The 71310-nt window shown below is 47.0% G+C and overlaps 4 protein-coding genes, 1 long non-coding RNA gene and 4 pseudogenes across 5 annotated transcripts; 5 read left to right on the forward strand and 4 right to left on the reverse strand.

Moving 5' to 3' along the window:
- Positions 1 to 17699: 17699 nt before the first annotated feature.
- LOC123038227 (probable phytol kinase, chloroplastic) lies at positions 17700 to 23613 on the reverse strand (annotated as a pseudogene).
- A 401-nt stretch (positions 23614 to 24014) lies between these two features.
- On the forward strand, positions 24015 to 24575 carry LOC123038228 (uncharacterized; annotated as a pseudogene).
- Position 24576: 1 nt separating this feature from the next.
- On the reverse strand, positions 24577 to 25102 carry LOC123038229 (putative methyltransferase DDB_G0268948; the record flags this gene model as incomplete). The annotated part of the gene is made up of 1 exon (XM_044462112.1): positions 24577 to 25102. A coding segment is annotated over exon 1 (519 nt), but the record flags the coding sequence as incomplete, so codon positions are not given.
- A 4658-nt stretch (positions 25103 to 29760) lies between these two features.
- LOC123186517 (uncharacterized) lies at positions 29761 to 30857 on the forward strand. Its single transcript, XM_044598272.1, has one exon. It carries the CDS (start codon positions 29866 to 29868, stop codon positions 30358 to 30360), a length of 495 nt encoding a protein of 164 aa, XP_044454207.1. The 5' UTR covers positions 29761 to 29865; the 3' UTR covers positions 30361 to 30857.
- A 684-nt stretch (positions 30858 to 31541) lies between these two features.
- Positions 31542 to 33407, forward strand: LOC123186516 (E3 ubiquitin-protein ligase RNF144A-like). The gene is made up of 4 exons (XM_044598271.1): positions 31542 to 31981; positions 32104 to 32152; positions 32402 to 33062; positions 33196 to 33407. Exons 1-4 carry the CDS (start codon positions 31622 to 31624, stop codon positions 33272 to 33274), a joined length of 1149 nt encoding a protein of 382 aa, XP_044454206.1. The 5' UTR covers positions 31542 to 31621; the 3' UTR covers positions 33275 to 33407.
- A 4454-nt stretch (positions 33408 to 37861) lies between these two features.
- Positions 37862 to 38526, reverse strand: LOC123186518 (superoxide dismutase [Fe] 2, chloroplastic-like; annotated as a pseudogene).
- A 4004-nt stretch (positions 38527 to 42530) lies between these two features.
- LOC123186519 (uncharacterized) lies at positions 42531 to 45997 on the forward strand. Its single transcript, XR_006493654.1, has 3 exons — positions 42531 to 42832; positions 42994 to 45672; positions 45762 to 45997. It is a non-coding gene; the product is annotated as an uncharacterized lncRNA (long non-coding RNA).
- A 4429-nt stretch (positions 45998 to 50426) lies between these two features.
- LOC123186520 (geraniol 8-hydroxylase-like) lies at positions 50427 to 59864 on the forward strand (annotated as a pseudogene).
- On the reverse strand, positions 54223 to 57457 carry LOC123186521 (uncharacterized). The gene is made up of 3 exons (XM_044598274.1): positions 57303 to 57457; positions 54800 to 55666; positions 54223 to 54692 (listed from the first exon to the last, which is right to left on the reverse strand). Exons 1-3 carry the CDS (start codon positions 57319 to 57321, stop codon positions 54646 to 54648), a joined length of 933 nt encoding a protein of 310 aa, XP_044454209.1. The 5' UTR covers positions 57322 to 57457; the 3' UTR covers positions 54223 to 54645.
- Positions 59865 to 71310: the final 11446 nt, after the last annotated feature.

The raw sequence follows: 71310 nt of genomic DNA on the forward strand, positions 1-71310 counted from the left end.
ATCCTCCTCGCCGATGCCTACCACCTCCCAGCAGCGGCGACCCCGTTCGGTGGCCGCAAGTGACGGCGCGTGCGAGCCGTGCGAGCTACAATGGTCATCCATTCCCTTACGGCCCTACCTTGTTCATGCGCTGCTGGATGGGACACCATCTGTAAGACGAACCCTTCAAACCTTAAATCATTCATGTCTGAATCTAATGGATGGGAGGGAACTTTGTATTAACTTGCTCTGTCCAATAATTCATCTACCAATTTGTTGTCAAAATCGTCGCGGGAAATATATTGTGATCTTAGATCCAAACTAAGTTTTCTTATTGATCTGGTGTGCTAAAAATTCCATTGCAGGAGAGCTATTCCGTATGATCACCTAATTTCTACACGTGCCTTTCCTATGGAACTGCAGAGTGGTTGCCCAAGATGTCAGCCCATTCTTCATGGTAATACATGCATGTTTAACGCATGTATATTCTAATAATTCTCTTTTCCCAGTCCCAGACTCCGAGTCCCAGTACCAGTCCACCATATTCTTATAAATTCTGAATATTCTCTGTCCAGCTTATTTCAAATTATAAAATTTAACAGTATAAGATTATAGTCATAGTCAATACTTGCACAAAAAGCTGCTCATGTCCTTGCTGTTGAATGGAGACTTGCAATTGCTTAACTGGTCAGTGAACTCTCTATAGTTATCTACTCCCTCCGCTCCTAAATACCGTATAGACCTTTTAGATAATCTAATACGGACTACATATGGAACAAAATGAGTGAATCTACACTCTAAAATATGTCTATACATCTATACGTAGTCCATATGGAAATTTTTAAAAGTGCTTATACTTAGAAAGGGAGGGTCTAAATGTCAATATAGCTCAAGATACCCTGAAGGTCTGGAATGAAAGTAGTGGAGCGTTGTACAAGCATAAGCAAATTAATGGCCACTTATTCGGTGTTACAGCTAAACCAAAAGGCACACTTCTTATTTTATCCATGGATGCTCTCACTGTTGCCATTGTTTTGTGCCTTGTCTGACTTGTTTCACAGAAATTTCATCGCAGATCTATTGCAGTGTCATTTTCAATGCTGATCATTCATGGATGCATTCACTGTTGCCATTTTTGTACCCTGAAGATCTACGACAGTGTCGACTAAACCATGTGCTTTCTCATATTTAAAAATGTCTAATGAAACTGAACGAAATAACATGACTTCTACATGGATTTCCCTGATGAACATTAGCCTGTTATGGAAATCCAACCAACTGAAATATTGTCACTGGTAGAAAAAGAGGCTTCCGTCCAGCCCCATTAGTCGCGAAACTGTAGGAACCGCGACTAATGAAGTCTTTAGTCGCGGTTCGGCAGACGAACCGCGCCCAAAGGCCTGGGCCCAGGGCGCTCGGTGGCCAGCTGGTGCACGTGAGGGGCTTTAGTCGCGGTTGGCCAGGCCAACCGCGACTAAAGCTCCTCCCCTATATATACCAGTTCAGCACACTCACTTAGCCATTTGGTGTCACTTCTCTTCACAAGCTTCACAAGGGGGTGTAGGTTTGCTTTTGGTTCCTCTTATGCACACAAGGTGTTTGATGAAATGCCCCAAGAGTGTGAAACAAACATGATATGAAGTGTTGGAGCCACACTTGAGGTTCCTCATTTATTTTTTCCTCCTCGATCGCGGTTAGCAACTTGAACCTTTCATGCATGTGTGTCATTGATAAAATATGCATGTGTGTTGTTCATTGTTTAATTTCTATTGTTTATAGCTAGTTAGTTTAACAAATGCATGATGGTTAATTATATATTTTATATTATAATAATGCAGATGAATCGGCAATGGATGTACGGTAACCGACTCTCCCGCGAGTTCACTACGGGTTTGAAAGATTTCCTCGTAGTGGCTAATGCGAACAAGCAGAAGGGTTTTGTTATCTGTCCATGTGTTGACTGTAAGAATCAGAAGGGTTACTCTTCCTCAAGAGAAGTTCACCTGCACCTGCTTCGGCACGGTTTCATGCCAAGCTATAATTGTTGGACCAAGCATGGAGAAAGAGGGGTTATAATGGAAGAAGATGAAGAAGGGGATGATTTCATCGATGAAAGCTATCTTGCTCATTTCGGTGATACTTTCATGGAGGATGCTGAAGGTGAAGGGGAAGTGAAGGGGAAGGTGAAGGTGAAGAAGAGGCACGTGATGAGACCGTTGATGATCTTGGTCGGACCATTGCTGATGCACGGAGACGCTGCGAAACTGAAAAGGAGAGGGAGAATTTGGATCGCATGTTAGAGGATCACAGAAAGTCGTTGTACCCCGGATGCGATGATGGTCTGAAAAAGCTGGGCTGCACACTGGATTTGCTGAAATGGAAGGCACAGGCAGGTGTAGCTGACTCGGCATTTGAAAACTTGCTGAAAATGTTGAAGAATATGTTTCCAAAGAATAACGAGTTGCCCGCCAGTACGTACGAAGCAAAGAAGGTTGTCTGCCCTCTAGGTTTAGAGGTTCTGAAGATACATGCATGCATCAACGACTGCATCCTCTACCGCGGTGAATACGAGAATTTGAATGAATGCCCGGTATGCACTGCATTGCGTTATAAGATCAGAGGCGATGACCCTGGTGACGATGTTGAGGGCGAGAAACCCAGGAAGAGGGTTCCCGCCAAGGTGATGTGGTATGCTCCTATAATACCACGGTTGAAACGTCTGTTCAGGAACAAAGAGCATGCCAAGTTGTTGCGATGGCACAAAGAGGACCGTAAGTCGGACGGGGAGTTGAGACACACCGCAGATGGAACGCAATGGAGAAAGATCGACAGAGAGTTCAAAGATTTTGCAGCTGACGCAAGGAACATAAGATTTGGTCTAAGTACAGATGGCATGAATCCTTTTGGCGAGCAGAGCTCCAGCCATAGCACCTGGCCCGTGACTCTATGCATCTACAACCTTCCTCCTTGGTTGTGCATGAAGCGGAAGTTCATTATGATGCCAGTGCTCATCCAAGGTCCGAAGCAACCCGGCAACGACATCGATGTGTACCTAAGGCCATTAGTTGATGAACTTTTACAGCTGTGGGGCAGACCTGGTGTCCGTGTGTGGGATGAGCACAAAGAAGAGGAATTTGACCTACGAGCGTTGCTTTTCGTAACCATCAACGATTGGCCTGCTCTTAGTAACCTTTCGGGACTGTCAAATAAGGGATACAATGCATGCACGCACTGCTTACATGAGACTGAAAGTGTACATTTGCCAAATTGTAAGAAGAACGTGTACCTTGGGCATCGTCGATTTCTTCCGAAAATTCATCCAGTAAGAAAGAAAGGCAAGCATTACAACGGCAAGGCAGATCACCGGCCGAAGCCTGCGGAACGCACTGGTGCTGAGGTATTTGATATGGTCAAGGATTTGAAAGTCATCTTTGGAAAGGGTCCTGGCGGACAATCAGTTCCGAAGGGAGCTGACGGGCACGCAGCCATGTGGAAGAAGAAATCTATATTCTGGGAGCTAGAATATTGGAAAGTCCTAGAAGTCCGCTCTGCAATCGACGTGATGCACGTTACGAAGAATATTTGCGTGAACCTCCTAAGCTTCTTGGGCGTGTATGGGAAGACAAATGATACAAAGGAAGCACGGCAGGACCAGCAACGTTTGAAAGACCCTGATGACCGGCATCCGGAATGGTTTCAAGGTCGTGCCAGCTACGCTCTGACCAAAGAAGAGAAGGTCATCTTTTTTGAATGCCTGAGCAGTATGAAGGTCCCGTCTGGATTCTCGTCCAATATAAAGGGAATAATAAACATGGCGGAGAAAAAGTTCCAAAACCTGAAGTCTCACGACTGCCACGTGATTATGACGCAATTGCTTCCGATTGCTTTGAGGGGGCTCCTGCCGGAAAATGTTCGAGTAGCCATTGTGAAGCTATGTGCATTCCTCAATGCAATCTCTCAGAAGGTAATCAATCCAGAAGTTCTACCACGGTTACAGAACGATGTGATCCAATGTCTTGTCAGTTTCGAGTTGGTGTTCCCGCCATCCTTCTTCAATATTATGACGCACCTCTTGGTTCACCTAGTCGAAGAGATTTTCATTCTCGGTCCTGTATTTCTACACAATATGTTCCCCTTCGAGAGGTTCATGGGAGTATTAAAGAAATATGTTCGTAACCGTGCTAGGCCAGAAGGAAGCATCGCCAAGGGCTATGGAAATGAGGAGGTAATTGAGTTTTGTGTTGACTTTGTTCCTGACCTTAAGCCGATTGGTCTTCCTCGATCGCGGCACGAGGGGAGACTAAGTGGAAAAGGCACGATCGGAAGGAAATCAATGATATGTATGGACGGCCATTCTCTGACTGAAGCACACCACACTGTACTGACCAATTCCAGCTTGGTGGCTCCGTACTTTGAGAAACACAAGAATATTTTACGCTCGGACAACCCGGGGAAGCCTGAATCCTGGATTAGGAAGGCCCACATGGAGACTTTCGGCAGTTGGTTGAGAAAACATTTAATGAATGACAATGATGTTGTAGATCAGCTGTACATGTTGGCCAAGACACCATCTTCGACTATAACGACTTTCGAAGGGTACGAGATAAATGGGAATACATTTTACACGATCGCCCAAGATAAAAAGAGCACCAACCAAAACAGTGGTGTCCGCTTTGATGCAGCAACCGAGAATGGGCAAAAGGTCACATATTATGGTTACATAGAGGAGATATGGGAACTTGACTATGGACCCTCCTTTAAGGTCCCTTTGTTCCGGTGCAAATGGTTCAAGCTAACAGGAGGTGGGGTAAAGGTGGACCAGCAATACGGAATGACAATGGTGGATTTCAACAATCTTGGTTACCTTGACGAACCATTCGTCCTAGCGAAAGATGTCGCTCAGGTTTTCTATGTGAAGGACATAAGTAGCAAACCGAGGAAACGGAAAGATAAGAAAACGATCAGTACATCATGCGATGATCCAAAGCGCCACATTGTTCTTTCAGGGAAAAGAAACATCGTGGGAGTGGAGGACAAGACAGACATGTCAGAAGATTATAATATGTTTGCTGAAATTCCGCCCTTCAAAGTGAACACCGACCCAAGCATTAAGTTAAATGATGAGGATGCTCCATGGATACGGCACAATCGTAAGCAAGCAGGGACACAAGGGAAGAAATGATGTGTAATAATTTATTGTATCAAACTTTGTTGAATGGATCATGTGAATTATATTACCCGTGATGTGTTTGGTGTCCATTTTCGAATGATTCGAGATACCACTGATGATACATGAAATTTGGAGTGATTTAGTCATACTCCTGCCTAGGCGTATAATATGCATACTCGTAGTCTTCATAGCCGCCGCCGTTGTACTGGTAGTCGTCGCCTTCTAAGTTGCCGCCATCGTCGTCGCTGATGTCGTCGCTGTCGTACTCCTGCCTAGGCGTATAAAATTTTGAATTGAATTAGTTTTATTTTTCTGAATTTTTTGATATATTATTTGTATTTTTAACATTTTGAATTGAATTAGTTTTATTTTTCTTAATTTTTTGATATATTATTTGTATTTTTAGAATTTTGAATTGAATTAGTTTTATTTTTCTGAATTTTTTGATATAATATTTGTGTTTTTAACATATTGAATTGAATTAGTTTTATTTTTCTGAACTTTTTGATATATTATTTGTATTTTTAAGATTTTGAAAAAGAAAAAGTATTTTGAAAAATACCTTTAGTCGCGGTTGGCCTGGCCAACCGCGACTAAAGGTCGTTGCGCGCGGGAACGCAAAAACCCGCCAAAAAACCCTTTAGTCGCGGTTGGGGAGGCGACCCGCGACTAAAGGTTTTTAGTCGCGGGTCGCCTCCCCAACCGCGACTAAAGGGGGGGGCTATAAATACAAGGGCCCGAACCGTCGCCTCCATTTCTCGTCTTCTCCGATTCTCTACCGCGCCGAAGGCCTGCCGCCGTCGCCCTCGCCCTCGACGCCGCCCACCGTCGCCCTCGCCCTCGACGCCGCCCGCCGTCGCCCGCCGCGCTGTCATCGTCCTCTCGCGCCCCGGCCGCCCCGTCCGCCGTATGTTTGCACACCGCGCCCCGCCCCGGCCCACGCGCGCCGCCCCCTCTCGCCCACGTACGGCGCCGCCGGCCGCTATCACCGGCCTCCCTCGCCCACCCCGCGCGCGCCGCCTCGCTCGCCCGCCCTCAACGCCGCCGACCGGCCTCGGTACTGCCGCGCGCGCACGCGCGCGCCTCTCTCAGACAGAGAGCGAGATCGTGGAGAGAGAGAGGGGCGCCACGGGCCACCGGAATTTTTTCTTTTTTTTCTTTTTTTTTTTTTTTTAATTTTAACTAGTTAATTAGTTTAACAAAAACGGTAAAATAACTTAAAACTTGATAATTAACAAAAAAAACGTAAAATTTGATAATTAACAAAAAAACGTATATAAAACTTGATAATTAACAACAAAAAAAGTAAAACTTGATAATCAATATATACAACGACCCCGCGCGTCAATGTACAATGATCCCGCTTTAAAAAAATGTACACGACCCCGCGCATATACGGAGAGGGGCGGCGATGCGCGTGGTGTTTTTTTGGGATCGAGAGGGGGCGGCGAGGGTTATACATGTGTGTTGTCCTCGCCTCCCTCTCCGTGACGCCGTCGTCTGCCGCCCCGTCTCGCGCTCTACCGCGACACCCTCTCCCACCCCTTCCTCGCCCCCTCCTTTTGCCACCGCCCTTTCGCCACCGCCACCGCCACCGCCCCCCTTCTTCACTTAATTAATTTGTTTTTACTACATGTTTTCAGGACTGACATAATGGCGGACGATAGAGCTGACCCGATTATGGACAACTATGATCCGGACGGTGAAGCACATATGTTCGGCATCATAAACGGCGATATTCTATATGTGCCGACCGGACAAGAAGAACATGATATCTCTTCTTATCTAAACCTTGACGGTGAAGATGAAGGGCGCCGTCAGCAAGATGATGCCGAACAAACGTCGATAAACGACGATCTTCAAATGGAAGTAGCAACCACCTCCGGCGCTGAGGTATATATATACATTGAGCCTCTGGTGATACAAACTAACTGATTTGAATAAATATGTGTGTACTAACGCGCGCGACTCTCTTTCTTATTTTAGCCCTTGGCCGGATCGTCGAAACAATCGAGTACGTCGTCAAAGCGTGGCGCAACCAAGACGATGAAACAAGGAGAAACATGCACCATCGAGGTTGTCGACAGTGCAACCGGCAGGCCGCTGGAGCCCCGCAAGAACGCCACCAAGTTTGTCAACCAATGCGGAGCCGTTGTTAGAGACAACGTCTCGATCACCGTCCAGGAGTGGAATAAGCCAAAGAAGGCACGAATTGCTGGTTTCACTTTTGTCGATAAGAGAACAAAAAAAGATTGCTTCAAGAAGCTTATGGAACATTTCGTTCTACCTCCGGAATACAACAAATTCGATGAGGAGGGTAACAAGATTGAGGAAAACAAGGAGAGGAGGAGGCTAGTCAAACAGTTCGCTCTTCATAAGATGGCCGACGCATTCTGGAAATTCAAGCAAAATCTAGCCCATGACTTTGTCAAGCAGAACAAGACTCCGGATTTCAAAGGACAATATGAGAAACTGAAACATGATTGGCCAGAATTTGTGAAGCAAAAGAAATCGGAGCAATTCATTCAAATATCGAAAAAAATAAGGAAAATGCGGCTAAGAAGGAGTACAATCATATTATGGGGCCAGGAGGGTATCGCCTTTGGGAGCCTAGGTGGGAGAAGATGGAGAACGAGCTGAGGGCGCGAGGAATCCGTCCAGGTACGGAGGGATGGGACCCAAGGGCCAAAAGCTGGTGGTACGGGCATGGGGGAACGCTGAACCCGGAGACAGGGGAGTGTGTTTACCGGGGCAAAATAATTAAACCCACCCAAGCCCTTATTGACGCAATGAGGGATGCTCAAGAGGGGAAGATCAAGTTCAACAGAGAGAACGACGCGCTGACAAAAGCCCTCGGGAATCCTGAACACGGAGGACGTGTACGAGGCATGGGGCACATTCCGTGGAAAATAGGGTTCCCCCAGAACGATGACCCGTACGGTTACAGAAGCCGGAAGAGAAAGATGGATCGGGAAGCAGATGTTGTGGCGCGGTTGGCATCGGAAATGGATGTGATGAAGAAAACCGTGAGTGTACTAGTAGCCGAAAGAGATGCAGCTCGGGCGCAGCATGAAGATCATCCAGCGGATCTCGGAAGCCAGCAGCGGAGAAGCAGCGTGGCTTCCACGGAGGCCCCACCGGCTGGTGCAGATGCACCGACGATCGAAATTACTGCACCGGAGCCTCTGGTGGTCGAAATTACTGCACCTGAGCCTCCTCGCTACCCCGTGGACGATATAAAGGAGATGAAAGAATGTCATCTGTATTATCCTATCGGGAACATGTCCATGAAGGTAGCCATCGGCAGTGCTTTACCATGTTTACCTGGAGCACTCCACCACAACAACCCCATTCAAGATGGCTATGCTCGTGTCACGGTGGATGACATAGTCCAAGGGTTTGAGGACCTGGAGATTGACATTGCTACACCTGAAGGGGAGAAAAGACTTGGAGATGTCAAGCGCCATTTCATTCTATGGCAAAAGAAGTTTATCAAGTTTCCAGGCGAGGTGCCAAGGACAACAAGACCACCCCCCTACGGTGGTGGTGGTGGCGGTGGCGGTGGTGGTGGTGGTGGTGGTGGTGGTGGTTCACCTACACCTCCGTCACGTCAGTCGACGCCCCCCAGTCCATAACGTCCGGCGGGTGATCAGACGCCGCCCCCCAGTCCTCGTCCGGCGGGTGATCAGACGCCGCCCCCCAATCCACCTCCGGCAAAGAAGCAGAAGCAGTCCTGGATTATTAACCCGGACCCTTATGTACCTAAGACCACAAAGGTACCGGAGCCATCACTGAAGCCTCTCCCCACAAGGCCTTGGGAACGTAGTGCCGAGGAAACTGCCGCGGCCGCGGCTGCTGATCATGAGAAATGGAAGGCGGACTGCAAGAAGAAAAGAGAGCCCGAGCCCAACCCAGTATTTTCTGATGAGCAAAAGAAGTGGGCTAAGTCATTTTTGAGCACACCGTCCCAAGCCGCGAAGAATCTGCCTGACGAATATGCACGTGAACTTCGTAGGCAGGCACTCATGTTGAAGGAGAAGAAAGAGCGGGCGGAGAACCAGGAGAACAAAGCCTTGGAGGAGGCCGAGAAAACGGAATTAGAAAGTAAAAAAAGCGGGAAACGAGTTGCCCAGCTCGGGGAACAAAGTAAACAATCGATTGCCCCGCTTATAGTGAAAGCCGCCGGTCCGGATGACCCCGATATCATAGCAGCTGCCGCAGCACATGGATTGACTGTAACAAGTGCCAGAGAACAAGCGACCAACTTAGGTATTACTCTTCGTGAACTGTTAGGCCTTGATGAGGCGCCAGTGAAGGAGGTAGTAATTACATATGTGAAGAATGGGCCTCTCGTCGAGCCTGCGCAGGAAGAGGATCTACCTCCACAAATGAAAGGTCTGCTGAAATGGTACAAGGGTTACATAAAAATAAAAACGCCAAAGAATATATTTATGCGGAAGTTAGATATGAGCATCACTTCAAACATTACTATGTACAAATTCATCTGAGTGAATTGTTCCAGCTTTTCAATCTGCGCGAGCTCGACAAATCTATCATCAGTTGCTATGTTCTGTAAGTGATTTATTTCTACCCCATCTCGTTCATATTGCCTGCACTATATATATGTCCTAACTATATTGTTGTGTCCGCTATTATACATGCAGAATGAAGATTAAGGAATGCAGAGTAAGGAACATCCATGATGTTGGGTTCATTGACCCACACATCGTTAATGGATATGTGTTGGAGCATCACCCCGCCGACATGGAGGCAGACCTGTGGCAGTTTCTTACAAAGCAGGAACTCAAAAGTGATATTCTATTTCCTTACCATTTTGGGTGAGTGTTTCTGTCTTGAGCACATTCTCTTTTGTTTACTCCATGCATGGTATGTGGCCGGCTAATCGATGAGTTATGCATGACGTACTGTGCATGTATCGTGTCCGCAGGTTCCACTGGATTCTGCTAGTAATTAAAGTTGACACCTCAGAATGTCTCGTCCACGACTCTCTGAATATGGATCCAAAGCTTTGGGGCGGCATGAGAAGAATGCTGCAGAAGTAATTATTTTCATTCACTTGCGCTCTATATTGATCGGCCTATTTCGTTCATTTCCTAATATCAAGTAACTAATAACTCTCTTGTTCATTTAATTTTCTTTGCCTCGTAGGGTTTGGAGACGGTTCGTAGATACAAAGGTCGGTGAATTCAAAAAAGAGCTAGAATTCAAAAGGTCAAAGGCTAAGAATGGTGGGGATATTCAGCCAGCGGGGACCAATCTATGTGGATACTATGTCTGTGAGATAATCCGGAGATACACCTCTGAGCGGGTTCCGAGTGATACCAATGCTCAGAGGAATAACCTCCGGATGATGCTTAGTCCAGAAGCTCGCTTCCGACCACTTCAAGAGGAACTAGCTGGATGGTTCAGGAGGGAAGTCCTCCATCCTAAAGGAGAACACCATTACGAGGACGTAGAACTTTATATGCATTAAATTATGTATGGAAACTTGTTCAAAATTGTATATGGTCATCCGATGATATTGAATATATATTGTATATTCCTCTTGAATTCTTTTTGGTTATAATTTCAAATTTGTTTGAAATTGTACATTCATATGCATGTATGTAGTACCGTAGAATATGTGAAACTCCTTCAAAATTAAAATAAAGCACAAAAAAATAAAACAATACAAATTAAACAGAAAACAGGTTTAGGGGGGGCTAAAACCCTAAACCTGCGGCGGCCTTTAGTCGCGGTTGGCCAGAAGAACCGCGACTAAAGGTCCTCCACCCCGACGGCCGCCTGGCGCCCACGTGGACAGGCCTTTAGTCGCGGTTCTTAAGCAACCGCGACTAAAGGGGGGGGGGGGCCTTTAGTCGCGCCTATTTGGTCGCGGTTGCGCAACCGCGACTAATGGCAGTTGCGAACAGCGACCAAAGGCCCTTTTTCCACCAGTGTGTCTTGTCACCAAAAGATGAATTGAAGTCTTTGCGTAACAAGACCAAACTCATGTATAGTACCGGATTAGTTATTCTCAACTCTTGAGGGAAATTATGAAACTTTGTTCTTACCTTGTTTCAAACTGAGCAAAGCAATGGCGAGTTTATGTTGACCTCTGCATGGGAGACAGCCTGTGTGCTTGTGATTGTTCAATATGATTTTCAGTTAATACAAGTGTGGCTACTATCGTCGAAGCTGGTTTATTGTTATATAATTTTACTTTAAATGTACATGATGCGAGTTTAAAGTCTTAGATTAAGTCATAGCTAAGTGTGTTTCAGCCAACTTGAATTATTATCGGGGTAGGATGTGCTTAGAAATTACATGCTAAAGGGGTGTTAACTATTTACTCTAGCTATTTCGTTAAAACTGTTTAGTGGCGGGCTACATCAAGTTTCCAAGAGTTTAGTAAAGATGTGGCTATGTGATCTCTGTGTAAACAAGAGCTTAGTAACGATGTTTTTGTGCCACAATGGAGACAACTGATCACTTCCATTCTGCTCCTTTTCTTATTATTTTTGGAGTGTCACTAATCCAACCATCTCAGCCTATTTAGCATTTCTAGCCATCAAATCGAGACTTTGGGTAATTATGAATTCACGATGTAAAAAATTCCCATCAATGGACATCATTATTCATGCATGTGACGGTACGCAACAAAGCTACAAAGAATCATCATTGTCGATAGAACAATAAGAATGTTAAAAATACTGCCACTCTAAATAGTTGTATCCATCAGGGAGGGGCGATTTGGAGCCCGAGCTCAGTGTTCGACGACACCTACAGGTCGCCCCTCTGGTGGCTAACAGTCAGCACCTCCACTCCCGCACGTCTCCAACAACCTGGCGCAGGTCATGCGCCTCGTGCGCTCCGCACGTCCTCACATGCAGGACTGCAGTTGTACTCTCCTTCTCCCCCCTCTGTACTGTTGTTGTAACACTATATAAGCCCATCGAGGCCATCAATACAGAGCGTGTGAGAGTTACAGAATCCAACTTGGTATCAGAAGCACCCGATCCTATCCCCTCGCTTCCGACATGCATCGGTTCCTTCGCCGAACGCGCTCCGGTGGCGACCTCGACTCGCCGGCAAGCAACCCCTTCGCCCCTATCCCTCTGGTCGCAGCTCCTCCTCCTGCGGCCCCCGTCCGGGCGCGGCGCGCCTGCACCTGCCCCCGCCGCCAACACGCCTCTCCACGGGTACTTCGCCCCGTACGATGCCCTTCTTCACGGCCCGCCCCAGCCTCGCGCGCCCTGGGCCGCGCCGAACGCCGCTGGCGTCTTGGGCCCTCGTCCACCGCCACCCCAGCAGGCCTACCCGGTGGTGCACGCGCCGTCGTCTGCCGGCCCAATGTGGGAACAGTACCATCAGCTGTACGCGGCCCTGCAAAACCTGTCAACACAGCAGCACGCCGGCGGCAGTCAGGACTGGATTCTTGACACCGGCGCCTCTTCCCACGTGACCGGTATGGCCGACTCCCTCTCTCAGTGTTTCTCTCCATCCCTGCGTCATTCTTCGGGCATATTAGTTGGTAACGGTTCTCGCTTACCCGTGACGGCGGTCGGCTCCACCAAACTATCTTCTTTCTCTCTCAACGATGTACTTGTCTCCCCCACTGTCATCCAAAACCTCATCTCTGTACGTCGCTTTACCATTGACAATTCATGTAGTATAGAATTTGACCCGTTTGGTTTTACCGTGAAGGACCTAGCCACCCGCAAGATCATCATGAGGTCAAATAGCCATGGGGACCTCTATCCATTCTTCACCAACTCCGGCGTGCAAGCTCTACTCACGGTGGTGGGCGGTGACGTGTGGCACCGGCGCTTGGGGCATCCTAGTGACAAGACCATCTCCACTTTAGCTCGTTTTTTTCTTCCAACATGTAATAAAGGCGTGTCCCAAACTACCTTATGTACGGCATGCCAATTAGGCAAGCAGCCACGGCTGCCTTTTTCCCATTCAAACTCATTTACTACCACACCGTTTCAGCTTATCCACTGTGATTTATGGACTTCTCCTGTTTGTAGCTTCTCGGGGTTCCAATATTACCTTGTGATCCTAGATGACTACTCCCACTACTCTTGGACTTTTCCTTTACGCTACAAGTCCGAGACCGTAGATATCATCCATCGTTTCCACGCGTACGTCCTCACACAATTTCATGTTCCCATCCAGTGTATGCAATGCGATAATGGCGGCGAATTCCTTACCACCTCCCTCCGTGACCTCTTCTCCCGCTATGGTGCCTCCCTTCGCCTCTCATGCCCGCATACATCACCGCAAAATGGAAAAGCCGAACGCCTCCTCCGTACAACCAATGACATCCTTCGAGTCCTCCTCATACACGCCACACTACCTCCCGCCTTTTGGGTTGAGGCCCTTCACACCGCGACCTACATCCTTAACCGGCGGCCCTCCACTGCCATCGCCTCCGACACCCCTTACTTTCGTCTCCTTGGTAAACATCCTACATACGACCACATGCGCGTCTTCGGGTGTCTTTGCTTTCCCAACACAATTGCCACTAGCCCTCACAAACTTGCCTCTCGCTCATCACGTTGTGTTTTCCTCGGGTATCCCTTGGAACACAAGGGGTATCGATGCCTGGATTTAGAATCCCGCAAAGTTATTATTTCCAGACATGTCACGTTTGATGAAAACGTTTTTCCCTACTCTCCTCTTCCAGCCACACCGAAGCCCGCACGCCGCCCGGCCACACACGATCTCGGGCCGCAAATCTTTCCCGAACCACGTGCTGTCGCTCCACCCAATCAGCCACTGCCCGCCCCCACCTCGGGATCCCCTTCCTCGGACTCCCAATCCGCCCGCACCACGGGACCCCCTTCCCTAGTCCTTGCCCCGCAATCCCCATCGGGATCCGCCCCTGCGAGCCCCACCCCGACCGCCTCGCCCCCTCCCATGTCGCCTCCCGCGACAACTCTGGGCCCATCCTCCCATGCACCACCAATGCATGTGCGTGCTTCGCCCGGCTCCCATGCACGCAACCACCCACCCTCCCATGCATGTACTCCCGCCTCCCCCGCTGCCCACACGCCCGCCGCACCCACGCTTCCGCCGCGCGCCGTGCCAGTAGTGCCACCCGCTAACTTCCACCGCATGCGTACACGGGCAAAAACGGGGTTTGCCCAGCCCCTAGCTCTCACCACCTCTACCTCACCCTCTTCTCACATTAGCCCTATCCCTTCCTCCTACCGCGTTGCTCTCCAAGACGAAAACTGGTACAACGCTATGCTCGACGAATATAACGCACTGATGCAGAATAACACTTGGAGTTTGGTGTTGCGTCCTGCAGGTGCTAATGTTGTCACAGGGAAGTGGATCTTTCGGCATAAATTCCATCTAGACGGCTCTCTCGCCCGGTACAAGGCACGTTGGGTGCTTCGCGGCTTCACCCAGCAGGCCGGCATGGACTACGACGAGACGTTCAGCCCGGTCGTCAAGCCGGCGACCATCCGGACTGTCCTCAGCTTGGCTGCAGGGAGGGGCTGGCCGATCCATCAACTCGATGTCAAGAATGCCTTCCTCCACGGCCACCTCACCGAGACGGTCTACAGCACCCAACCGTCCAGCTTCGTCGACGTTGCCTCGCCCACGCATGTGTGCCGGCTGAACCGTTCCCTTTACGGTCTCAAGCAGGCGCCCCGCGCATGGTTCTCCCGCTTCACCAGCTACCTGCGCACACTCGGCTTCGTCGCGTCGCGGGCGGATTCGTCCCTATTCATTCTCCGCTGCGGTGATCGCCTCGCCTACCTCCTGTTGTACGTGGACGACATCATCCTCACGGCCAGCTCCACCGACATGCTCCGCTCCATCATTCAGGCTCTCCATCGCGAGTTCGCGATGACTGACCTCGGCGCTCTTCATCACTTCCTCGGGGTCAACGTCACCACTACCACCTGCGGTCTCTTCCTCTCTCAGGAGCAGTACGCCTTGGAGATCCTTGATCGGGCTGGCATGTTGAACTGCAAGACGATCTCTACGCCCGTCGACACCTTCGCCAAGCTCTCCACCGACAATGGCTCGCTCTTCCACGACCCATCACTCTACCGCAGCTTGGCCGGCGCGTTGCAGTACCTCACCTTGACACGCCCCGATCTCTCCTACGCGGTGCAGCAGTGTTGCTTGTTCATGCATGCTCCGCGGGATTGCCACTTTCAGCTTATCAAGCGGATACTCCGGTACCTCCGCGGCACGACGCATCTCGGGCTCCGGATCCATCGCGACACCGCCACTGATCTTGTCGCGTACTCCGACGTGGATTGGGCCGGCTGCCCCGACACACGCAAGTCCACTTCGGGGTATTGCGTCTTCCTCGGTGGCAACCTCCTCACCTGGTCGTCGAAGCGGCAGAACACTGTCTCCCGCTCCAGCGCCGAAGCCGAGTATCGCGTGGTCGCCAATGCGGTCGCCGAGTCCGTCTGGCTACGCCAACTCCTCGTCGAAATTCATCACCCTCCCTCGCGAGCTACGGTGGTCTACTGCGACAACATCAGCGCCGTCTACATGTCGAGCAACCCAGTGCAGCATCAACGGACAAAACATATCGAGATCGACCTGCACTTCGTCTGCGAGCGTGTTGCTCTTGGCGAAATCCGCGTCCTCCACGTCCCCATGAGCTCGCAGTTCGCGGACATCTTCACCAAAGGGCTCCCGGCGCGTCTCTTCGATGACTTTCGTACCAGTCTCAACGTCAGCGAACCCCACGTTGTGACTGCGGGGGGGGGGGGGGGGGGGGGGTTCGGCGACACCTACAGGTCGCCCCTCTGGTGGATAACAGTCAGCACCTCCACTCCCGCACGTCTCCAACAACCTGGCGCAGGTCATGCGCCTCGTGCGCTCCGCACGTCCTCACATGCAGGACTGCAGTTGTACTCTCCTTCTCCCTCCTCTGTACTGCTGTTGTAACACTATATAAGCCCATCAAGGCCATCAATACAGAGCCTGTGAGAGTTACAGAATCCAACTCTCAGCTGCTCCCATAATCTGGCTCGTTCGTTTGGGTCTTGGGATGTGAACAAATCCAGCTGGCGTGTCAGATACGAGCGAGGAGAAACAGAAGAAATTCAGACATACGGTAGAAAACAGTGAGCAACAGGGGGACGGCGGACCGCGGCACGACGGACGTCTCGGTGGATGGGTCTGGGCCGTGGACCAGGTCGTCGGCTTCCGAACTAGGCCATCGACCAGGAAGTGGAGTTAATAATGTAGGCCGTGGAGGACGTGGGCATAGCCCAGTGGTTGGGGGCGCATGATTGTAAACCTAACGACCAGAGTTCGATCCATGTCGGGGACGAATTTCTGGAATTCTCATGAGGGATGCTTCTTCTATATCAATAAAACCGTGGGTGCTAGTGCCCATGGAGTTTCATTTTGAGGACGTGGGCATAGCCCAGTGGTTGGGGCGCATGATTGTAAACCTAACGACCAGAGTTCGATCCACGTCGGGGACGAATTTCTGGAATTCTCATGAGGGATGCTTCTTCTATATCAATAAAACCGTGGGTGCTAGTGCCCATGGAGTTTCATTTTTTTTTCCTTCTCGTTGTACTGAGATGGAGGTTAGCTTTGAACGGCATTTTTCTTTTTTGTCTTTTTTTCCATCCTAGGTATTTTAATATGCGAGAAAACTTCCGATTTATCCATCTTTGATCATGGAAGTATAATGAACACCAGAAATAATAAAAATTACATCCATATCTGTAAACCACCTAGCGACGACTACAAGAGCTGAAGCGAGCCAAAAGCATGTTGCCGTCATCACCCCTTCCTCGCCGAAGTCGAACACAACTTGTTGTAGTAGACAGTCGAAAAGTCGTTGTGCTAAGGACCCATCGGACCAGCGCACAGTAGCAACCGTCGCCAATGACGAATAATGTAGATCGAAAGGATCCAACCCGAAGACACACCTCCACACGCCTACCAACGATGCTAGACGCACCACCAAAACATAGGCGTGCAACAAACAAATATGAGCAAATCCACCGAGGATAGATTGCAGGAGACACACCTCCACACGCCTACCAACGATGCTAGATGCACCACCGGAATGGGGGCTAGGCGGTAGACCTTTATTCCATCTTTAGTGAGCCGCTGCCCTCTCGCCTTCATAAGCAGGACACAAATCATAACAAATCTTAAAGTAATGACTGACAACGTAGTCCTCACGCCGGCCCCCATGGCCCTAGGGCCACGCTGCGGCGGCGCTGACAAGAGGCCCGAAAACCTAGATTTCTTTTTGGAGGAGGAGGCAGCGGCTGCGTGCAGCCTTTTTTTTTTACCTGGACTCCATACTGGGTAATTGCTCGTGCATTTTGCTACGGGGCATAGCCTTTGGGAAGGAAGCATGGAATATCCCCAAATGGCTAACAAACTACCTAAGGAATATCCCCAAGCGGCAGAAGGATGAATTCAGAAGAAACCTGGCTGGAATCCAGCATATCTTTGAGTACAAAAACAGTCACCATAGTAGCAAGGGCTCTGCCCCAGAAGATGGTGATGTGAACTACATATGAAAGAAGATTCATCAGAAGTTGCCGATGATTGAAGAAGCGATCATCCGGGAGAAGCGGAAACCTAAGGGCGCATTGATCACACTTCCGGTGTCATTGTACTTGCCCGTCTTTCTTAGTTGCCGATCATCCACGAAAAGCTCAGCTGACTGCAAGGCCAATGTTTCAAATATGAGGTTGTAACAGTAGGCCAATGTTTCATCCTTTTTGCACTATTTAGGAATAATTCCCTTATTGCTCGATGTGTTATTGTATGGGGTTTGTCTGCTCACCGAAGAAATTGTACATTCGAAACAAATTGAGAAGGCTGAGTACGGATTGATGTATGTTGGTGTAAATGTTGAAAATAAATGTGTATGTAGAGTTCTAGACACGGGTGTCCTGATACCTCTTTTTTGCTTCAAAGGGGAAAATGGATATTAGAAAACCTTTTGGTGCCAGTACAGGAGGAGCTCAAAACATTTGTTCGTATATAAAAGTTGCAGTGTGGCCAAACAACAGAAATGCTACCAACATGGTGGCCAAAGGAACATATATACTGTCATCTAGAACATCAGTTACAGGAATACACTCCACCGCAGTTGCTGCCAGTGTAACAAGAGCCAGTTTACCAACGGGCACTAATCTGCGCCGGCGCACCGGCCCAACCGTTCGACCGGTCGGGTCAGGGCCGTTGGATTTGAGCCGCGTGGGCCATTGGATCTGGCGGAAAAAAAGGGTTTGCCCTGCAGCTTCTTCTTCCTCTTGCTGGAAATCACATCTCCCACTCGGTGCACGCATCCTCTCCCCTCCGGTGGCTGACCTCGTCGCCAGTCCCCACTCCCGCCGGCCGTCCTCGTCGCCGGTCCCCATCCTCGCCGGCCGTCCTCGTCGCCAGTCCCCACCTTCGCCGTCTGTCCTCGTCGCCGCCTTGACCCATGAAACAGCTGCGCCTGCGGTTGTAGCTCTCGGCAGCGACAGGTGAAGCTCAGGTTGCAGCTCCGCCGCTGTCCCTCGCCGCAGCCCTATCGCCATGGCCACGCCCAACCAATCTTTTCTCCTTCATCATCCACGTGCAGATATATTTTGCTTCAACCATGGTTCATTTTTGCTACGACCGGTGACATGAATCGCTACAACCATTCATGTCAACAGTCACGGCGCCGACCACAATTTTATTCAACCTTCGTCGGGTTTTGCCGGGAGTAGCAAGACGTGGCACCGGCTGTAGCTTTTCCCGTTGTCGATTGCAGCAAAAAATCGCGTGCAGGTCCTCGCCGTCAACCCGTCGTAGCCTCGCCGTCATAACCATTGCTGGCTCTAGCTTGAAGCTTTTTTCATGGTCGGTTGAAGCTTTTTTCGTAGCTGTTTCCAGCTTTTCCATAAGGATTGAAACTTTTCTGTCATGCCTGTTGAAGCTTTTTTCCTCCATCAGTTGTAACTTATACTAGGCCGCTTGAAGCTTTTTTCCATGTCCGTTTGCACCAATTCGTCGTCGTTGCCGTCGCAGGTCGCGGTCTCCCCCACATATGATAGATGTAGCAAAAATCCCGCCGGTAGTAGCAAAATCTTAGGACGGTTGCAACAAAAAAGCTACCGCGCTAGTAGGTCGCAGACCCGCCGTGATGAATGTAGCAAAATCCGTCGCGGGTAGTAGCAAAAAAAGACGACGGTTGCAGCTTCTGTCTCAGCTGGTTGTAGCTTTCAGGGGGGAGGTCGTCGTTGGAGTGGAGCTAGATGGATGGACGGAGTGCGCCGTGAGGACAAAGGGGGGGAGGGGGGGGTAGGAGCACCACCCCGGCGAGTGGGATCTGGTCTAGCCGGTTGCCTTTCATCGGCATGGCGTGTGCTTTGGTCGCTCGTGGAGAGAGAAAAAGCTGGGGAGGAAGAAGAGCGGTTGGCAGATGGATAAGGCCGTAGATGCGTGGCTAGGAAAGAGAGAAAGAGGGTGTTGCATGTGGGCCTGGATGCGTGGACGAGCGACTTAGCGCAACAAGGAAAAACGGATCGCACGCCCCGTGCGCGACCGGCGGAAGACTCGGCCGGTGCGCCGGGTATAAACATTTCCCTTTACCAAACGCCTGATCCCAGCTGACATTGATGTAACCAAGCCATGGGCAGTATAACAACATCCTGCAACAACGGAACAAATCGAATAAGTCAACAGCGCGTGCGAAAACCTGTCAAGGTGACAGGATTGCGTCCCAAGAACCCTACAGAGTGGATAGCAGGAACCCAGAGATGAACATCGCGGCACTCCTGACCCAGCTCTTCTTGTTGTTGAATGGCAGCTTCAGTGAGCCGAATCTTCTCCCAACAATGTCAGCAAAGCCTGTGAAGCCAAGATGCAAGCAGGTGCCGATACTCAGCGAAAACAGAGCATGTAACCCATTTCCATCTTACCATCGCCACCGCGCATCATCGATAAGGATACGAACCCGATAGTGGAATCACGCCAAAAGACTAGGCAATAATCATTCGCACAATGACATAGTTGAGTGTGCCTCTCAGCAATTCCCTGCAAGCAACCATAATCACCACCAGCATTCACCAAAAGACTAGGACAATAATCATTAACCCATTTCCATCTAATTTGCATGCTGCACGTAAAAGAAAATTCACGGAGGGAGTAGATTGTATCAGCAACGTGCTGTGAGAAAGAAGAATGGAGGACAAGAGCTTAATATCATCGCTGGCACATTGGGGTTACTCTCTTTTTCCTTCACGGGGTCACTGATTTGATAAGTGCTTCGTCAGAGCAGAACTCAAGTCCTACTCAGGAAGACGAGACGGCGGCGGCTCCCTGAAGATGGAATAAAGGTCTCCCCACCTAGCCCCCGTTCCGGCGGTGCGTCTAGCATCATTGGTGGGCGTGTGGAGGTGTGTCTCCGGCAGATCTATCTTTGGTGGATTTGCTCGGATCTCGTCGTTGTTTGTCTACGTCCGTGTGCCTTCGGTTTGGATCCTTTCGATCTACGTTATTTTTCATCGGCGGCGGTTGCTGTTCTGGGGTGCTGGTCCTATGGGGCCTTAGCACGACGACTTCCCGACTGTCTACTACAACAAGTTGTGCCCGGCTCCGGCGATGGAGGGGCGATGACGGCGGCGCGCCTTCGGCTCGCTTCGGTGCTTGTAGTCGTCGCTAGGTGGTCTATGATTCTGGATGTAATTTTTATTTCTGGATCATTGTACTGCCATGATTGAAGATGAATAGATTGAAAGTTTTTCCGCAAAAAAAAAAAGAGCAGAACTCAAGTCTGTAGGTTAGAAGCCTTAGAGCATCTTCAACAGGCGCGCGATATTAGCACCATGTTGAAAAAAATCGGGTTTTTGCGCGCGCGCAGCTGTTCCGGACGCTCCAGTGCAGGCGCAAAAAACACGCTCGCAGCATAAGTGGTTTAGCGCGCAGAGCGAAATGGCATTGCGCGCCGCTTATTTCGTGCACCCGCTCCCGCGCGCTGCACAGTCGAGCGCCTGCGCCGTGACTTTCACGTACCACCATATCCTAACGCTGGCGCCACCGCCCGCACCTCCCCATTTCCTCCGGCGACCCGACAACGCTTCCCTGGCCTATCGCCGCTGCTCCTCTACCTCCCTCTAGTCACCACCGCCCGTCGAGCGCGCCATTCCTCCGATGAACAGCGCCCGGCCGCCTAATGCCGCTCGGCGCCCACAAGATGTTTGACAAAACACTTACAAGGTATGTATTGCTTCAAGTTCACATTTTGTAGATGAATTTGATGCATGTTGTTTGTAGTTTTTATAGACTAGTTTAAATTTAATATTGTAGATGAGTTCGTCATATGATTCTTCCGACGAAGAATTTGATATTGAAGAGGAGGAGGACCTTGCAATAATCCTAGCTATGCACATCAATAAAAAGCCGAAGCATGTTGGTTCGGTTATGGATCGGCAGAAAATTTGGAGGGATAAGATCGATGCCGACAACAGATTGATGATGCACTATTTTGCGGATAATCCCATATACCCCGAGTCGTATTTCCGGCGCCGTTTTAGGATCAGCACCGAGTTGTTCAGACGCATTGTAGAGAAACTGGCTAGCCATGATCGGGTTTTTCAGCAAAGGGGGAATGCCGCCGGAGAACTCGGTCCTAGCACCTTTCAAAAGGTGACATCCGCTTTGTGTATGTTGGCATACGGTATTCCGGCTGATCTAGTTGATGACCACTTGGCCATGGGTGAGAGTCAAGTCATCATGTGTGTCAAGCGCTTTGCAGCCGAAATTGTGCAAGTGTTTGGTCCGGAGTATTAGATAGCTCCTAATGCTGAAGACGCGGCAAGACTTTTGGAGATGAACAAAGCTCGTGGGTTCCCAAGTATACTTGCCTCAATAGATTGCATGCATTGGATATGTAAGAACTGTCCTAAGGCATGGCATGGACAATTGCCAGGAAAAGGGTTCAACTATAATCCTTAAAGCGGTGGCCGATCAAGAGACTTGGATTTGGCATGCTTTTTTTGGAATGCCTGGATTTTTGAATGACATCAACGTTGTTAATCGGTCACCACTTATGAATAAGATTGCAAATGGTGAACTGCCACCGGTGCAGTTTGTAGAAATGACCATACTTACAACTATGGCTACTATCTTGCGGATTGCATCTACCATAAGTGGCAAACATTTGTGAGCCGTAGAAAAAACCGGAAGGTAAGAAAAATCTTGATTACCACAATGCTCAGGTGGCGGCTAGGAAAGATGTGGAGAGAGCTTTTGGGATTTTGCAAGCCCAATTTGCTATTGTGAGAGGACCGGCTAGATTTTGGGATCAAAAGATCCTTTGATACATTATGCACGCTTGTGTGACCATGCATAACATGATCATCGAGAATGAGCATGGTCAAGATTTAGACTACTTTGAGTATGAGCTGTTGGGACATTCCGTGCGAGTGTGGCGGAGGGCTGCGAGGGTGACCCGATTTTTTGCTTCCTATCATGCCATTCGACGTGCCGAAACACATGATAATCTTCAGAAGTATCTAATCGAGGAGTGGGTGGGCATGGAATGGCCGACAAAATGCATGATGATTTGTATGTTTGATGTTGTACGTTTGATGTTGACTATTGAACTATTTGTTGTATTGAAAGATAAACTATTTGTTTGAGTTGTAATAAAATCGAACTATTTATTGTTGATTTATTTTATGTGTTTGATTTTCTTGGTTTTGCTTGTAAATGTGGTTTGTGCAGGGCGCACGCGCCATTTTTTTCAGCGCCTGTTGGAGTGGCGCGCACAATTTTTCGCTAGCTATTTCGGCGCCGTAAACGTCTTTTTAGCGCGCCGCGCGTTGCACCTGTTGGAGATGCTCTGACGCAGTTCAAGAATGGGACTACTGCCGTAAAGAACTGCACTTATGTCGAACCGCTGCAAAACAGAGCATGTCTATCTTAGGATCTCTTGTCTGATTGTAGTGGCGAGCATTTTGAGCCTAGGAAGAGGGGGTAACTATAGCCGGATACAACAAATCGGACTCCCCAAACGCCCGTGAAGGCGATCAAACGCGTCCACGTACAATGGTCGGTGAGTCCTCAAATAATATGTCCCACAACCCGATCAAATCCATACAATTAGATGCACGTGAAACCTAATCTAAAGCGGAGCCCGTTCGGTTTCGTCGTGCCAATGTCCGGTGGCCGGTTACGCCCGCCCAAATGTTGGCCCCATCACCGCAGAGTAGGACATGGAACACGGACCGGCTCACAGGAGTCTAGACGCCACCGTCTTCCATGCCCTACTTTTTCTCGTCGGAGTATGTCGACTAATAGCAAATGACAGATGGGGAAAGACTCACATACACTGTGGCAGGGATGCAAGCGTGCGTGTCCGCGAAGCAAAAACTAAGCTAATCATTGCTAGACTTAATAACCATGCCAATGCAATATTGATTGATGCAGACCCTGGCAGGCTTCACGGGCCCGTCCGCCTGCATGCCTACGGTGCGGTGACCGGACTCGCTTCTCATGGCGGCGGCAAAAGAAGCTCCAATGGCGAACAGATGATAGACACGAGAGATATAAAGGGCAAAGGATGGATCGATCCTAATCCTCATGAAGCCCACCTGCCTTTGCTTGCCCATCCATCAAAATAATTGTTCACTACACCGGCCATAATATTCCTCCGTCTTTTTTAATTTTAGAGTACAGATCCGAATGACACGACACGCCTGACCTAACTAACTTCCGAGCCATTTAACTTTAGAGTACAAGCTAACTAACTTTCCAGCGTGTTGTAACTTTAAGGTACAGCTCAACTTTCCAGCGCTTTTTTCTTTTTTTTTATGACTCTCAGATTGCTCTCATGGGTGGTCTATAAATTCCTTCTGATCTAGTCATGCAATTCATAGTGAACAAGGCGTATGCCAAGAAGCGACCGCGGTACCCCAACGAGTGGTTCGCCATGCTCGCCTTTCTCACCACCGGCCACCAGCGTGCCTAGCTGGGACGCCGGCCGCGGCAGTAGGAAGGCCACCGTGAGCGTCGCGGAGCACTACGACAGCGTAGTGGCCACCTACGTCAGCGATGCCCAGCTTGGGCACGCCTCCGCGCACCCCAAGGTGCGGTACCTCCACAAACCGGAGGGTCTCTCCGAGGACAACCTCATTGCTCTTGCCGACGATGAGGGTTAACTGGACCTCGTCGTGGCGGCAACCATGATCTACTGGTTTGACGTCCCGCCCTTCTACACCATGGTCAAACCCGTCCTGAAGAAGCCCGATGGCGTCCTCACAGTGTGGGGTACAACCTCGACATCCACCCGTTTGGAAGGAGGCTCCAGGAGTGGCTCGACGCAGCCATTGGCCCGTACATTGACCCAAGGGCTCGGATGGCCCTGGACATGTACCGCGAGCTGCCATTCCCATTCAAGCCTATCGGCATGGGCTGGGAGGGGAAGCCAGCGTGTCCATGTCCGCTGGCTTCCCCTCCCAGCCCATGCCGATAGGCTTGAATGGGAATGGCAGCTCGCGGTGCTGATCAAAGGCCAGCTTACCCCTTTGGTCGATGTACGGGCGAATGACCACATTGGGTTGCTCCTGAAGTTTGCTCCCAAACTGGTCGATGTCCAGGTTGTACCCCCACACTGCAAAGACACAGCCGGGCTTCCTGAGGACGCCCTTGACCACGGCGTAGAACATTGGGACGTCCAACCAGTGGACCGCAGTCGCCGCTGCAATGAGGTCCAGCAAACCCTCACCGCTGACAAGGGTGACGACGTCGTCCTCGGAGAGATCCTCCGACATGTGAAAGTACCGCACCTTGGAGTGCACGGGGGCGTGCCGAAGCTGGGCCCCGCTCACGTTTGGGGCCAACACGCTGTAGTGCTCAGCGACGCTCACGGAGGCCTGCCCACTGGAGGATTTTACAACACAATTTACTACTTCCAGGAGGGAGTAGTACTGAACAAGATCAACCATTGATTCACCGGGTATTTTAGACAGAGTATTTTGTATCCTTTTCCAGATTCTATCATAGCAAATGCTGTTTTTAAAACTGAATCTGTCCAAATGTTGGCTGTGTGTACAGGTGCCCGGCCTAGGCCTAGGCCATGGTTCTCTTGCCGAGGATGGAGACGAGAAAAGAGGACAGGGCATTGGGGATCCACAAAACATTAACCGTCAAGCCTGGAAAGCAAGGGGTTCTTCTGTTTAGGAAGGACAACAAGGGATTTTCTCAAAGAAAAATTCGGGATCTCTTTTGTGTGCCTTCCTGTTCTACCCCTTCACAAAATAATTCCACTATTCACGTTGAGATGTAGTCAAGCTTTTAAATTGCGTCCGCTACCTCGCTATTGCGACCACAACAGCGATAGCATCACCCTGCCACTACCGCTATTAGTCTAAGGTTGCGCTAGAAAATAACGTGTAGTCATGATGCGAATGCAATATCAATTGTCAGACCGCTATATCATCCGCTATCCACAACATCTCTTGCTATAAAGTGTTTATTATTCTGTTGTGTAATCTATTTGTGTAAATGTGTCTTGCTTACATGGTTGCACCTTGGACGACCAAATATTGTTCAGTTATAGTTTATATTCTTATATAAATGATGAATGCTCAAAAGTAACTGTCATATTTCTTGTCAATGATCTAGAAATATTGACAACAATCTCAAATTTATGATTTTTTTCTAAATCCGCAATGAGAGCATAGCCCGCAGTATTGCCTGCAATTCGCATTCCGCTACATGGACCTGAATCTGTATCTAGTCTGCTATCTTCTATTTAAAAGCTTGGATGTAGGAGTATGGATCGATCTAGTCTGCGGGGTGACCTGGAATAAATGGTTAATATCGTGGAAGGTACCGTAGAAGACCTCCAGAGATAACCATTTAAAAATTCTATAAATCTATAATAAAATCAATATACAAAAAAAAAGAGGAGCATGCTTACTGTCTAGAGCAACTACCTTCTTTTTGCAGGGATGCATGATATGCTTTCTGTGTCATGGTTGAAGTGTTTGCGAGAGCCTCAGAAGCAAGCAACTATGGTGGAGATAGAAGTTCAGCCAGATTTGAGATACAATAAGTAGCTAGTGAAAATCCTTGGAGTGTCTAAACCGATTATGAGGATGAAAGTGGGTTGTTTCTGTCAGGTTCAATGAACTGAGTCATTGCTCTGAAGTAGAATATCCTTAAGGAGTCATCGCTCTGGACGAAGAATGCCTAGGACAGAAGAAAATTTTAGGGCAAAATTTCCTATAAGCCTTGGTGCTGGACCAAAGTTTCCTAGGGGGCTCTTCGGTTGGCCTAGGACATGTCTCCACTAATGGGTCTCATTTCCTGTTAGTGGTGATGACCTACATCGAATCATCTGGCTAATTATGTTACTAGACCTCTTCCAACTAAAAACCTTGTTATTTTACACATGACCAAAAGTAATTTTGTTAAATATAAGTACTTTTGTCAATGTAAAACATCATTGATATTGAGCGTGCCACTTGATTAAACTACTCGTCCTCTTTGTGAGGATAAAATATACTTGAATGCCCTAAATATGTAGGTTTGACAAAATGCCAAGTAGGGATCACAAGGACAAGAGTGGTGCAAGATGGCCGTTCAGGGTTTAGGGTTTAGGGTACAGTATATATGGGTAAAACGGGATGATCAAAGTTTCAACCTTTGGATCTTTCCGTGGTTTAGAAGTAATAGTGCTAGAGATTCTGGATAAACTCGAGAAAGTTGCAGATCATAAAGGGGAGAGCTAGAATCAGAAGTTGTCACAAACTCAAGAAGAACAAGCAATGGCACAGTGAGTCAGTGACGTTTACTAGAATTTGAATATTTGGCAATATATGAGTGCTCTGCTGTGAGATGATATCAAAAAAGGTAGAAAGCACACAAGAAATGGTTGGTGTGATGGTGTAAACTTTCCAGAGATTATCCATGAAGAATCATAAATCGTTTATGAAACATATAAGCTTCTACATGAAATCAAGCATGTAAGTTCTCTGTGAAATGGATGAGGAGTTTGTGCAATTGTTTTCAATGTTTTAGAATTATTCAAATTACAACCAATTTGCTTAAGAAAAGGGTAGCCACAATTTTTGAAACAAAGAGGAAAGGGTATCTACTAATGCAACTTTAAGTACATTTGGCCCAGAAAGAAAGAAAAATTTATGTTTACCTTTGCACTCCCGGTTCAGATAAACATGATACGACATCATCTATGTGAGTGGGCCATTTATATCCAGAACAACTTAAATTTTTATCAAATCTATTGTTGGCATAATTGTAAGTGCATCTAGTGTCCCTTAGTGATTTTGGTGTATTGAAGACTTATAGGTTAAGGGACTAATGCGTTTACGAGTGTACACATGTCTATAAGTCTATGAGGAGTTTGATATTTACAGAGAAAGTCGACCCCTAAAAATGAAGTTCTTAGACTGAAGACTTTGGTATTCTGAAGACTTTCTGAAGACTTTGAAAGTGAAGAAATTGGTATGACCTTGAAGACTTGGTATTCATTCGAGGAATATGAAGCATGAAGATTTTTGTTTTTGTAGTTTCTTTTTCTCTTTCTTGAGTCATAGGAAACATCGTACTGTTAAAGGGGGTCGAGAAAATACTAAGGAAAAATTTCCATGTGATGCTCAACTCAAATCCTACACCTATCAATCCCTTCGAGTGAAGCGATTGAAAATCTCATACAGTTCAGTCAATTTCTTTAGTGACAGAGACGGAGTTCTTCTGGTCTCTGAGGAATTTGTCCTGACTGAGGAGTTAGGAATTCGCCAGTGCGAATTACTTACACAATGAGGAACATGATAGGCCTGAGGAATTTGAGCCTCAAATTTCCGACCGTTGCTGTGCTGCGCGCCAACTGTCCCAAAATATCTTATCCATCTAACGGTCATATCATTGAAGGGCATTTATGTCTTATCATGTCGGGCTGCTCCCTAGGCTATAAATAGCTGCCCCCTACAACCACTAGCTGGTTGGCTGCTCTAAAAGAAACTGACACTTGTCATTTGAGAGCATCCCATCCTCTGAGGACTTTGAGTGAAAATCATCGAGTGAGGAAAACCCAAACCCAAACACCTACAAACCCAAAGTGATTGAGCATCACTGAAGAGATTGATCCTGCGTGGATCCGACGCTTGTTACCTTTGAAGACTGTGCTTCTTCCAGACGGTTAGGCGTCATGGTCTAGAGCGTCCAAGAGGAATTGTGAGTCGCCGAGTGACCGAGTTTGTGAAGGTTCGGAAGTCACCTGAAGACTTACCACGAGTGATTGGGCGAGGTCTGTGTGACCCTAGCTCAAGGAGAATACGGAGAGGACTGTGTGTCCTCAGGTTTAAATACCTAGCCGCTTCAACCAGATGTACAACTGAGACAACAGTTGGAACTGGTCTACCAAATCATTGTCTTCACCAAGCCAACTGGTTCTATTTCCTCAACTCTTTCATTTCCTCATTACTGTGGTGTGTGCTTGTCATATCTGTGTTTGAAGACTTTGACTGAAGACTTTCTCAATTTCCTCAGTTCAATTTCTTCAGTCTATTTGTCTTCATCCTGTGTTATCCTGTGATTACGCTTTCTGTACTCTGCGATTGTCTTTATTTCATCATGATGATTATGCTTGTCTTCTGTTATGTTTACTACTGAGTACTTATTGCGCTGCAAGTAGTTCTTCGCTAAGGAATTTCCTCACCGGCAAATTCCTTAGTGAAGAATTCATAAAAATCGCCTATTCACCCCCGTCCCCCTCTAGTCGATATAACGCACTTTCAATAATTTTATCAAATATTTGTATAACTTCTTTCTCAAGATGGATGGGCGTGGCAACGCGCGCCTTTATGTTCTACTAATGCAACTTGTGGTGACTGCTAAAAAAGCCATCGGGAAAGACACAACTATCAACACTTGGATCAATATTAGGCTAGTCATAGTGGGAGTAACTTAGCTAGTAACATAGCGCATTTCAAGAAAAATCTGCTTATGTGGCAAGTAATTAATGAGAGGTGGTAACATAATATGTTACTGTAACATAGCGCTTTTCAAGACAAGATGAGTCTACGAGCTAATAAATGAAGTCGTCTATGATACTACTATTATGTTACTTTGCATTATGAAGGTACTAAGTTAGACTACATATGACACTAGTCTAAGTTACTCCCCACTATGACCAGCCTTAAGCATAGTTAGCTGAGAATTAGCTAGTTAATTCAGGGTATCTCTGTTTGTAAACGAGTGTCATTTCCAAACCGGGTGGGCCCGATCGAGTGGCACTTACTGAGCAAAAGTCGGATGCAGTTTGGTGGAAATTAAGAAAGAACCAATCTGTGTAGGTTGCGCGTCTCCATGGAGGTCGTGTAGCCGTTCTGGATCCTTTTATACTCAGTCCTCGCGTACTACGGTCCATTGCTTCCGGCAGTGCATTTCATCTATCAGCCATGAAAGCGATCCAACCATTTGCTTGCATCCTCCCAACTACTATTTGCTTGCATCATTCCTCGATCGTATTCCTGATGTAACACCTCATCTTTGACCCATCTTCATCTTCTCCCCCCCCCCCCCCCTACCCAACCCAACGTCTCCAGTTATATTATATGACGATGAGCTCCACTCCGTGTGGACAATCGCAAAAAACAAGAGAAAAGAGGCCACGCAACGGCGACGGCGACGGCGACGGCCGGTTAATTTGATAGTAGAAAGTAAACAAGTGAAATTTCGATGGTGATGCCATGGCGGGAAGTCGTCGAGGGGTTTCACGCGGATACGATTACGCGGTAGGCCCTTGGCCGGAGGAGGGAAGAGGAATCACACAGCGACGACCGACGATCATGGCCGGGATCGTTTCCTCCTCCACCGCTTTTCTTCTCCTCCTCGTCCTCGTGCCCAAGAACGGGAGCGAGGCCTTGGAGGCGGAGATGTGCTACTGCTATCAGAGGAGCGCCGTCGGCGGTGAAACTAACAAGCTGACCAAGACGATCGCGTTGCTCGCCGTCGGCCCCATTGAGCTGCAGATAAAAAAGACGGTCTCGCCGTCGCCGGTGAGCGGCTGCTCGGGCGCAGTGCCGACGCCGTCAAAGCCACCGCCAATCCCGGCGGACACGCGCGCGCATACATCTCCAGCACCGCCTGCTGCAGATAAAAGTGGCTTCAGCTGGCCGGCCAAAGCATGGTGCTGCTGGGGACTCGCCGTGGCAACGGTGATCGTCGCGCTCGCAGTGAGGTGAGTCCTGTTTACTTTCTCGCGCTTTGCCGGCGATACCGGCGTGTGTGTGTTATGAAAAAAAGAGTAGTTACTGATGCTAAACACCTCCAAAGTATTGAAAACCGTGTTGTTGTTTTTTTCAAAACCACGGTATTCTTGCAAAACATCAAAATTACTGAGCTGCCAAACGCAGCCCAGAACTTTCAAACTCTAAAACATCTAAGATTCAACCGTAAACTATCAAAACCTGCTAAGATTCAACGCCTTTCCCCTCTGAACCTGGTTTTCGCTGAGTAGGACTGATCATGACCTGTTGATTGGCCGGTAAGCATCCCAGTCAGCAGCCATGTGCGATTTTCAGCGCTTCTCGGGTCAAACTTTGACAAGAAAAAGGAAACATCCAAAAAGATAAAAGAATTCTCTAAAACCAAGATTAGTATACTTATCGTTCTGTGAAAGCTGCTGCCACCATTTTCCAAAACAGCTTTAAAAATAACCTTAAATTTCATTGTCATCCCTTCTTTGTCAACCAAACAATGGAAGTTTCAATTTTTTTATTAAATCAATACTAGTATAATTCTGGGAATTTTTCAGTTATTTTTGCCAAACAGATTTCAAAATACCGTTACATCTCACTTTCAACCCCTTTTTGGCCAGACTTACAAAAATACCCATTTAAAAAAGTAAACTCAAGACTAATATACTAATCATCCTAGAAAATTTCCAGTCATTTTTGCCAACGATATTAAAAAATACCTTTAAGTTTCATTTTCAGCCCCTTTTTGTCAATTTTGACCAAAAGATGAGAACGCATCCAGAATTTTTTTAAAAAAGTGAAAAATGATGAGCATTATGGGAAAGTTTTGGTCCTTTTGCCGACCAAATTGCAAAAATACCCTCTTTTTAAGGGAATTGCAAAAATACCCTTAAAAATCTATTTCTGGCCAAGCTCACGCGGCGATCAATAACAAGTGGATCAAAGCCTGGCCTACTCGGCGGAGGGAAGGTTGATTCTAGCCGGTTTTGATAATTCGGGGTTGAATCTTAAGATGATTTGAGAGTTCGGTGTTGAATCTTAGGCAGATGGAATGGTTCATGGTTATAATATGGATTTTTCTCATCTACCCTCTCTGTTCCTAAATGTATGTCTTTTAAGAGATTTCAGTAAAGACTACATACAAATGTATATAGACATGTTTTAGAGTGTGATTCATTTATTTTGCTCAGTATGTAGTCAGCATTGAAATCTCTAAAAATGACTTATATTTAGGAACGGATGGAGTATGAACCAAGTGCTACTCAGGCCTGAAATGTTTCTAGTACCATCGCGCAACGGCGGACCGGTTGACGGCAACGAACATACTACTCAGGTCCCGACTGGCTCGCGTGAAACTAGGCGAGAAACGTTGATCATCGATAGCAATGGGAATTCACGGTTGGGCGGTAACAGTGAGCTCTTCTACTGCCCCATGTGCATAACGACGGCGCCCATCGTCCACAAATCCAGCTTCGGCTCGTGCGACCACCACGCCTTCTGCTCCAACTGTGTCGCCAAGTACGTCGCTATGAGGCAGCGCGAGGGCGTTGCTCTTCCCGTCGAATGCCCCGACTGTGAGGACGAAGACGGCCTCCTCCCCATGCCCATGGTGCGGTGAGTTCTACTCCCTAGTCTCTACTAGATCTCTTGTAGTATTTGCTTGCCGGCCCAAAGGAACTCAAATTAACCCCCCTTGTACCCAGGCATGAAACGCCGCGCATCAACCACGCCACAGTCGCCGATGGCAATGAAGATTCGCCGGCGGACGGCGACGACGGTAGGCACTTCTACTGCGCCAAGTGCATGCATGTGGTGCCATGCGCATGTGTACGGCGCAGCTTCACCTCGTGCGCCCACGACTTCTGCTCGCGCTGTGTTTCTCGTCGACTGCAAGGACGGCTCGGCGACGGGAAGCACTTCTACTGCACCAAGTGCATGCATGTCGTGCCATGTGCATGTATACGGCCCAGCTTCACCTCGTGCGCCCATGATTTCTGCTCGAGCTGTGTTTCTCGTCAACTGCAAGGACTGCGCCGCCGAGCCGGAAAGATGCCGCAACATCAGCCCCCCGTGGACATGGTTCTGTTCACCGAGGGCAATGGAGATTCGCCGGTCGACGGCGACGGCGAGCTCTTCGACTGCGCCATCTGCATGGAGACGGTGCCCGGCGCCCTCAAGTTCATCATCAACTCGTGCGGCCACGCCTTCTGCTCCAGCTGCGTCGCCCAGTACGTGGCCGCGAAGCTGGACGACAATGTATGTCCCATCGAATGCCCGCAGCCAGGCTGCCAGGACGGCACCATCGAGCCGGAGAGATGCCACAGCATCATCCCCACGGACCTCCTCGACAAGTGGGGTTTGCTGCTGTGCGAGCTCGCGATCGGCGCGAAGAGGATGTACTGCCCGTACCCGGAATGCTCGGCGCTCTTGCTCGCCGACGACGAGGCCGGGGCGGCGGCCATCGCGGAGGCGGAGTGCCCGCACTGCCACCGGCTTTTCTGCGCCCGGTGCGCCGTGCCGTGGCACGTCGGCTTCGGGTGCCTGGAGTTCCAGAAGCTCGGGCAGGACGAGCGCGGCCGGGAGGACCTCTTGCTCCGGCGTCTCGTCGGCAGGGAGGGGTGGCAGAGGTGCCCCGAGTGCCAGATGTTCGTGGAGAAATCCGAAGGGTGCAATTACATCAAATGCAGGTACGTCAAATCCATCATCCTAGCTACGTTCTCCTTGTAGATTACTACGATCTCATCCATCATGCGTGCATGATTTGAGCTCATCTCCCCGGCCGGCTTGTTTGACAATTTGATTTTCTCCGGCCGATTGTAGGTGTGGATACAGCTTCTGCTACCGATGTGCATCCGAGTTGTCCGCGCAAAACCATCACTGCAACAACTGCAAGCCCTAATAACGGTTTGGTTGGCTATGGAGGGACGGTTCTTCAACTGCCACATGAGTTCATCTCGGCCATGCATGTTTCCTCAAGCCTTTATCGAAAAAAAAAAGAGTTTGCTCAAGCCAAAATGGAAATCTAGTCACGAAAAGAACCTCAATTAATTAATTGGGTTGTACAGCTTGTTTGGTGTTACTAATTTGATTCTACACTTGTAGGTGTGGATTGGTGAAAATAATCTTACCACTTTCAGTTTGTAATTAGGGTATAGTCAACCATGTCTTTGAGCTAGCAATCACCGTGCCAGTTTTACAATGTCCGGCTAGCAGGAACTATATATGCACACTAGTACTACAAATCAAATTACTACTGATCACTCCTCACTGACCGACACCTAGCCAGGCGTCAGTGATGAGCCTGTCACGGTCGACAAAGATAGTTAACATTGACCGGTCAAAAAATAACCCATCAATGATAAGGTGTTCTATCCCACAACAAAAATGATAAGGTGTTCTTCCACCTACGTCGGGTTGTGCGGATGAAATTTTATCACCGATGAGCTGTCATATTTGTCCGGTCTATGATTGTAGTCCATCAATGACCTCGTAGCTATTGGACGATCGTTGGTGTCTGATCTTCGTCGTCTTTCCGTGTGATCAATGAGAATGTAAAAAGGAGTATGAACACATTGATCACGCGTCCCTGATTACGAGTGCGTGGGGGTTCCCAATGATCATGCATCGAAATGGCCATAATTCCCACGGCGGCGCCCATTCGGCTAATAATATGCCTCAAACAAATCTATAACTTTTAAAGTTTCATCCTATGTTCACATAATTGGTACATAAGTTCGGCATATTTTTCTTTGATTTTCATTGGACTAACATATTAATCTAATGCATAGAGTCGGTTGTTGTTTGTTGGACTTTTCAGCATATAAAATTTATGAAGCCCAAAAATTAAATAAAAATAGGACGCCAATTTTCAAGCCAAGGGCCAGAAGGTCACCTAGAGGGGGAGGGGCACAACCTCCACCCCCCACCCCCCACCCCCTTGGTGTGACCTAGGGGCATGGGCATTGCCTCCACCGCCTTTCGACGCCCGTAGCTCCATATGTACTAAAAAACATCCGACATAATTTGAGCCTAATTTTTCGGCCGTTGCCACTTCCCGGTCCACTGCGATCTTGGTTTTGTCCTTGTTCCGGCACTATATCATAGTGGAAATTTCATCTTCGTGAACATCTCCGTCATCCATTGCTGCTCCTATGATGATCTACGAGTACTTAACCCTCGAGGTTGACGGTTTATACCAGTAGCTATGGGTTCTATCTCTCTCATTTGATCATGTAAGTTTCCATTCTTGATTGCAATCAGCTTTGTTAATGGAGTTGAAGTATGTATGTATCCCCTCATATTATCTTTGTAGTGAATTGAATCTTGCTCTTGCTATGAGTTTCTTTATGTTGCATCGAAACTTTTTGGAACTAATGAGATCATGATGCAGGTCTAGTACAATTTCCGGAGGTGCCCGTAGTGGCATTGGGGTAACTCTACGGATAATAAGTTAAAACGATAAAGATCGTAAGGTGATTGTTTAGTATAACTTCCGAAGTTGTCTGAGGTAACATTGGGGTTGTCATGTGGATCAAGAGTCGAAAGACAAACTTAGATGTGTGCCTAACCATACCTACATTGTCTCATCCCACTTTGATCTAATAAAATGGGAAACTTTGGAAAATGTTCATGACATTTTTGAAAAATGCTCAACATTTGTTTAAAATATAAAAGGTGTATTAAGGAAGTGTTCAATGCACATTTTATAAATGTTCAACATGTATATTCGAATAAATGTTCAATGAGAATTTGAAAAACATTGACATGTATTGTAAAATATTCAACCTATATAAAAAAAGGGTGTGTCTCGGGCACATCTAAATGTGCTCTAGTTATTGCACATCTAAGTGAGTGAATGAAGCATAAAGAGAAAAAGAAAAAAGAAAAAGAAAATATTGACATGAATCTCAAGATAAGATCAATGACATATGACTTAGATGTGCAATACTTATGGCACATCTAGATGTGCTTTAGCAAAACTGATAAAAAAATAGGGCGTATCACAACATTGGCATGTATCTGAGATAGAAAAGGAGAAAAATAAAAGAAAGAAAAAGGAAACAAAAAGTTAAGCAAACTGAGATAAAAAATACCAAAACAAAAAGGACGTGACTAGGGAGCACCTGTTGGCTAGTTAGTATTATAGGGCACACATCCAAAAAAGGAAAGTGAAAACCCCTGAACAGTTGGCATGACAGAAAAGGAAATGGGTATAACCGCTCCCGCACATGGCCGACAAAGAATCTCGTGTGAATGTAACCGCTTCCGCACACCTGCCCAGCATGCGTCCCACGCGAACCCCTCTCCCTACCTCCCGTTCCCCTCCTTCTTCCTCCCCCTTTTTTCTCCATGGTTCTAAATCCATGGATCTAACTCTTCAAAGTTCCTACAAGGCCTAAATCCAGCAGCAGCAACGTCGCCATTCCTGCAGCAACCACCTCTGCCCCATCTTCTCCAGTCGACGGGTTAGTTCTTCCTCCTCCTCTAGCCTACAAAACACTGATGAGATTTAGGCAACTTGTGGTAAATGAATAGGCAACTTAAGAAGGAGCTTTTCTTCCATAAAACAGTGGACATAAGCGGGATTTGTGTCTCTTGCTAGGCAAATTGTCACATTTGGTGGAAGCGAGCGTGTGAATGTCTGTTGGCAACCCGTGGGTCTGTGTTTCTATTCCTTGGAGCATATTTGTTAAGGCAACTTGTCGCAAGAGTTGCGGGCAAGTATATGAATGTCTGTACGCAACATGTGGCTTTGTGGTCATGTTTGCCCTAAACCATAATTGTTACGCCATCTAGGCAACTTGGCACATAAACTGCGGGCAAGTATGTGTGCATCTGTAGGCAAAACTGGTGATAAGTTAACCTGAAGACATCCACCGCTCCCCCTGTGTTTTTAGGCAACTTGTGGTGATGCAGGAGGCAACTAAGTGGATTTTGCAGGCAACTAAGTGGTGATGCAGAAAGTAAAGTGTGTGAATATGTGCAGAGCATGGTTACTACTTGACATAAACACCCCCAAAAAACCACCAGTACCTAAAACAACAAAAGGAGGAGAACAAATACAGGAAAAACTCCCAAGAATAGCATGCATGTATCTTCCAGCCTGCCTACAAAACTGGTAAAAAAACAGAAAATTTTGCCCAGAAGGAAAGTCATATTCCTGTGCAGGTGATCCCGCACCATGAAGAACACCCGAGTCTCCTATGCTTTGTAACATGCAATCTTTGTTGTAAAACATGCAAATACATACATGCTGGTTATTAAAAACTGCACAGAAAATTCAAAAACATGCTTGAGAAAAGGAAATAAATCTGAACACAGTTGTCTGAGATGATGTAGTAACCTGTAAAAAAGATAATTCTTGAAGAGAAAGAAGTGATCATGCTTGCTTCTTTGCAAAACGCAATAAAGAGGAACTCAAAGTTTCATTAAAAGAGATAGGCTGGATATCACACACAAATACACAGTTTAAGAGGAACAAAAGGTTTTCCAAATGTCAAGCAAGTCACATACTTAACACTAGCAAGTGAGGCCCAAACGTCAAGCAAGTCCTACTCATCACTAGTTGCAATGCACTATGTAATGCACTCTGACTTGCCTAGTCTAGTAGTGTGGACTTGCCTAATCCCTCATTTTTAGTCCAGGTTGATGTTTAAACGACAACCATTGGGCAAGTCGAAAAGCAAAAACAAGCAACTACTTATCAATTGTTATGCAAGTTTTGTGAAAAGGGGGAACCACACTAGTGCCAAGTTCAAAAAACCATTGATCTTGCAACTCGTACTGCACATATGGCAACTCACGCCCTCAGATCTGGCAACTCGTAGCCTCTGCTTCACAACTTCCCACCCGTGCCCCTCTCAAACATCGCCAAGATAAATGTCTAACTTCGAGGTAGAGCAATGGTTTGTCGCACCCAAAAAAAATTATTGATCGCCATCAACTCACCAGACACAAAAAGGATCAAGTTGTGCTTGCAGTTATGCAAATTTTGTGAGTCAAAACTTATTTTTGCAGCCAGCTTATTAGTTTGTCACCAAAAAAAGGAGAACGGGAAATCAAAAGCAAGTCTTCTTGTAATGTAGGCAATTTGCATATAAGTTTTAGACAATTCCTCTTTTTGTTGAAAAAAAATTACAACCACCTACTGGGGATGCATAAAAACACATGTTGGAAAGCTCTGGGGTTTGTGTGAAGTTTACCTGGAAGTTGTGAGTGAAACATTTTTTGCTTGCGAATAAATGCGGGCTAGAGAGCAAGTCCTGTTGTGATGTAGGCAATTTGCATATAAGTTTCAGACAACTCACTTTATTTGCTGGAACAAAAAAGGCTAACATCCAGCTACTGGGGAGGCAGAAAAAACTAGTTGGAAAGGTATTGGGGATTTATGAGGTTTACCTGAAAGTGGTTGGCAAAGCTTCTTGCTTGCAAATAGGGAAAATAAATAGCAAGTCCTGCTGGGATGTAGGCAAAATGCAAATAATTTTCAAGCAAGTGGGTTGATAGCATTTTGCGCCTGAACCACTATGAGTTTCCTCTCGCTTCTCTTCACTGCAATAAGCAAAGGATTTAGTTATGTGAGAATATTAACTGGGCTCTTGGACAGAAATAGCATGTACTTTGAATAGTTATTATTGTGAATACACTTTGAAATAGTTAAGGGAGACTTACAGACAAGCCAAATCCAACCGGACCCCAACAATGACAATGCCGAGCGCATGAACTCCTCCCTAAAATTAAAGGAGCCGAAATCCTTCTCGATCTGCTGCAGCGCACCTGCCTCGGGAGAGCCACCGCCTTCCGGCTGCTTCGATTCCTAGAAGACGTGATGGTTCCAGACCAACACACCACATGATACAAATAATTGCGGCAATCAAAATACAGCAGGATCCCCCTGTTTCATCTCCCTGCAACAGTCAATGAAGCTGGAGCTACCAGAAGATGAAATCTCAGTGTGCGCAAATAGGAAGCTGAAACTACCTCGACCGCATCGTTGCTCTCGGATAGTGGGTTGTTGTTGTTGTAAGCCTCCTTGATGAGGTCCTCGAGGGTGTGGCCATACAGCGGGCTGATGGCGAGCTGCTTGATGAGCCCGTCCATGTAGTCCTACTGGTGCTTGCCCCAGTGCAGCTCCACCGCCTTCCTGCTCATGTAAGGGTCCAGGGCGTCCTACGACCACGTGAAGTTGAAGCTAAAGGTGGCATCTTCTAATGGCAGTATAAACAAGCAGAATTTGGTTCAAAAAACAAAAACAAAATAAACATAACGGTTGGCAAATAGCAGTATTATATTCAGCTTAGCTGATGACAACACCATGTCGTTAAGTACCAGCAAAAAGATGCTTATTAGTGTCACCATCAATATTGTATTCTCACGCAGTTTGTTCCGAAGTACCCATTTCTAAACAATAATGCTATGTGATAATCCTTTGTAAAATTAATGTGATTCTGGTAGCATTATTCAGCAAGCACCGATGTGCTTCTACTTGCACACATATCTTGTACTAGCATTAGAACGGTTGGAGTTCTGATTGTATAAAGCAGGCCTTTCTGATTATTAAACTGATGTGTTCCTATACAAGTTTCAGTTTAGCTGAAATGGATACAATAATAAACATAAATGTTTAACTAGGCAGACGGACATATCAGGCAACCAACTAACAAAAATCATTGGGTTGATATATGGATACAATAATCAACAAAAATGTTTGACCATCCAAGCAGACAGTGTTTCTGTATGTTACTTGCTAGTTCAGACATATCAGGCAACCTACTAACAAAATCATTAATTAAGCTTTCGGCATATATAAAAAACATTAGGCAAGTTGTGGCCAGAAATGTAACTAGGCTAGTTTCATATCTCCATGCGTTCGTTGGTGTGCACCAAAATTTCTAGGTTCTGGGTAATCAAAATTTCCATCAAGTTTGTGTAGCACCTCGATGAGATGGCAAAATTGACGAACATTTGAGGCAACTACAAATCAATAGTTAGGCAAGTTTTTGTGTACAACAAAAAAAAGACACACTATGTGGGAAAGGGATCTGGCAACTACTCATACTATAAACTCTGGCAACACACCACATCTCCGAGCAACTCGTGCTCACGCTCGCGGCAACACAAAGCATGTGCTTTGGCAAATCCACAATTGGTTCAGAACGCCTCACCTTGTGGACGAATAGCAGGAGGGGAATCTATAGTGACGTATTGCGCCTTATCCACCCGCCCCCTGCAGGCAAGCTCTGGACGGGAGTGTTTGATGCAAGGTTGTGAGAGGATCCTCCATGTATTGTTGGTTGGAATCTGCAAGGGGCGGCCAGAGAAGCCGCTGCCTTCTTTTGTTGTCGTCGTTGGACGAGAAGGGCCTGAATCCGACATGAATCGAAGGCCCGAGCTACAAGATACATTAACCCGGCGAGGGATTGACGCGGCGGGGGACAACGCCAGGACGGAGAAGCAGGGCGCAGGGCCGCGTCGCCGCCAGTCAGGAACAAGGGAGCATGTCCGCTCGCGCGGGATGCTCCACTGCCGGTCGGGGTGGGTGGTTCGCCGGTGGAGAAGAAGGCTGAGGAAGGAGGAGCTCCGGCTCAGGATTTGGTTAGAAGCGGGCCAGCGCAAGGGCTAGGTCGATGGAGGCCGGGTGTGGAGTAAGGTGTGCACCGGTGGAGGGAGAAGGTGATTCGTGTGGGGTGAGAGAGAGGAGTGGATAACGAGGATTCGTTTGTTTCTGCCCGACCGCTCAACACCTGGAGACCGCGATCTCTATGGGACGGCGCGGAGGGGTGTGTGCTCGGGAGCTCTACAAAACAAAGCTTTGCTTTTAAGAATTCAGGAAACAAAAAACCCAGCAAACTAACAAAGAAAACAAAACAAAACCGTGTGGAACTTTTCTTAAAACCGGATGAACGATCACTTGAGACGAGGTGCCACCATCTCGCAGTAATTGATTTCTAGTATGTGCTTGGGCCCAAATACGTGGCTTTGGAGATTGAAAGATACCGGCCAGGAAGGGAAAAGGAAAGTGTAATAAACAGTTCAAAAGGGAAAAAAAAAGAAGAGGAAAGTGTAATTGTAATGATAAACCAACCAAATGTTCCATTGATCGATCACGAAAACAACAACAAATCGATCTCGTCGCGTGTATATATATACCAGTTTGTCTAATTCACATCTAGATGTTTTTTAAAGATGTCACATCTAACCTCTCACAAATATATAATGCATCAACAAAAAATAAAAAAAAACTAGGACAAAAAAATAAATCACAAACAGAGTGAAAATCAGCTTTGATGTGTCCTAGATAGATCCTATATATACAACTCCAATTGATCGAATCATCGAACTCCAATTGACCACAGCCAGCCGTCTCTTCCTGTCTGCCTGGTCGTCGTCGAGCCGCTAAGCTGATGGCGTCCCGATTCACCTCCGGCGGCTCTCGTAGTCGTAGGGGCCTCATCTCGTGCCTACACAGCAGCTGCTCCAGAGCCGGCGATGCGCCCCAAGAAGACTCGCAGTCGCAGCAGGCCGTCCACAGCCTCATCGCCGGCTTCTACGAGGAGGCGTTCGACCGGCTGCCCTGCGCGACCATGCCGGGCCTCGCCCGCTCCCTCGCCACCGCCGGCTTCTGCCTCGGCCTCCTCGACCCCGTCTCCAACATCGTCCTCAACGCCGTCTCCCTCCTCCCGGACGACGACGTCGGAGCAATCGTCCGACCTTCTCCACGAAAAAAGATGAGAAAAAACAAGGACGCCTGGCACAAGGTCGCATGGGCATCCTTGCATGGTCTGATCGATTTCATGATGAGCTACTTCGGATGCCTCACGAAAGAACAGGCCATCCGCTACCTCCGCTGCGCCGGCGCCGACCTCGTGCTCGCCGTCATGCTCGTCGAGCACGACATGTACGCTGCTGATGATGAGCAGGTTGACCTTGGGTCCGCGAGGACGCAGGTCGCCCTCATGTCCGCGGCGCTACTAGCAGGTCACCCCGCGCCCGACACGCTGGTGCAGCTCATGACGTCCCCGCTCCCCACCTCCACCGCCCCCTCTCTGCAGCTGCTGGTTGGAGGTGACCGGCAGAGCCGTCTCACCTCCGACGATGTCGGCGCCATCCACTGTCTGTTGCGTCGCCAGAGCAGCCGCCCCTGTGATGCCCAAGTGACCCACGGCCACGGAGTCGTTGTCGTCCGTGTTCGTCGGGAGGTCAGCGATGACGTTGTCGAGACGACTTCTGTCGACGTCTCGGACGACGGCCACACGACCACCACCACGACCACGTTCCGGCGAGCCGGCGAGCGCATCACGTCGCTGCCATGATATCGGCCTGTCTGACCAAGGCAGAGGTGGAGGCCCAAAAATACGGCCTGAACATGACGAGCCCGTGCGCGCGCGGCGACGCCTGCGAGTACCTGCAGTCCCTAAAGATGCGCCTCCATGATGCCATACACGCCTCCTACGTCAAGGCGCTCGCCCTTCTGGTGCCCTGCACTAGCGCTGGCACCACCGGAGGAGGCTCGCTCATGCGCAGCATCCTCGTCGCCGGCCACTGCTACAGCTCCATAGACCCTGTCTCCAACATCATCGTCAACTCCATCTGGTACCTCACGCGCAGCCCTCTCCCTGAGCCGGACCGTAGCATGATCGAGCCGTACACCGACATCCTGGACACTGCTCCGCACGGAGGTCCGCTCACTCAAAGGCCTCACAGAGCTCGTCTATGCCACTGCCGACCGAAAATATATAATAGAACACCTGCACCGGCCCTCCCTATCTTGCCATCCATTCTGCGCTTCACGATTTGAGCAAACATATTTCTTTTTTTTATTTCTCTCGCATAAAACATGTTTTGAAGTTCAAACCTTTGCAGCGTGGCAAAGCTTTCTATCTAGAATCTAGGATAAATCTTTCAGATTTTTTGGTCAAAAATAAATATACAAAAAATGATTTTAGAAAGCTTTGCCACGCTGCAAAGGTTTGAACTTCAAAACATGTTTTGTACGAAAAAACAAAAAAGAGAAAATTTCAGACAGAATGTTAGTTGTGTTGCACAGATCTTAAAGCAATATTGGACAGCTAGGATAGCAGGGCCCGGGTGCAGATGTTCTAAAAATCCTGGCCCCGGATCCTCGACGGCGAGGGCTCTAGAGACCCTCTGCCGTGCGCAATGCGACCTCTTTGACCGAATATGGCGAATCCTATCTGTTTGTGCGCGCAACGCGAATCCTCCCCGTCGATGAATCATGTGGATCAGCGCGCCCAGGCCCACCGGGTCCCAACCAACGATTCCCTAGTTCTTTTTTCCCACGGTTATACGACCGGATACAGTCACATCGTATCTGTCCAGGCGACCAGGCCCCTACACCATTGAGCTGCGCGCCTACACCATCACTCGGTTGCCCCATCCACCCCAGCGATTTATAACTTGCCAAATTTCGATTCCCAGACTCCAGATCTAGCCTCATGTGAGTTCTTTCCCCAATTTTCTCTGTTGGATTTTTTCTAGTTGTTACTTAGGCTGCATGCGTATCATTGTTCCACTCATCTGTGTGTTTGAGATCTGCTAATTTATGTGCTTCTTTGTTTCCTCCCGCAAGATTGTTTAACATGTGAACTCCATGTGCAGGGTTTGTTCTGCTGCTCCTGAAATCGATGGCGGCCCGCCTCTCCGACGTCCTCCTCCACGGCGAGCCGCCCAAGCACCGTAATGCATTTTCTTCCCCCATCAGCGCTTCACCAAGCAGCAGCACATGGAGTTGGAGGCAAGAAGAGGAGGAGCAAGAAGGGGAGGACGCGGGCGACTAGTTCCTCCCCTGAGCTCGAAGGCCGAGGGCCCAGATCCGCGGTTGTTCTTCCCAAATCTTGATGCCATTTGCTTTCCTGCGATTCTTCATATGTTGCTGTTAGTTTTTGTTGGGTTGCTAAGAAGAATCAGGAGGAGCCGTCCTCTGCTCCTTCTCAAAATTTCCCTCCCAGATCTGTATTCTTGGGCATCGATTTTTTATCTTTTGCTTGACCATCAATCGCGGATCCGGCTTGCCTGCTCTCTTCCCGTGCTCTCATCCGTGCTCCCACCTCATCCAACGGCTGTCTTTTTTTCTTTTTTCTTTCTAATCTAATCATCTCCCCCCTGATTTTAAGGGGTGGGGCCGGGCCTTATTTTGTTCCAATCAAATCAAGCCACGTATGCGGGAGCACGGATGGGCACACGGGAGGGGAGCAGGCAAGTCTCGTCCATCAACCGCACGTACTTATTACTTAAGATTTTTTGTGCTGCTGTGTTGGATTTGGGGGTGAGGCTTTTTTTTCTGGTGCGGTCAGCACTGATGGTGTATGAATTACGATGTGGTGTGTGTGCTGCCTTGCTAATCTCCTCAAATTCTGGATCTCATGTCTCACATACAACATTTTAGAAAAATGCATTTAATTTTATGACCAGCCTGACATGTCCTCGTATCATGTATATATCATATGTGATGTAGTGTTTAGTGATGACAATATCACAATAAGTGTGAGACAGAACCAAAGGTAGGAAACCATACCGAATGTGCCATATAACCGTCGATGCGCACTTTATATCCTCGGTTATGGTCCTGTTATGGTTGACCGTGAAGAACTTTAAAAATAACAACCATATATACTCGAAGGCGGGTCTCTTTCACCCGACCATGAAGAACTTTAATGTTATATCGATTGGTAAGTTTTTTCACTAGGGATTGGGAAAACAACCTCATAATTATTGTGATATTTTCATCACTGGACACTACGTCCCATATAACCTTCGATGTGCACTTTATATCATCGGTTCCGGTCTCCTTATGGTCGACCACGAAGAACTTTAGAGATAGCAGCCATATGTACTCGAAGTCGGGTCTCTTTCATCCGACCATGAAGAACTTTAATGTTATATCGATTGACAAGTTTTTTCACTAGGGATTTGGGAAACAACCTTATAATTATTGTGATATTTTCATCACTGGACACTACGTCCCATATAACCTTCTATGCACATTTTATATCCTCGGTTCCAGTCCTTTTATGGTCGAATGCGAAGAACTTTAGAGATAGCAACCATATGTACTCAAAGGGGGGCCTCTTTCATCCGACCATGAAGAACTTTAATGTTATATCGATTGGTAAGTTTTTTCACTAGGGATCTTGGAAAACGACCCCATAACTAAATTAAAAAATTTATATTTACAAAATATATTAAAAATATATTAAGACATTTCTATTTGTAGTGCAAAGTTGTGTTGAGGAGGTGAGCATCTGCCAGCCGCAGCATACTGGTGACGTGCTAGCTGTGCCCCGCGATGGATTAGTTAATTTTTTAAACTGTAGTCTCAGAGATTCTTGAGTCATTATGTAGTGTACACTTTTGTTTCCCTGTGTAAACGTTTTTTGGCAACTTCAAAGAACTTTTTGTAGTGCAACGGACGACTCCTTGCAATCGAATCTCTACGCTGTAAAGGCTCATGAGGTCCTTTTTTACCAACAGTCCCGGTACGTTACTTGCTCACCACAAAGAACTTTTTTGCATCGGATATTTAATCCTTGTGAATAAATAAATTAATATACACGTGTAAAAATTAGTACAGTACTATTACTTAAACTTACGACTAGTACTCACGTCAAGGGATGCTATTTAGCATGTAATCTTCGCGCTAGATAATACTAATAGGAGAAGCAGACGGAATGGTGCATGCTGTACAGTAGGGTAGGATCGAATCTTATAACTTGGCCCCACAGTACGACGCGTCAGGTGGAATACTGCTCATATACACCAGCATCAATCTATTCGGGAGTCTATTACACCGGAGATACCTTGCAGATCTGACAGCATAGTGGACCTAGTGATGTGACATGCATGGCTGATGTGCGGCCGAGATACAAGTTGTGCGGGCAACGAGTTAGACAAAATCCACGTCCCTCTTTGACATGTTATCATCATCAAGAAATCTTGCGAAGAGCCATTTCCAGGAAGCGGCCATGGCCGCCGGACACCCTCTGCCTACCGACCTAGCATTGCTCCACCAGCAACTCCTGCTGAGGCCTCGTGTTCTGGGCGAGCTGCGTGCCCTGACGAGCACCGTCGTGTCCATTGATCACATAGCCTCCATTCTGGACAAGGCGCTCAGATCCAGCACTCCAAGACAAGTGCAGGTGGATCCTCCGGCTCCTGAAATGCACGCCAAGGCTCTCAGCGTGGTGTCGAGGAAGAGATCAAAGTATGATGCCCGGAGGAGCTTCCTTCGCTCAAAGGCTTGAGCAACTGCTGGAGAACTATGCGTCGCAGCATTTCTGGGTACGTACATTATTTGTTTTGATTTGATCATTAGTTCGGTTGCTCTGCCAGCTGCTTCACTTGATGGCCCTGCTTGCTGCATGTTGTAGGAACCAAGATATAGGGTGAACTTCATCTGTGGCGTGGAGGCACTCGGCGGCGGCTGGACAGCATACGGCAAGCGTTACACTGTCAATTTCATGGCTGCTTCTGAATCACCGCTTCAAATCAACACCCTCTTCTTCGCTGAATTCGGGGAATCGGAGCCTGGTCATTGGTTTGGGAACCGTGGTCCGAATGCTGCTGAGCCAAAGCCAGATTTCTGCTGCCCTTTGCCCCCTCCATATATAGGCAAGTCCCCTCATTCCAGCAAACTATGCAATTCCCCTTAGCTTTTGGCCTTTTACTGAACTTTTTCGAGCATGTGCTCCAAATTTCATCTAAACGCTCTTATATTTCTTTACGAAGGGAGTACATTATAGAAGTGTACCGTCTCTTTTACTGAATCAACAATCATCAATGACAATTTTGATTTTTGGTAACAGGTCGTTGCTACTATGGCCCGCATTCCGCGAGGAAGCTCGTCTATCCGAATCTCGCCGACTATCTCAAGGGCGATATGACCGCACATGGAACCGAAAATGTGGATGGCATGATAGAGACAGATCTTGTCTATTTCAGTTCTCACGGAGACGTGGAGTTTGCAGCAAAACTCAACAGCTACTATGAATCAGACTCTTCAACGTGGAGCCGGCCATTCATACTTGATGACGAAGAGAACGCTCGGAGACCACTTTTCTCCTCCATCTTGCCATTCTGCAAACAGCCGGAGCTGGCGTAAATCTTTGGGCTGCCGTTAATGTTGTAAACGATATACTCCGGGGCTAGTTTTCGTTCTTTTGTCAAATGTGAAGTGATCGACCCTGTCCCTTGCCGTGTTAGTTTGCTATTTGATGTGTAGGCAAGCTAAGCTTTCACCTTTCGAGAATAGGTCAATTCTGAAATATCAATTGTGGGATTGCTGCAACTTTCGCACGTTGAATCCTATTTTAAGTGCTTTGAGAACGAGTTTTTGTTATGATGATGATCATTTATTAGTTGCGGGACAAGAGCGTGCATTTAGCCAAACATACTCATAGCCATATCCCTCACATTGACAACACCAGGGCAATTCATTGTCGATACCTTCGACCTCCATCGTTGTGGTGGCGGGCCCAGCTGCCAAACACGACGGGGGATCTCTGTCCTGGTGGATGTCTTCTGCTGGCGGCCACAGTTGTGTGTTCTGGCATGTGTGCTCTGCGGGAGGCGGTCGGCAGCTTGAGCCACGGGGGCGAGCTTCGGGTGAAAGCCTAACTCGACCTCGGTCTGCCGGTGTCGACAACATCCTAGGACATCGTTCCTTTTTTGGCGGCGTCATTGTAGATCCATTTCACCTCCATCGTGGTTTCAATCTCGGGTTGTCAAGGTGAAAATTCAAGTTTCGACGTCGGTCGAAGCAGGCATCGGTGTCGTTCCCTAACCCTTCCTCCTTGAGGTGATGCCTTGCGGATACGGTCTTTCATTGGATGTCGGTGGCTTACATGGATTTCTAGTTGGTCGCAACTGCGCGGCCTCAAAACCAATGTGAAAATCAGAACGGTGGCTCTGAAATCTCATGTGTGTAAGGCATCGTCTTTGTTCACTTGAGTGGGGGAGTCGTAGGCTCGGGTTTTGCAAATGTAGTAATTTCCAATGTTCTTTATTAACTAACCAATTCTTTTCTTTTACTTAAATAAAATTAAAGAGCTCTTGTCGGTTCCTAAAGGAAAGAGTGTATATTATTTTGTAGTGCTTCCTAGCCTTGTGCTAACGGCGGTCTCTAAAGACACAAAAAATGAATAAAGCCCAGAAATAGTGTGCTAAATGGACTAGAAAGATTTAATTTCATTTCAAGTTTCCGTGCTAGAGGAAGGCTAATGGAGAAGACAGTCAAACGGTCAAAGCCGCAAAGAAAACAATTAGGACTCGCACAATGCAAAGTAGGAGTATACTTAGGAAGGCCTAGTAAAATAAATTATATTTTCTAACACACTAGAGTACTATTCTCAATACGAAGGTGTCTAATTATGCGTCTCCTATTTGATTATAGACAGGGCAGGCTTAAAAGACCAATTTATTTTTTGAAGCATCTCTCCTAATCACCTTGCATTGTACAAGGCGAGAGGAGGTGCTCATGTGTTCTTGTAGTCGGCCGTGGCAGCTTGCACCAGCTGCACCTGTAGCCGGTGTGTGGTACTCAGCGACGGAGCACTACGTGTGAGCAGCGCCGCGAATGTCAAACTCAGCGACAGCGATCTCAAACAAGAATACCTTGGTTGGTTGTGCATGAGTCCCATGCCCATAATTTAGTAGTGGATTGTGTAATCCGATGAAGGCTCTCCACAATAAAGGAGGCATGTGCGGCGCCTTACAGAAATATAACAATTCAGAATCTCTGTCATGGAGAAGACAGTCAAACGGTTAAAGTTTATAAAGCAGCGTCCAAACCATACAACTAGTTTACTGGTGCCGCAGCACAAACAAGCCCAAAAGAAAAAAGAGAAAAGAAAAGAAACAAATGCCGACGCCGGCAGCTCAACTAAGCAAAGATGACCGACACCCGCTGCACCAATCGGACAAGAACCACCACCCGCCAAGCACTCCGAAGCCTCGCGTACCAAGCAACATCTTCAAGAAGAAATGCGACGACGACGCCGCTGCTGCCCGGACAACTCCTACGGTTTCCCCCGATATGCGGATGGCAGTGGGGAAGGGGGTATCACCGACGCCCCTCAGGAGGGTCCGGCAACGCCCACGGGCGCAGTCGCGCCGGTGGCGAACGAGCCATCAGAGATTTCTCCCGTGCCGAAACCACCACTGCCACCTCAGAGAATCAAAAGTGTACCATCCAACATGCCGCCCACCAGCCTGTGCCACCACGGATACCGCACCATTTTCACCGTTTCACTGAGGCCACCAACACGAGACCTGGAGCTAGGACGAGAAGACACCGGGCTCGGAGGCAACCGCAAGGCAGCTGACAGGAGGGAACAACCTCCACCGCCGCGTGGAGCCGACCGGACATGGCGACAGGGACTTGCCAGGCCACCACCGGCTCGGCCGGACCCCAACGGGGCTAGACAGTCCCTGCAGCCACGCTGCAGCACGCCGGCCGCCGGAGCCACCACCACCGCAGCGACGCCCCCCTCGTCTCACCACCAGGGAGCCATGCCATCGCGCCCCGGACCGCAGACCCGCCCCAGCCCAGATGCGGCCCGAAAGGGCCCACATCTGCGCCAAGCGGGCGCCGCTGGCCAGCCGCCCACCGCGCCGCCTCGTAGCCAACGGCCACGCCGCCGCGTCGAGGGCACCCGAGGCCCGCAGAACTCCGTCGCCGGGCCTCACCGCCGCCGAACAGGAAAGGAGCCCCGACTCCCCCTCCAGGCGTGCGGGGAAGGGACGTCCGCCGCCGCCGACGGCGGCGAAGGAAGAGGAAGGAGGGGGCCGAGACGGGGAGGAGGGCAGGGGGGCGCTCTGCCGCCTCGGGGGGCGACAGGAGCGTCGAGGGAGGGAAGGAGGAGGGGCAGAGGGAGATGGACCGGGGGGTGCGCGCGACGGCGGCCGGCGGCGGCGGGAGGGGGCGAGGGCGGCCGGCGGCGGCGGGAAGGATCCCTAGCGCGGGTCGCGGGAGGGGGCGGGGAGTCCAGCTAGGGCCAATCTTGTAACATTTTAATATGTCATGCAATTTATTTTCATTAAGTGTACAAAGAATATACTAATTTGTAAACGTTTGTGGTCATAATTTGGGGTGGCCAAGCAAGGGTTGCCCGCGTAGGAATAATATTCTCCCTGCCCTATTTTGATTTTGTTTGTATTTTTCGACCGCAGAGGGCATGTGAACTGTGTCTCCGATAGGTCTTTCGGGAATCGGTTGGTCTAGGTTTTTGATGGATCTGTTTGTATTCGGCCGGTTCTCGTGGTCTTTTTTTTTTGCGGGGGAAAAAGGATTTGTACTCCCTCCGTTTCTAAATATTTGTCTTTCTAGAGATTTCAACAAGTGACTACATACGGAGCAAAATGAGTGAATCTACACTCTAAAATAAGTCTACATACATCCGTATGTTGTGTCCATTTGAAATATCTAGAAAGACAAATATTTGGGAACGGAGGGAGTATTAATCAACCTGAATCAAGCTGATCCAGTACACAAAGATTTACAATCCCTTCAAGGCCAGAACCCAGCCAAACTGCAGTGGTCTTGACAACTTCCATAGGCCTTTCTCGACGTTCTTAGACAGGTGACGTGCTTCGCAGATTGCGACTGTCAGCATCTCCTGGTCTCGTAGATTTTAAAAAGTTTGCTTTGCGGAGGCGGAGGTCGAAAGGCGGCATTGAGATTTGCTCAAGACACGTCGCGGATGGATGCATGAGTAAAAAGATTTCAGCACCCTGGAATTTTGAATATATTTATATTTTTCTATGTAGTTGTGTCTATGATACTCCCTTCGTTTAGAAGCAAATGGCGATGTTTTAGTTTGAATACATAATAGTGTATGAGGCCTTTTTAAAAAAAATCTCCAAAACTTAGCTTTGACTACTAGCTTCGAGTACTATTTAGTCTCCTGTGCCGCACGCCGAACTGCACAAAGAAGCAATGGCGGCCGTGGTTGCGCTTGTGCCTTGGCTAGCATGGTTTGCCGTCGCTTTCCTCTCCTTCTATCTTCTCAACCTCCTCGCGCACGCGCGCTCCGGCCTCCGCCGGGCCCCCGCCCACTGCCGCTCATCGGCAGCCTCCACCTCCTCGGCGACAAGCCGCACCGCTCGCTCGCCCGCCTAGCCAAGATCCACGGCCCGCTCATGTCCATCCGCCTGGGTGCGGTCACCATGGTGGTCGTCTCCTCCCCCGCCATGGCCCGCGAGTTCCTGCAGAGGCATGACTCCGTGCTCGCCACCCGGTCCGTGCCCGACGCCACCGGCAAGCACGCGGCGGGCTCCGTCCCCTGGCTGCCCCCGGCGCCCAAGTGGCGCGCGCTCCGCAAGATGATGGCCACGGAGCTCTTCGCGCCGCACCGGCTCGACGCGCTCCACCACCTCCGGAGCGACAAGGTGGGGGTGTTGGAATAATTATGCATCTATGAGATGCCATTAGCAGAATCTAATTGCACCTAGATCACCTCACAACATGAACAGAGAAGGGTTTAGGGTATCTTTACATGTCACGGGAGTGGACATGATCGCTTGCTCGGTGCAGGCGTGATGCAGGGGTGATGTAGTCGAAGTAGATGTTCTCCTCGATGTCCTGATTCCTTCAGGACGCCACCGGCACTGCCCAGGGACAGCGGCGGCGGCTGGCTTAGGTCTTCCCGTCGCTGCAGCACTCCCCCTGATCGGATGGGGTGAGAGAATATCGGGAGGAGAGTAAACCTTACGTGAATTGTAATCTCGCAGGTTCCCAGCTCTCTCCCGTATCCCTTTTAATATGGCGCTGGCGACAGGGGACCCAAAACCTGAGTTGGTTTTTGGGCGCCCCCGATCAGGGCGCGTTAGTTCTGATCGAGGCTCACGTACGTTGGTACGTGGACCCCTTCACTTATCGTTATCCCTTTATCCCTTTTTTTTTCTGTTAGACTAATAGATCTAACTGGCCTGTTTAAGCCGTCAGATCAAAACCAACATTCTCCCCCTTGATCGTTAGGCTTAACTTCATTCGCCCATTCTATATAGGAATGATGTACCAAAGTGAGGTGTTACAACAGCTCAAAACGCCATAGAACCTCAACACTTATAGTACACCCGCCTATTTCGAAATGGAAAACATTTTACTAATTGGGGAGTGGTTTATTTTAATGGTCCTCTTATTCCAGAATCATCAGGCCTCCAGTAGTCCCATGCCGGCAACATGCTCACGAAAGATACTGGGTGGTAAGCCTTTTGTTAGCGGATCCGCAAGCATATGCTTCGTTCTTATATGTTTAACATCAACTGTTTGATCCTGGATTCTATCTTTCACAACACGATACTTTATGTCAATGTGTCTGGCAGCATTACTTGACCTGTTGTTACTCGTATAGAAAACTGCTGGTTCATTATCGCAGTACAATAAAATTGGTTTAGATATGCTGTCAACCACTTTAAGTCCGGGTATAAAATTCTTTAGCCATACAGCCTGCCCGGTGGCCTCATAACATGCTACAAATTCTGCTTGCATCGTAGATCCAGCAGTTAACGTTTGTTTGGAGCTTTTCCACGATATAGCTCCTCCCGCGAGTGTGAATATATAACCTGACGTGGATCTCATACTATCCACACACCCGGCAAAATCAGAGTCTGAATAACCAACAATTTCTAGGTTATCAGTTCTTTTATATGTAAGCATGAAGTCCTTAGTTCCTTGCATATAACGCAAGACTTTCTTTGCGGCCTTCCAGTGGTCCGGTCCTGGATTTGATTGGTATCTGCCAAGCACCCCGGTTACAAAACATAAGTCTGGGCGTGTACACACTTGAGCATACATGATGCTTCCAACAGCTGAAGCATAAGGAACCGACTTCATCTGATCAGTTTCACATTGGTTCCTCGGACATTGAAATGTCCCAAACTTATCGCCCTTAACTATAGGAGCAGGTGAGGGTGAGCACTTATGCATATTGAATTTTTTCAGTACTCTCTCAAAGTATGCCTTTTGAGATAGTCCTAACGTTCCTCTGGACCTATCTCGATGAATCTCGATGCCGAGGACATACGAGGCTTCACCAAGATCTTTCATATCAAAACTGGATGACAGAAAATTCTTGGTCTCATGCAGCATATCCTTATCGCTACATGCCAACAATATGTCATCAACGTATAGGACTAAAAATGTGAACCTACTGCCTTTAAACTTAACGTATATGCAGTTGTCCACAACATTTTCGGTGAAACCAAAAGTTTTGATAATTTTATCAAACTTGAGGTACCACTCTCTTGAAGCTTGCTTCAAGCCATAAATTGATTTCTTTAGACGACATGCTAAATGTTCCTTTCCTTCCACAACAAAGCCTTCTGGCTGAGCCATGTAAACATCTTCTTTTAAGTCACCATTTAGAAATGCCGTTTTAACATCCATTTGGTGTAGTTCTAGGTCGTAATGAGCTACTAATGCCATTATGATTCTGAAAGAATCCTTGGTTGACACAGGGGAGAAGGTTTGCTTATAATCAATGCCTTCTCTCTGTGTATACCCTTTTGCCACTAGCCTTGCCTTGAACCGTTCGACATTCCCTTTGGAATCATACTTGGTTTTGTAGACCCACTTGCAGCCTACTTTCTTAGCTCCATCGGGAACTTCTACTAAGTCCCATACATCGTTTGAGCCCATAGATTTCAACTCGTCTTCCATGGCAACCAACCATTTGGACGAATTTTCGCTTTTAATGGCTTCCTTATATGAGGTTGGATCCTCCACCTTTCCCATATCATTCATGTCCTCCATCAAAAAAGTGATATAATCATCTGATATGGCTTTCTTCCTCTCACGCCGTGGTCTACCCATGGGCGGAGGTGGTGGTGGAACATCATCATTTTCATTATTTTCTCGAGATCCTCATTTGTGTTTGGATTCTCATTATTAGTTTCTGGATCACCATTTGACTGAGAGACTGAACCGTGAGATTCAGGATCATCAGATGTCACATTTCTTCGTATTGGAAAAACAATCTCTTGGATAGTCGGGGATGGTACACAAACCCGCTTCTCCTCAAGATTGATCTCCCTTAAATTTGTGACCTCATTATCCTCAAAAATACCGCTTGTCTAGTCTCCACAAACTTGGTGGTGTGTCTTGGACAATAAAAACGATATCCCTTTCCCCTATGAGGGTATCCAACGAAGAAACAGCTAACTGTTTTTGGATCCAGTTTCTTAAGTTGTGGATTGAAAACTTTAGCTTCAGCAGGACAACCCCACACCCGTAAGTAATTCAAGCTCGGTTTCTTTCCCGCCCACATCTCGTAAGGTGTGTTCGGTGCTGACTTAGTTGGAGCAAGATTTAGTATGTGTGCAGCTGTCTTTAATGCCTCTATCCAAAGGCTTACTGGTAAACTAGAGTGACTAAGCATGCTTCGCACCATATCCATAAGGGTGCGGTTGCGGCGCTCGGCCACACCATTTTGTTGTGGTTCACCAGGCATTGAGTACTGAGCAATGATTCCATTTTCAGATAAGAACTTGGCAAAAGGTCCAGGAATCTGCCCATAAGGAGCATGCCTACCATAATACTCTCCCCCGCGATCAGACCGTACAACTTTTATTTTTGCGTTCAGTTGATTTTCAACCTCCGCTTTATAGACTTTGAATTTCTCCAAAGCTTCCGATCGGTCACGTATGGGATAAATATACCCATAGCGGGAAAAGTCATCTGTGAATGTAATGAACGAATCAAAACCATCTACAGACTTAACATTAAGGGGTCCACATATGTCGGTGTGAATTAATTCTAAAACCCTTGTGGCTCTAACTGCTCCTTTCTTAATTGTTTTTGCAAATTTTCCTTTAATGCAGTCGACACATTTGTCTGCATCTGAGAAGTCTAATGGGAGGAGTATTTCATTTTTAACTAAGCGTTCCATTCTCCCCCTCGAAATGTGGCCCAAACGACAATGCCACAATTTCGAAGAATTACTTACTCCTTTCCATTTCTTCTCAACATTAATTGCATCACTCACATGCATAACTGAATCATTATTAAGAGATAACATGTATAGTTGGCCTCGTCTAACACCGATGCCTACATTCTTATTACATTTGATCAAAACAAATTGTTTCTTGCCAAAATGGCACTCATACATATCATCATCTAAACAAGAAACTGAAATCAAATTCCTACTTAAGGTAGGCACATAAAGAACATTATTCAATCTAAGAGTGTGGCCAGTGTGTAGCTCCAACGTGAGAGATCCCACAGCTTCAACATCGGCCTCAACTCCGTTCGCAACCTTAAGCTTTCTTGTTCCTCCTCTTATGGTTTGGATCGTATCGAATCCCTGCATAGAGTTAGCAACGTGAGTGGTTGCCCCTGAATCAATCCACCATGACTTTATTGAAAAATCAACATAAAGTGATTCATCTACAAAAGTAATTTCATCAATACCTCTTTTGTTCATCCATTTTAGAAAGCCTGGGCAGTCCCTTTGATAGTGTCCCTCTTCTTTGCAGAAGTTACAAGCATTTTCTCCAGCAGTGGAGCTGCTAGGAGCAGAAGAAGAACCACCGGCTTCTTTACCCTTGAATGCCTTAGGGTTGAATGGCTTAGTGCCTTCTTTCTTGACTTGCCTTTTCTGAGGCTTAGGGAAACCTTGTCCGTCATGCTTTCTCTTGTTAGAGCCAACATGAAAGACATGGTCTTTCTTCTGCCTCATGATCCTTTCTTCCTCCTGGACGATCCTTGCGGTCATCTCAGAGAGTGGCCATTTTTCCTTTAGAGAGTTATAGTTGACCTTAAATTGTTCAAACTCTTCAGGAAGAGACTCAAGAATAATTATGACAAGAAGGGCTTCACTTAAAGAACACTCCAAAGCCTTAAGCTTGGTGAAAGCATTTACCACCCTCAATATGTGCTGCCTAACATTTCCGTCAATAGTGTATTTCTGAAGAAGTTTAGCAAAAAGCTCATGAGCATACACTTTGTCGGAGCCTTTAAATTGCTCCTCCATTTCAGTGAGGAAATCTTTAGCAGTATCTTTCTTAGGGAGTGCTTCAGAAATGTCCGGCGATATTGTCGCTTTCATGATGAGAAGCGCAATATGGTTGGACTTATTCCACTTTTCCATCTTAACATCATACTCCTTCTTGAGTTCTGCATACCCTGTGACACCTGCCACAGGTGCCACAGGTTTTTCTTCCCTCAAGGCATAGTCAAATTCATTACAACCCAAACATAATTCGACTTGGGACTTCCAACGAGGGAAGTTACTCCCCGTAAGTGGTTCGATCGTGTCGGACCGGAATGGAGCGGAAGCTGAAATCATCATAAAAGTTCATAAGTAAAGTTGCATGATTATAAATTTACGTTGGTAAATAAACAAACATGCCAAGTATTTAATTTCAACTCCATGTCAAAACACCGTTGGGCAGAAAAAACATGGAATGAAAATATCACAGGGGATGACTCGTAATAATAAAACAACGTTGGTCCGAATTAAAATTAGAGTCATTTCATTCTCAATTTAAACATCAACATTAAAAAAAACATTATCATTATTTGATGTCAAAAAAAAAACTTCATCATCCGAAAACACATAATAAATCCTGAATAAAATATCTCGTTGGTTCAATTTTACCCAGAATAATAATGTGTTTATTACATTTTTACGCATTTTCTGGTTTAAGCAGTGCAAATCATAATATTTATTAACTTAAACGCACTGGAAAAACAGAAAATCGCGACAGTGATTTTGGCCCAAAATCCCCACGGCTGTCCGAAATGCAGCTCAGTCCAGTAGCGTAATTTTTTTTTTGCTGGACTGAAACTACCTGGGCTGAAGCCCGCGGCCGGATATGGCCCGTTAAGCACCCGACGGCCCGGCTGGGAGCCGCGCGTCGCTCTCAGTCGCCGGATCGAGCCGACGGCTCGGAGCGCCCCGCAAGTGAGCAAAACAGCCGGCTGGGACAAACCCTAGCCATTTCTTCCCCTCCTCCCGATTCCCACACTCACTGGCGTTTGACGGCGGCCCGAGGCGTGACGGGGTTCGACGGCGGCCCGAGGCGCGCCGGCCATGGCGGCGCGGCGGCTGCGCTCGCCGGAGGAGCGTGCAGCGGGGTGAATCCCGCGCGCTCCCCGGTCGAACGTGGCCCCGGCGTCCGTGCTCGTGGCGCATCAGGGGAGGAGGGACGCCGGCCACCGCGACATGTGGGGCGACGGCGACAAGCTCGTCCAGTCAAGTGGCGGCGGTGGCGGCTAGGAAACGTTCCGCGCGTCGCTCCGGTGGGAGGCGACGGCGTCGCGGCGTCTCCGCCCTCGCACCACTTGATGCAGTGCGGGCCCCGAAGGGAAGAGGCGAGTACGCGGCGCGTTAGGTGAGGCTATGCCTCATTCTTTTCCAATTCGTGTACATCAGTGCTTATATTGGATTAAAAACAGCCCTAATTAAAGAATTAGGGTTCTACCGAAATTGGGGATTTTTCTAGGGTTCTTCAACATGGGGTTTTGCTACTGTATGTGTGCTATGTATCCCTCTGCCTTCTAATTTGATAATCCAAACGGAAACAGATACTTAAAAGAGGATCAAGTTAAATTAACAGAAACTTAATCATGAGCATTAATTCTTTAGAGGCTTAATTAAAAATGATTAAGCATAATGGCAGTGGAGATCCGTGGCAAATTAGAATACAACATGAGGGCATTAAGACAGTAGCATGCATATTTGGGCTAACCAGGGGTAAAACTTTCAATCTTGATCATAAACCCTAAACATGTCATTGATCTAAACATGATAGTGATCTACTGATCAACAATAAAGGAATCTATTGCAATCAAGATTGGCGACTGATACCATTGTTGGAATAATTATGCATCTCTGGGATGCCATTAGCAGAAACAGATTGCATCTAGATCACCTAAAACATGAACAGAGAAGGGTTTAGGGTTTCTTTACATGTCACGGGAGTGGACATGATCGCCTGCTCGGTGCAGGCGTGATGCAGGGGTGATGTAGTCGAAGTAGATGTTCTCCTCGACGTCCTGATTCCTTCAGGACGCCACCGGCACTGCCCAGGGACAGCGGCGGCGGCTGGCTTAGGTCTTCCCGTCGCTGCAACACTCCCCTTGATCGGATGGGGTGAGAGAATATCGGGAGGAGAGTAAACCTTACGTGAATTGTAATCTCGCAGGTGCCCAGCTCTCTCCCGTATCCCTTTTAATATGGCGCTGGCGACAGGGGACCCAAAACCTGAGTTGGTTTTTGGGCGCCCCCGATCAGGGCGCGTTAGTTCTGATCGAGGCTCACATACGTTGGTACGTGGACCCCTTCACTTATCGTTATCCCTTTATCCCTTTTTTTTTTTCTGTTAGACTAATAGATCTAACTGGCCTGTTTAAGCCGTATCAAAACCAACAGGGGGAGCTCACGGACCACGTCGCGCGACTGGCGCGCGAGGGCACGGCGGTGAACATTGGCCGCGTGGCCTTCACGACGAGCCTGAACCTTATCTCGCGCACCGTCTTCTCCATCGACCTGGAGACTCGACGACCACGGCCGCTCTGAGGAGTTCCAGGAGGTGATCACGGCCATCATGGAAGGCTTGGGGACTCCGAACATGTCCGACTTCTTCCCGGTGCTCGCGCCGGCCGACCTGCAGGGCATGCGCCGGCGGCTGGCGCGGCTGTTCGCGCGGCTGCACGCGGTCTTCGACGCCGAGGTGGACCAGAGGCTGCGCGGCCGCGACGCCGGCCAGCCCAGGAAGAACGACTTCCTCGACGTGCTGCTCGATGTGGCGGCGCGTGAGGATGGCAAGGACTTGCTCGACCGTGAGACGCTACGCTCACATTTCACGGTAAACATACAACTTTTTTTTCTGCGATTATAATAGAAAAAAAATTACTCTTTGATTCCATAGACCGCACATGAGCCTGCCGGGGATCAAAGCACATGGCCAGCCTAGCCCACTGACCCTCCCGGGGATCAAACAGATGGTGCCAGAATTTGGCATCGAGATCAGGAAATGAAAAATATAACTTTGATAGTACATGGAGTTACTATATACTTGCTTCTATTGATAGTCGATTTTTTCTATCCCTTATTTCCCTATGCCTAGACCAAATTCTAATGTGGATTCTCGTGGCACGTTAATCGCCTACTCTTATCAATAAGACCAAATGTTTAAGAGTTTGTTTGAGCACGGCAGGACTACATGCCAAATAACTATACTATCACCACTCAGTTGACACACCACTATCCTTTGAGGCCCTGATTATACAGACTTAGAAACACAACGTGGAAATAAAAATAATCGTGGTGTCATCCACCGCAGTATGCAACCAGAAACATGGACACATATAACTTCAAAATTACCATTTGGATACCCATAAATATATCTCTAAAATTCCTGTAGAATAGTGTCGTCATGGGAATTTCATAGGAAGCATGACATGTCATGTTTTCTATTTTGTGGATCATAACACGTCATTGTTATTCATGTGTGGCAAAGAACTGAATTGTCTAAAACTCAATAGGAATTTTCCTCTACAAGAAAACACAAATTCTTATGGTTTTCCCATTGTTTCAAACCAATCATATTGTATTTTGCCGCATTTTCAAAATTTCCACCATAGCTCTCATATAGATTGCACTTCACCATCGGTCTACGGAAGGAAATACTGGATCAAGAACAATGGCTTCTACTATAATGCAATGAGATGAATACGAAATCTCATGTTATATATGAACGAATTATTGCATATGTGATTCCTCCATACAGTATTGCAATGTGCAATTTAGAGCAATTTAAATTTTTCTATAACACATTTAGCAAATAATTCATTGTACTTTGTGTGACTCTTGTTTAGTTTATCCAAATATCTGCATTTACTAGACTATATTCATGTAATATTATATTTGCATGTTAGGACTTGTTTGCTGCCGGTAGTGACACAAGCTCTAGCACAGTGGAATGGGCAATGACTGAGCTTCTCCAAAACCCATCATCAGTGGCTAAGGTTTGCGACGAGCTTGCACAAATTATCGGCTCAAGAAGAAACATTGAAGAAGCTGATATTGTTCGGTTGCCCTATCTCCAAGCTGTCATAAAAGAGACTTTTCGACTCCACCCTCCTGCTCCACTCTTGTTGCCACGCCAACCAGAGATGACGGTAAAAATAGCAGGTTGCACAATACCTAAAGGTTCACGCGTGTTCATAAACGTATGGGCGATAGGTCGAGATAAAGATGTATGGACAGAACCTGAGAAGTTTATGCCGGAGAGGTTCTTGGGTTTAGTGATTGACTTTAGGGGTGTGGATTTTGAGCTCCTTCCATTTGGTGCTGGGCGTCGGATCTGCCCTGGAATGGCCTTGGCAATTAGGATGGTGCATGTGATGCTTGCTTCATTATTAAATCAGTTTAAGTGGAGTCTCCCCGTTAATCTGGAACGGGATGGGATTGATATGGAAGATCAGTTTGGCCTGACACTACCGAAGGTCGTGCCCCTTTGTATTATAGCAACACCCATTTGAGCCAATGACAAAATGCAACATTGTTAACAATGGTTTAGATGTTTTTGATGTGTAATAATTTAAATGTATCAGCCTTGTAATTTATACTATTATTTATGTGAAAATTTTCATATTCTCTCAGAGTATAAACCTTTCATACCTTCATTAGTCAATGCGTTTTTGCCAAAAACATGAGCAAGCACAAATTTCAAAATTTTGATATTCAAATCTAATATGAAAAAACCACGATGGCAAACTAGAACCATTGACAAGCCAATTTTGGATCTTTACAATATAAAACCAAATTTCCACATTTTAGTGTACACGGAACAAACAAATCATATTAAAAAAAATCTAGATCTTTGACCAGGAAATATATGAAAATACAAATTTTGATCCACATCATAATAAATTAGGTGGTCAACTAGGCTATAGTGCTTTTGGATTGCGACTATGATGTCAGGCTAATATATTAGGTGGTCAACTAGGCTATATTGCTTTCAGATGGTGACAATGATGTCTAGAGATGAAAACAGAGCAGAAAGTTTCTGGATTTCCCCCAAATAAGGGAAACAAAGAGAAAAATAGGGAAACAAAGAAGGAATATTGCAAAACTAAAATTGAATTTCTTATGCAGAAAACGATAAAGAAATGGCATTTTCCGGTGAGGCAAGCACTGAAATGCAATATACATTTCCATGAGTATGAAATGTTTCATTTTTACCATGGCTATATATTAACCCAATCCAACACTCAACAAAACTCATACCATGGCCAAAAGGACAACACTAATACCTAACATAATCCCCAAGTCGAGGAGCCTCCATGTGGCGCAGCTGGTTTATGAGTTATGACATCGGCTTAGGAGTCATCAAAAGATGTTCTAGTCATATTGTTTGAAAGAGTTTGCTAGTTTTCTTGTGATTTTCTTGTTCAACAATTTTTTTGTTCCCGCGGACATTTGATTTTGTATCCGCTCTGCACCATTTTCTCTTTGTATTTTTTGGTAGTATTTGTTTCCGTGTTCACTTTCGGAGATTTCACATTCATTCCCATTTGTGAGAAAAATATGAAAACAAATGTCACGGACTTAGTTTCCTTTGTTTCCGCTCCATTTTATTAGGCGGTCCACTAGGCAACAATGCTTTTGCATTGTGTTGGTGACGTCAAGATAATATATTAGGGTGTGAGCTCCACTAGAGTGCTTTTGGTATGATGGACAGAGAAACGTAATGTTAAAGTGCTTCTTGAAATAATAGAATGAATCAATTAACCACACCTGAGGAAAAAGAAGAAGAAGAATAAGGTGAATATTGGCATGAACTGACCACATATTGCCAAAGGCCAATACCTCGGCCACTTAAGATTCTCTAAGTTTCATCAATGCAAGTCTCGATCGCCATGTCTTTTCGTTCTCCTTGTAACTATGAATGGCACAAAGATGATATGAAATAAAAAACATGGTTTAACGTTTAATCCTTTTTAGGACTCCATAGCAACGCACAGACATTGTGATAGGATCCAAATAAAAACTAAAGTTATGGTTTCAAACTCAATCTTGACCATCAGTACGCTTGTGTTTTATAGAAGTTGAGTTTATTGTTGGAACCATGTTAGTTGCGATGAAAATTCTTCCGTGATTGATGTGTGATATTTTTGCACTCATTTTCACCATTGTTTAAACAAGATAATCCCGGAATATCCGAGAGAATCACTTCGATATTGCCAATAATGACTAATGAATGCAAGAAATTTCGAAATCCTTTGTTTAATATATCTGCACTGGAAATGGACCCAAAAATGAAAGAAAATCATCACATGGAAGGGACACACCAAGTGTGGGAGCCAAGCCAAGCCAAGCCAAGCCAAGCAAAATAGGGTCACCAGGAAGGCAACAGAGCAAAGGACGATGCCTTGTAAGAGCGTGACCGCTCGTACCAGTAGTCGTACTCACCTCCAGGAGCTCTGTGATGCCCAACCAAGTATACTTTATAAAAGGGCTCGGGTCTAATATAGCATCAGAGGCATCCGGAAACATCGCAAAACACCACTAGTAGACATTCACAAACCTAAGTCGTCTCCATTTCCCACTCATCTCCATATCCCTCGCCACCTTCACTACCATAGCCATTCTCTTGAGTTAGCCATAATTTTAATCGATGCATCAAAATTGGAAAAGACTGTAAGACTATTCATCAATCGATCATCTTTATGTCGTCTTCAATGATTTCTTCTTGTGATCCAATCGCCATGTGTGAGTAATTCACTAGGGGAGGATGCGTGAATGCTATTTTGAAAATTAGTGGTAGAATTGATTACATCGGCCCACGGATCCATGCCGCAACGAGGTTTGCCGCGTCGGTGCATCCCACATCCTTGACATGTCATCGCTGCCGACGGAGCCAAATTATATCGGCGTGCGGCAGCGACACTGGGGGGGAAGGGGGCATGGATGGCCAAGATATATGGCCGCAACACTAGGAAGTGCTATTGGCTTTGCTCCTTCCACTCCACGCAGCAGGCCGTGCACAGACGACATCAAGTCGGTGCATGTCTACGGCACCGCCCGCAAGCGCAACTTCCCCGTTGGCCTACCGCCATTGGAGCCAGTCAACCCCCGGGTTGCCACCTCGCGTGAGAGGCCGGAAGACTAGGAGGCCCGCGAGCGCATCATGACGGAGCAATCCTACGCGGCCGACAAGGAGGGACTCCGTTGCCGCTACCTAAAGCGCGTCGAGGCGGAGCTACCTAAAGCCGACAAGGAGTACGCAGCTCGGAGGACTGTGGTTATCAATCTCTCCAGCGACAACCATGAGGATGACTACTCTGGCCCCTATCCTATGATTGGAGGACTGGGTAGAGCGGATTGGAGGAGGCTCGAGAACAAGTTGGATAGCGAGTAGTTTTAGTGAGTTCTAGTCTAAACTCGGCAAAATTATCTAAAATATTTATGTAAAATATCTACACTAAATTTCGTTTTCGTAAGTTTTATGTAGTAGCTTAAACCAAATTTGTGTTTATGTGCATCGAATTTGTATTTTTGACACTCATTTTTTACCACGCTAGGCATTGGGGGTTGCTTAGAAACAACCATTTGTTAGAGGAGCAAATGTATTCCTCTAAAAGATACTTGGCCGTGTCCTCCCCTATATTTGAAGGGGTCGGTTAGAGATGCTCTAACCACACATAGAACACAGGGTCCATGGAAGCCCTTGCAATTCGAGATGGCATCCGTCTAGCACTCAGTTTGCGGCTCCACAAGATTGCTGTTGAGAATGATTCTCTAGAGTTTGTTCGGATGATCACATCGGTGACTTTGAACGGGGTGACATCTCATACATATGTTATGAGATTCAAGACATGGAAGCTGCGTTTGAATCCTTCTCTCTTATACATATATCAACCAAAAAGCAAAGAGGCTGCACATAGATATGCAAAACAGGCTAATGATGATCGTAGAAGATGTGTTTGGGTAAATATACTCCCTCCTTTCTTCTCGGATGTATTCAGATTCATTGTCGTCCTCCAGAGTACTCTCTCTGTAAAGAATTATAAAATCATTTAGATCACTTCTCTATCTTTACAGAAGGAGTAATTGATAACGCATCTGTTGGTTCGAAGAAAAAAAATGTTTGCGAGAGAAGGGGCACTTGTCTTCTTCTAATGGGCCGCGGCGCACGTGTGAATTGCACCACCCAAATGTCAAACTCCGCGACGGCGCCCCACCAAGCATGCTCTCAAACAAGAAAAGCTTGGTTGGTTGCGTACGAGTCTCATGCCTATTCTTTAATAGTGGATTTGATGGAGACTCTCCATAATAAAAGGAGGCAAGTGCAGCGCCTGACCAGTAGCCAGAAAAATAACAAATTCGGTTCCTATCATGCCACCAGGAAAAGATCTCTCCTTGCTTTTTTTTAGGTAAAACTTCCGCTGCTTTATTATTTAAAAAGTATCAGAATCTTTCTTGGCGCAGCCCTATAACTACCTCTCTCTCACACTCGCTCGGACGTAGGTGGAAGGAGAGGGACACAGATATTTCCGGGAGAGAATTCCTTATTTGACACTACCTTAAAATGTGGTTCCCTATTTGGCCCTGAAGAAAATTTTCTTCCTTGTTTGACACATGCACTAATTTTTTTTTCCAATATGACACTCTAGTGCATTTTGTTCACTAACGGTGTTAAAGACAGATGTGAAAATACCTTTTTACCCCTGGTGCATAAAGTGAGCAAAAATCTATACATTACAATATATACACTTATGTTACATATTTGGTCATGTTAAATGACCAATTGAGACCCCATAACTTGGACAATGATCTGATTTCAATCCAAAAAATTGTCCTCTCATTTTAATTCAAAAAATGAAAATTTGGCAAAACCTCCCCTGTAATTTGATCCCATATCTCACACAATTCACATATATATGTACATATATACACACAATATGCATCACAACATGAACAACAAACAGAAGCAACCATGTTCACACATACATCACATTTAGGTTCACATTCACCACATACATCAGTACTAGTTGGCATGCATCACATACTGTTTCACATATGAGGTCAGGTCCACAAGTACATCACATGAGCAGCACAAAAGGACATCCAAAAGTAACCATGACATTAAGGAAAACATGAGAATCACAAACTGAGCCGCCTTTTGCTTCTTGTGCTCATTGAAGGGCTTGCAGAGTTAAATTTTTTGCTTCTTGTGCACATTGTTGGGCTGTCTTGTGGCACCATAGGAATATTTTCAGTGCACTCCTTACTCTTGCCCCTAACCTTCACAGGAACATTTGTTTCATCGTCGTGCATAGGAAACTCGATGGAAATTGGCTCCGGCTGTTTTGAGCTGGTTCTTGATCTGCACTTAGGCATGTAAGGCAGCAATAGTTTTTAGCAATTGAAACCAAACAAATATTCATAACATGTCAACTAAAAAGAGAAACAATACCTCTTGGATCGAACCGATTCAGATTTCCCCCCTTTTCCCTTTTTGTTTGTATTCTTCAAGCTTTTGCTATGGTGAGAAGAAAGCAATAAGAATACAGAACAAGTTTTAATTTAACTAAATCTCAAAATTTGAACTAGTTGTAATCACCTTTTTGATGCTCCAGCACTAGAGTTAGCATGTTTCCCCCTTCTTTTGGTTGTAGTTTCCAAGCTTTTGCTATTATGGTGAGCAGAAAGGTACTGACAATTCCAACATTGTTTTCATGTATTTATGAGCACAAGTGTAAAATTACGAACCTTGGGGGAAAACACATTCTTGTTGGTACTCCATCTTCGCAAGGCACAAGGGATAACTCAGCTGTTTTGGTTGTCTTTGTCCTTTTCTTTGGTGGTTCTCTACACACAAGAGATAGGAAAGTATTGAACATGTACAGTTGGAAGAATAATGCAAAAATGAGTAAATCTATACTACTCCCACCGTTCCAAATTAGTCGTCGCACAAATGGATGTATCTAGAATTAAAATACATCTACATACATCCATACCTGCGACAAGTAATTCGGAATGGAGGGAGTACCTCACAGCCATCATTGCAGCAATGTCCTCTGGATTTCCCTTCTTACATTTGTGCCAATGATGCCCATATTCCTTACAAATAGGGCATAAGTGTTGACCACTTTTCCTTTTCTTCTCACCGCAACCTTTGTACCTCTCAGTTTTACGCCTACCAGCCGTGGCCTTCAATAGTGGTGGATGCATGAAGAATCCATGGTCAGATTTAGGCCATTGGGTCTTGTCCGGCATAGCTGGAATTAGTTGGGCATAAGCTGCTCTATATTTGTCAATGGAGAAATACAAGTCCACATAGTGTCGTATGTGTGCATTGCTAAGTGACGTGATGAATGCAAGAGCATGTTTGCAAGGATGGCCAGAAACTTGCCATTGTCGACAAGAACATGTCCCCTCTTGCAAGTTGACCACAAACCTAAAGCCACTACCACCTAATGCAGTTACTTCAGCCACTTCTTCTGAGCTTTCTACCACCTCCAAGTTTAATTCCCTGGTCATTGCATTCAGCTTCTTAATTATGTGGGGCAGAATCAAACCATCTAACTCCTTTGCTACTTTTCTCCTTCGGTTCCACAATATCATAATCAATTGTCTCGCCTTATCAAAGAGGTCATCCAAGTTCAAGGACTTGTGGTGCTTAATCCAATTGTTAAAGCTCTCAGCCAGGTTGTTGGTTACATAGTCTACCTTGCATATAGTTGAGAATTGACTCCTAGACCACAACCTATTGTGCCACTTCCTTATATATGCAGTTGCAGCTGGCTTTGTTGTCTCCATAGCAACCCAATGTTTGTCAAATAAATATGGGTTCCATGAGTAAGCAGCAGCCCAAAGGTGGTCATCAAACACCTTCCCATGGAACTTCTTCTTGAAGTTGGTCACCAAGTGAAACATGCATTCCCTATGTTCCGCCTCTGGGAACACTTCTTTCACCCCTGTCATTACTGCTTGACCAGCATCGGTGCATATGGCCAACCCATTTGGTGATCCTATGGCCTGTCTTAGCAATTGCATGAACCAAATCCAATTCTCGTTAGTTTCAGAATCAAAGACTCCAAAACTAACCGGATACATCCAATTATGGCCATCAACGGCGGTAGCACTAGCCAGCTGCCCCTTGAACCTGCCCGTCAAGAATGTGCTATCTATTGCCAAATATGGTCTGCAGCCACTAAGGAACCCCTCTATGCAAGGTTTCATAGCAACAAAAATTCTTCTAAACCTGATTTTACCATTTATTGTGTGATGATCAATCTGGACTATGCTACCGGGGCAACAACTTTCAACTTGTGCCTTAAACCTATACAAATTGTCAAAGCTGATATCCCAATCACCATATAGTTTCTTCAAGGCTAGCAACTTACCCATATATACTCTCTTGTAGTTGATTTTGACCTTGTGGTGTTCTTTAAGCTTCTTTCGCAATTCCTTTGCTCCTAGAGTTGCATCTTCAATGAGCCAGTCCTTCACCTTCTCACATATCCAGTTTTTAGTTGCATTCTTCACCTTCTTTTTCCTTCTTGCACTAGAGCAATCATGACCAAAAGGTTTTTTTTTCACCTACAAAAGAAGAATATAATTAGTTAGCTAGAAACTCTCAAACAATCATGCAAGAAATGTTTACGAGCAAAGTTAGAGAGTTACCACTACGGTACACAAATCATCCGTTGTAGAAGCATGTATCCTCCATGGACAATTATCTTCATCTCTTCTTTTACAATAGCCCCTGAACCTACATGGTGCACTCTTCTCTGTGTTATACTCAAATTCATGTTTGATAGCATGCTGAGAAAGGGCCAACTTAAACTCCTTCATATTGGGATATATGAAACCTTCAGTCATAGGAGGGTCATCCTTATCATACTCTATATTTGGGGCATGATTTACCTCATGCAACTCCTCATCCTCCTCTACTTCAGTCTCGTCCTCGCTCTCATCCTTACTCTCATCCTCACTCCCATCCTCACTCTCATCCTCACTCTCACCATCAGCAACATAGTCTTGGTCCTTTTCTTTATCAGGAAAAAGAACCATATTTAGAGCTTTAGGTTCTTCCTTCAAATACATATTCTCTTCATCAATCCCAACATGTTCATTCTCCGGTATTGGGTTGCGAAGATAACTATCATCATCTTGGTCTATGTTGTTCTTAGGTTGGATATGCACATCACTATAATACTCAATGATAGGCTCATATGGTTCAGAGGGTTCCCAATATACAATGAACATCTGCACCATCTTTGACTTAGCATGTTTCTCAAACATATACATCAACTCTTGGTCTGATTTTATTTCTGGAAACGTTTTCAGAACTTCATCATAGTAGTGAACATGCGCAACTTCCAAATAACGTGGCTGGTACTGCACTATAATTGATTCAACCAAATCTTCATAATTTGTCAAGTCGGAATCAATAACCTTCTCGAAATAAAAGCACATGGGCTCTTTTCTAGCTTTTTTTGGGTTGCCAAGCAATCTAATTTTCAGTACATAACAAGAATTTGGATCCATCCTGTACATAAAAGAGAAACTTATTCATGAGCATTGCTACTGGATATGGGTCAACCTGCTCCTCCTTCTAATCCTGCATTTGAAGAGAAATTGTGGAAGGAACTCACCCTTCTAAGTCTGCAGCCGCACCGTGGCCCAAGCCTGCATCCACGCCCAACCTTGCAGCATCGCCATGGCCTGCACCGCCCGCAACATCGCCATGGCCTACGCCCACAGCTGAGCTCATCGGCAAGTGCTGCATAGCCGCGCCATGGCCGCCAGCAGCGGACCTCACCGACGAGCCATCCCCAGCCCCGCCTTGGCCGCTGTCCACCGTGCCTGGGTCGCCGTCCGTCGCGGTGCTTGCTCCGGTGCCCGCAGCCGTGCTTGATCCTCCGCCCGCAGCCACCCCTTGAGCCATGGCCCCTCAGCTCACGCCGCCGCCGCCGTTGTACGAGCCTGCAACCCGCTGCCGCCGCCGCTAGGGTTGGGGGTGGGGAATCAAAGAAACAGAGAGACGAGAGGATGGCCAGATCAGGATCGGGCTTGTGGGCTAGCGACTCTGGTCAAAACTCCTTGTGGGCTAGCTACTAACACGGGGGTATTTTGGTCCATCCAAAAACAATTTAACGGAACGGTATAACAAAACGGACGGCAATGTCACGTAAGGAAGAAAATTTAGACTACATGTCAAATAGGGAAAAAAAGTTCTTCAGGGTCAAATAAGGAACCACATTTTAAGGTAGTGTCAAATAAGAAATTCTCTCCAGGTTATACTCGTGGAGATCCTCTTCAACTTATGATGACAATTCATTATGCATGAGAAGGTATGTGAAGATAATGACATGCATAATGGAAAATGGACGTCTGCAAAATGATCTAAGTGCGGAATTTATCGTCGCACATGCGGAATTTATCATCGCATCACAAAGTGGCTAATAAGTAGCAGACGACCATCGAGTTTAAGTGTTACAACTCAAAGAACCAAATGTATCAAAATGAGAGTTGTAAACACGAAGCAAAATATAAAGCAACCGCCCATATGGACCCGCTTGAAGACTATCAAACTCATATGCTTCTCCCCTTTTTGTTAGTAAGGACCAAAAAGGTTTGAAGACATAGAGCATCTACTCGTTCCCATGAAGACTAGGTGAAGCAGCAGGGTCGCCGGTGGTGTTCGGCGGTGCAGAAGAACTTTGAGCAGTGTCGAAGCATGCTGAAGGAGGTGGCGGTGAAGTAGCATCGTCTTCGTCCTCGATCACTCTGGCATTCACAGTTGCAGCGGAGGAAGAGAACTCAGAGTCTTCAAGAGATGGAGTTCGTCGCAGCACTGCTCTTCGAGGAGGTGTGGAATCAAACTTGAAGCGTTCGGAGAAGCCATCCTCTTGAAGATCATCTTCAGAGCACATCAGCGTCAGTCCTTTCCATGTGCGTCGAGAGGTTTCATGGGCAACAAAGGCATTCTTGGTGGCAAGATTGCGAATGCGGTTGACATCCACCAAGAGGCTTTGCATTTGGCGCTTCAGCCAGTCATGATGCCTATCCTGTTTCTGATGAAGAGCCACCAGAAGCTCTCGGTCATTGAGAACACGAGTGTGCTTCTTGGGTCGTTGGGCAATTGTGCTATCGGTGGCTTTAGTAAGGGCAGGATGTGGTGCACGTGTAGTTCCAGCCAAAGGATACACACGAGTGACAACTTCAACTCCTTCAATGTTCTGAGAAAAACTTTGATGCTCCGCATTCTGAAGACTTAGAGGTTCCTTGGCAGGCTCAGGATAAATGGCTTCAATAGACATATCCACATCAGGCAGAAAGATCCGATGATTGCGAGCAGATGACTGATATGAGATAGCGGAGTGAAGTTTAATCAGCCGCATTATCCATGGAGCATAGAACTTCAAGCCAAAAAGATCAGAGCCTGATGTAGCAAGTTGGCGGATGAAGAAGTCTTATGCATTGAAGCATTTGCCATGAAGAATATAGAAGACCAGAGTCTTCATTGCACCTTCCAGCTTGGCATGTGGAGAATGTCCTTTGATAGGCCAGAGAGTTTGCCTTATAATGTGATAAATAGTTCTTGGCAGATACTCAAGGTCTTCAACGAAGAACTCCTTGGGATATGCAGCATCTTGGGGCAATGGCTTCATCATACTGAGCATCTGACTCATGTTAGGTTCAGACTTCTGAAAGATGCTCTCCATAGTTTCACTGTGAAGCTGACAGCCATGTTCGTAGAGATCGCCAGGAGTGGGCAGACCAGTGAGCTCAATGATATCAAAGGTTTGGCTTCGTGATGAACATTTCCTGTCATCCACTCCAGTATCCAAGTCTTCGGATCTCTGTTGTGCCCACGGATGTGAAGTGTGCCATAGAACTGGAGCAGCAACTCTTCATTCCAATGCTCTTGGTCGGTGACGAACGGCAGCAATCCAACCTCTTTGAAGCAATCTAGAGCTCCTTCAAGACAGGGCGGACCAGCTATTGCTTCAATGTCAAGACGCTTATGTGGGAAGATGCGACCTTGATTGTATAGAATGCAGGAGTAATAACTTCGCCGCGGATAGCTCCAGAACCGATCAGATGATATTCTTTCCCTTGAGTAGGGGTTCCTGGAGCTATTGAAGAAAGTGTTGTCTGCGTTGAAGCCATTGACATTGAAGGATCCAGGTGCTGATGCAGGACCTGGAAACCTGGGCAATCTGGGGATTGGCTTCTGTACCCGAGTCCTGTGCTCAATATGGTAGTCGAACTGAGGACCAACAGTAGGCGCAGGAACAGAAGCAGTAGCATCATTGGCTTCACTGACTTCTGGTGCTTGGGTTGGTGAAGGCTCCACACTGGCTTCAGCCATGACAGCGTCATTGGCTTCATTGGTGTTGGTGGTGGCAGCCTCGAGATTCTCAGCCTCCACTTGACGAGCTGGAGGGTCGGTCACAGTCACGTTCTCCTCGAGAACAGCTTCTTGGTGGGACGGGGGAGTAGCAGCTTCTGGGGTTTCTTCTTCATCGGCTGATGCAGCCAGAATGTCTTCAGCAGTTTTAGCTTCAGACTCAGAGACTGGAGGCCTTGGTCCTTTGCGAAGCCTGCGTAACGCTGGTGACACCTGTGGAGTTGGACTTGGCTGGGCCTCAAAGTCTTCTTCCTCTGGTGCTTGTGGGCGATCAGCCCATGATGCATCCTGAGCAATTGGCGTCAGAGGACGACCAATGCTGATGAGTTTGCTGTGCGTTAGCACAGGCGATGATACCTGTTGGTGCTTGAGCTGAGGAAGAACTGCATCATCTTTAACATGGTCATGGTGACCAATGTCTTCAGCAGCGATAGGATCAGCTGCTGGAAAGTCTTCAGCTTCATGAGCCTCTGTGAAAGCAGGCTCATGGACAGTTAGTTGACGTTCTTGAGGTTCGGCGTCAGGGCGAACCATGAAGATGGA

The sequence above is a fragment of the Triticum aestivum genome, chromosome 2A (assembly GCF_018294505.1).
Source record: "Triticum aestivum cultivar Chinese Spring chromosome 2A, IWGSC CS RefSeq v2.1, whole genome shotgun sequence".
Classification (NCBI taxonomy): domain Eukaryota; kingdom Viridiplantae; phylum Streptophyta; class Magnoliopsida; order Poales; family Poaceae; genus Triticum; species Triticum aestivum.

Excerpts from the sequence above, each read along its gene's own strand:
- LOC123186517 (XM_044598272.1), top strand. The coding sequence starts at position 29,866 with ATGGCGGGAAGTCGTCGAGGGGTTTCACGCGGATACGATTACGCGGTA.
- LOC123186516 (XM_044598271.1), top strand. The coding sequence starts at position 31,622 with ATGAACCAAGTGCTACTCAGGCCTGAAATGTTTCTAGTACCATCGCGC. Across the intron at positions 31,982-32,103 it reads ACGGCCTCCTCCCCATGCCC|GCCACAGTCGCCGATGGCAA; the intron begins ATGGTGCGGTGA and ends CGCATCAACCAC. Across the intron at positions 33,063-33,195 it reads TGCAATTACATCAAATGCAG|GTGTGGATACAGCTTCTGCT; the intron begins GTACGTCAAATC and ends GGCCGATTGTAG.
- LOC123186521 (XM_044598274.1), bottom strand. Across the intron at positions 54,693-54,799 it reads AAAATGGATGAACAAAAGAG|GGATTCGATACGATCCAAAC; the intron begins GTATTGATGAAA and ends AACTCTATGCAG.